This window comes from Ascaphus truei, unplaced genomic scaffold, assembly GCF_040206685.1.
Source record: "Ascaphus truei isolate aAscTru1 unplaced genomic scaffold, aAscTru1.hap1 HAP1_SCAFFOLD_439, whole genome shotgun sequence".
Lineage (NCBI taxonomy): Eukaryota > Metazoa > Chordata > Amphibia > Anura > Ascaphidae > Ascaphus > Ascaphus truei.
The window spans coordinates 14,237-86,325 of NW_027456770.1; the positions used below are offsets into that span (position 1 = coordinate 14,237).

The following is a 72,089-nucleotide window of genomic DNA, read 5'->3' on the forward strand; positions in this document are numbered from 1 at the left end:
GGGTTCTATGTATGATCACGTAAGGATTAGCTGCAGCAATATCATGCAGTGATGTGACCTGGGATAACTAGTAGAGAGGTCGGTTACCAGTGATCTTCTCCTGCTGGTTAAAGCCTCACCACTAGTGGCCCCATCTCTGTGGTCCCCATCGGGAAGAGTTATCAGTGGTTACAGATAACGGACACCCCAGCCATAGACAAGCTAGTCACTGATGAAATCCTTATACAAGCCCAGTGGGGGACACTCGGGGCCATTGGAATAGTGCCATTCAGTCTTGGCAGTGGACACAACTCTCAATGGTGGTGACTCCAGTTGCTTATCTAGAACCCCACAATGCACTGCTTTCTGGGGGATCTGTGTATAACCAGAAGTGTAATCAGATTCTGGATTATTCACCCCCTAATGTTTCCTAGAGGGAGATTGCGCCATGTCTGCGTGGGGGATGAATACTGTAAAACCAGGACTGGCGGCGCCTGGCAATTAGGAAGCCTTCAGCAGAGGATGGGGGTCCCAAGGTAATGCAATCCCCTGAGTGCCTGGATGGGGGGGTGTGTGGATCATTTTAGGGAGAAACGCAACTGCCATTGATGTACATTGGGGGATGGTCAGTGGTTTCAGGGAGACGATAGAAATGAACCATTTTTCCAGTAGGGGTGAAGGGGGCGTCCCCCCTAATAAATACAGAGAGGTCTGTATACGGCTGGGGTGGGGCAGAGATTTGGGGGGGGGGGGGGCAGTAAAGAAAGTGAAGCTGATCACGAGGCCGGCACATGGGGGTTTTAGCAGCTAAAGCCCCAGTTCTCACGGACCCCCTCCCTAAATCACAGAGCCTGGCATTGTACCCGATGGGGATGGTTCTTCTGGGCCGGTTCCGTGTTCTGCCGTCTCCCCGCCTCTTCATGTGACAGATCTGCAGCGCACATGTTCCCTAGTAGTATTTGTGCTGGTCTCTGGGGTGGGAAAGAGACTCGTTACCACTAACTGCAAAACTGCTGCCAGTCCTATTACCCTTCTCTGCCAGGGGGGCCTGTAACCCCTCGCTCCCCACTCATTGAGTGGCAGGATATTATGCCCCTTCCTGTTACCAATGAGTTAATGTTTTGTACGTCTCCCTCAGGGGGCAAAGCGCTTTACTCCTTTGGGTAAGAGGGGCTCCCGCACAGTACCACTGCTTTATTCCACTGCCCAATCCTGGGGTTATTCTGCTTCATTGGCATGAGGATCCGTTCCCAGTGGGTGTCCGGTATACAGAGGAAGAGAGATTACCAGTAATAAGCAGGGAGCGTGTAGTATGCTGTGAGGCCAGAGTCCCCATGTTAGGGCCATTCACACGCGTGTGCAGGGGGCAGGCGGTCTCAGTATATGGGATCAGGGTCAGAGGTCAGACCATACTGACCAACATCTGCAAACCCGTTTACGGGCGATTGGGCAGAAAAATACGGGACGTCCCTTCAGCTTCCATACACCTGCCCGGGATAAAGGGAAAACTCATCAAATCAGGGGGTACACAGAAATCGTGGGGTCGGGGACAAATATAGGAAGCAGCCCCCCCGCCCCCATGGATACTGGGAGGCGGAGAAGGTATGGGCCTGAGGGAGAAAGCAGGTATGGGGGTGTCACGTACAGTACACCTGTGAGCGCGTGACCTGTATATGGGACAAAGGTTAATACACATAGCTATCCACAGGGTCCCCCAAATGAACAAATCTCCCCTCAATCCGTCCCCAATATACCATCTGTGACGGGCAGCACACGTGTGAGCACGTGACATATATGTATCCGGGGTTAATACACACGGCTAACTCGCTGCCCCACCTTTCTCCTACGCAAGGTACTTCCAACAGGTTCATATTTACCCTCACTCTGTTACAATATATATTTATCCCACCGCTGCCACCACCAAAGGAATTATTCACAGATAAACATATAGAGTCTCTGGTCTCTGTTTATTAAAACTATGCCCTTATAACACACAGGAATCTGTTGTTGCAAAATGTGCCCAAAAACGAAAATTACAGTACTCTCTACAAAGCGTGCAACAGTTCAATAATTTCAGATTTAATATACAAAATATACAGTGTTTAGGTTACAGATTAGGCGAACAGGAACATACAGTTATAAGAAATGCAGACAGTGTCATCAAATTAAAAAAAGATAAACAAAGAATTTCTATACGTTACCAGTAACACAAAGGTAACGCATAGGTTTGGCGTTGAAAAGTGCGAGACTTCACGTACCTTGTTGATGTCAGATACTCCCTTGGTTGAAATGTAACTCCTAATGAACAAAATAGGGCTTTATATGCTATCACCTTTCTGTATTATATATATTACTAGCTGACAGACCTGGCGTTGCCTGGGATGTAAATGCGTAATAGGTAGTATTATTTATAAATCGTGGAACAATAGGTTGAGTATTTGTTGGAAAGGTTGGCTAATAATATTGAAAAGAAAGATGGAAGAAAATGTAATACGATGTTGTATAAAAATGGATTATTGCTGGGAAAGTGGCAGTGCAGCGTGCCCACGCCCCCCCCCCCTTCCCACCCTCCCCCGCCTTAATTTACCCTTTTTTTTTTTTTTTTATGTGTTGTCCCCCCAAGTTTAAAATACATAAATATCCCAACTGGTTATAGAGACACCATGTTCAACGCATGAACACTTAGGGCTCCAGAAGGAGAATGTAGCAGTATCGTACATGAATGTAATACTGTGAATGTTCGTGTTATTTGTATTGCGATGCTATTTATATTGAAAATCTTCCAATAAACTTGAAGTTATAAAAAAAAAAAAAAATGGATTATTGTAAACACACCACAGTACAATGTATATTTTGGTGACATAAGTGATGTAAAAATGTGAGGCGTGTGTCCTGCTAGGGTGTGAGCGTGTGTGAGGCGGCGGGTGGGTGTTCAGTACGGGTGACGCGTGGGTAGTGAGTGCTGGCTGTGGGTCGGGGTCCTGCTAGGGTGTGAGGCGGCGGGTGTGTGGCGAGTGTGGCAGGTGTCTGTTGAGTGCGTGCGGCGGCTGTGTGGCGCAGGGGTGTGAGCGGTGGGTGGGTGAAAGGCAGAGGTGGGAGGGCGGCCGAAAGGCGTTGAAGGGTGGGGCTGCTGCAACCGCCATGCCCCGCCTGGGGGAGGGAGAAATAAAATAAAAACACAAACAAAAATCGTGCACCCCCCAGTTTGCAAACCCTGGTCTAATAGCGCTTATATAGCGACAACTTGCTGCAGAGCAAAATAAATGTGAGTGCAAGCCATAATTCAAAATGTTTTATTTAAATAAGAAAACAGTTAAATACATGAAACAGCATTAAAATTGAAACTCAAGCGTGTTTCTTTTCATTACACAAAGTGCCAACAAGCTGCCAGCATCTTACCTCCAACTAAACGGATTACCGTCCAACAATTGTTCCCTTATCAAAAGTTTACCCTGGAATGGCATGTTCCCTCTTTGCTTCACCTTTGGGGATAACCACTAATTTAAAAAAAAGTCTGACGAGCATTGTATTGGCTCTTTAGATGACAAAACTTCTTGTGCCCCATACAGCTTATTAGACCATCTGTCAGGGAGTATTATACCCCTATTTCATATAGCAGCCTTGCTGTGCAGTTATAAAGGGATCTTTGGGAGACTGCCTGTGTCTTCTTGTTTGTTTGTTGATGCAATGGTACCCAGTTTATTTAAGGCCTTAGAATGAGGGGCATTTCACAAGCTTGGCGAGGCCATAAACTTGTGACAAGGGGATCGGTGGGGACATTTCTACTCATCTCAGGAGAGTCCTTTAACTTGAAGCTGTAGATGACGTCTTGTAGGTTAAAACCCATGAACTTTCAACTGGTCATCCTTAGCAAGTACAACCTGAAAGAAAGTCGCAAGATGTGAGCATTCAACATAGATACACACACACCTGCAACAATGGGTGGCTATGAAAACCTGGCGTCTTAATGAAGGGCACAAACCCTCAAAGGAGACAGGTAATAACTAGATATATTGCACTTAAAGCCTTTAACTAGTTTCTTTTTATCGTAATCATCAGCGATGCCCTGTACTGTAGTGAGGGTCTTTCTGCCGTTCCTCTGCTGGATCCTTATATGAATCATCACTCTTACTGGCATCAGCAAAGGGGTCTCAACAAAGAAAAAAAAGCCAACATTAATATTTGTGACAATACAGTATGCATACGCGTATGAACCATGTGAATGCACCCTCAGGATGCGTTTATAGTGCAGGCTACGGCGACGTCGCAACAAGTCACATGGTCTGCCGCGGGTGCCCATAGTGGGCGCGACTGTGCTGCAGAGCAACGGCAATCACCGGTAGTCAAAGGATTTTTACTTTTTCGGCAATCACCGAGTAACGTAAGCAGTTCAGCTAATGAGGGCTCACAGCCGCGGACCCAGTCACCCTTCCTCGGGCTCCTGCGCAAAGTACAGGAATCGCAATAGCTACGGCTGATGTCACGCGGTTGCGTAGCCAGCACAGTAAGCGCAGCCTTATTGTGGCAGGTAGGGTTGCCACCACGGGTCTGCCAGTGACATCTCAGGGCGGCAGCGCCCATCACCATGGCTCTGTGACATATATCAGAACCACAAGAGAAGGGGGTGTCCCCATTATCATTATAGGGCAGGGTCAGGATATGTATTTTATGTGACTTTAGTATACTTGCGGGCTACATATGGGACACGTCTTGTGGTTTCATATATTAGGTTCCAAGCACCGTCAGTGGTCATTATATTATAGTCTATTGACTTAATTACTACATATCTTTTGTAGCCGGCGTTCCTTCTCGTTCACACACCAATTCATTGCAAAAAGTCTCTGGGACTGTCTGTAATAGAAGGTGGCAGGGGCATCCCCCAATGGTCACCCACAGCAGAGCGCGAGAGAGAGCACGAGAGACAGTACGAGAGTGAACGAGGTCGAGATAGAGAGGAGAAAGCACGAGAGAGAGAGGAGAAAGCACGAGAGAACAGAAAGATAGAGTGAACAGAGAGCACGAGAGACTTAGGAGAGCGCACAATCACCCACACAGCCCCTCACGTGATGTAATAACGAAGCGCCAGGGGCGCTGCGGGTGACGACACGAACAGGACGCCGGGCCACACGCCCTGGCCGTGACGTCACCGCGAACGGCTGCGCCACAAGAAGGGAGCCGGCGGCCATCTTTGTGTTCACCCCCCTCCCCCCCCAACCGTAACACCGGCGCCGGGGGGAGAAGGGGGAGGGCATAACGCGGCCCCCCCGGTGTACCGCACCACCGGCCGCGGTTATACCGCCCTTGCGGGAAGTTCAACAATGGCGGTCACGTCATTAACACGGATATATACAACCGTATCACCTGGGACGTCATTAACACGGATATATATAACCGTATCACCTGGGCGGGTAACGGGCGGGGGGTTCCCCGGGGTGAGGGCGGTATAAGAGGGGGGAAGCGGTCACTCACCGAAGGATTAGAGGTTCTGAATAGCGGACATACGATAAAATGCGGGGTTCCTGGGCGGCGCGGCGCAGTGAGGCGGGATACGGAGACAGAGCGGCTGCTGGTGACGGGAGCTGGGTGCACACGTGGTCGGCAAAATGGCGGCGGCGCCATTATTCCCCCGGCGCGTAATTATGACGCGCGCCGCCGCCGCCGCCCTGGGGAGTTGTGGGTGGGCGGGAGGAAGCGTCATTGGGGCGGGCGAGGCAGCGGCAGCCATCTTGAAAGCTGGCAGGCGGCTTTGCTACACACGGAGGGGTAAGGGAACCGCCTGCCAGCCTTCAAGATGGCTGCAGCTGCCTCGCCCGCCCCAATGACGCTTCCTCCACGGCGTGCGTCAGAATTACGCGCCGGGGGAGGGTTATATAAGGCGCCGGCGCCATTTTGCCGCCACGTGTGCACCCAGCTCCCAACACCAGCAGCCGCTCTGTCTCCGTATCCCGCCTCACTGCGGCGCGCCGCCCAGGAACCCCGCATCTTATCGTATGTCAGCTATCCAGAACCTCTAATCCTTCGGTGAGTGACCGCTTCCCCCCTCTTATACCGCCCTCACCCCGGGGAACCCCCCACCCGTTACCCGCCCAGTTGATACGGTTATATCTACTATATATTTGTGAAAGTGTTCAATGTGTCCGTGTCTGTATGTGTCTCCCTGTGTCCCTACACAGACAGGACACACACACACATATACAGAAAGGACACACACACACACTATCTGTACCCCCTTTCACCCCCCTCCACTCCCCTTTCACCCCCCTCCACTCCCCTTTCACCCCCCTCCACTCCCCTTTCACCCCCCTCCACTCCCCTTTCACCCCCCTCCACTCCCCTTTCACCCCCCTCCACTCCCCTTTCACCCCCCTCCACTCCCCTTTCACCCCCCTCCACTCCCCTTTCACCCCCCTCCACTCCCCTTTCACCCCCCTCCACTCCCCTTTCACCCCCCTCCACTCCCCTTTCACCCCCCTCCACTCCCCTTTCACCCCCCTCCACTCCCCTTTCACCCCCCTCCACTCCCCTTTCACCCCCCTCCACTCCCCTTTCACCCCCCTCCACTCCCCTTTCACCCCCCTCCACTCCCCTTTCACCCCCCTCCACTCCCCTTTCACCCCCCTCCACTCCCCTTTCACCCCCCTCCACTCCCCTTTCACCCCCCTCCACTCCCCTCCACTCCCCCTCCACTCCCCTTTCACCCCCCTCCACTCCCCTTTCACTCCCCTTTCACCCCCCTCCACTCCCCTTTCACCCCCCTCCACTCCCCTTTCACCCCCCTCCACTCCCCTTTCACCCCCCTCCACTCCCCTTTCACCCCCCTCCACTCCCCTTTCACCCCCCTCCACTGCTAGACTGACTGCTGTTTGCTAGACTGACTGCTGTTTGCTAGACTGACTGCTGTTTGCTAGACTGACTGCTGTTTGCTAGACTGACTGCTGTTTGCTAGACTGACTGCTGTTTGCTAGACTGACTGCTGTTTGCTAGACTGACTGCTGTTTGCTAGACTGACTGGTGACTGCTGTTTGCTAGACTGACTGGTGACTGCTGTTTGCTAGACTGACTGGTGACCGCTGTTTGCTAGACTGACTGGTGACCGCTGTTTGCTAGACTGACTGGTGACCGCTGTTTGCTAGACTGACTGGTGACCGCTGTTTGCTAGACTGACTGGTGACTGCTGTTTGCTAGACTGACTGGTGACTGGTGTTTGCTAGACTGACTGCTGTTTGCTAGACTGACTGGTGACTGCTGTTTGCTAGACTGACTGGTGTTTGCTAGACTGACTGGTGACTGGTGTTTGCTAGACTGACTGCTGTTTGCTAGACTGACTGCTGTTTGCTAGACTGACTGCTGTTTGCTAGACTGACTGCTGTTTGCTAGACTGACTGCTGTTTGCTAGACTGACTGGTGACTGCTGTTTGCCAGACTGACTGGTGACTGCTGTTTGCCAGACTGACTGGTGACTGCTGTTTGCCAGACTGACTGGTGACTGCTGTTTGCCAGACTGACTGGTGACTGCTGTTTGCTAGACTGACTGGTGACTGCTGTTTGCTAGACTGACGACTGCTGTTTGCTAGACTGACGACTGCTGTTTGCTAGACTGACTGGTGACTGCTGTTTGCTAGACTGACTGGTGACTGCTGTTTGCTAGACTGACTGGTGTTTGCTAGACTGACTGGTGACTGCTGTTTGCTAGACTGACTGGTGTTTGCTAGACTGACTGGTGACTGCTGTTTGCTAGACTGACTGGTGACTGGTTTTTGCTAGACTGACTGGTGACTGGTGTTTGCTAGACTGACTGGTGACTGGTGTTTGCTAGACTGACTGCTGTTTGCTAGACTGACTGGTGACTGCTGTTTGCTAGACTGACTGCTGTTTGCTAGACTGACTGGTGACTGGTGTTTGCTAGACTGACTGGTGACTGGTGTTTGCTAGACTGACTGGTGACTGCTGTTTGCTAGACTGACTGGTGACTGCTGTTTGCTAGACTGACTGCTGTTTGCTAGACTGACTGCTGTTTGCTAGACTGACTGGTGACTGCTGTTTGCTAGACTGACTGGTGACTGCTGTTTGCTAGACTGACTGGTGACTGCTGTTTGCTAAAAGGACTGCTGTTTGCTAGACTGACTGGTGACTGCTGTTTGCTAGACTGACTGGTGACTGCTGTTTGCTAGACTGACTGGTGACTGCTGTTTGCTAGACTGACTGGTGTTTGCTAGACTGACTGGTGACTGCTGTTTGCTAGACTGACTGGTGACTGCTGTTTGCTAGACTGACTGGTGACTGCTGTTTGCTAGACTGACTGGTGACTGCTGTTTGCTAGACTGACTGGTGACTGCTGTTTGCTAGACTGACTGGTGTTTGCTAGACTGACTGGTGACTGCTGTTTGCTAGACTGACTGGTGACTGCTGTTTGCTAGACTGACTGGTGACTGCTGTTTGCTAGACTGACTGGTGACTGGTGTTTGCTAGACTGACTGGTGACTGGTGTTTGCTAGACTGACTGCTGTTTGCTAGACTGACTGCTGACTGGTGTTTGCTAGACTGACTGCTGTTTGCTAGACTGACTGCTGTTTGCTAGACTGACTGCTGTTTGCTAGACTGACTGCTGTTTGCTAGACTGACTGCTGTTTGCTAGACTGACTGCTGTTTGCTAGACTGACTGGTGACTGGTGTTTGCTAGACTGACTGCTGTTTGCTAGACTGACTGCTGTTTGCTAGACTGACTGCTGTTTGCTAGACTGACTGCTGTTTGCTAGACTGACTGCTGTTTGCTAGACTGACTGCTGTTTGCTAGACTGACTGCTGTTTGCTAGACTGATTGCTGTTTGCTAGACTGATTGCTGTTTGCTAGACTGATTGCTGTTTGCTAGACTGATTGCTGTTTGCTAGACTGATTGCTGTTTGCTAGACTGATTGCTAGACTGATTGCTGTTTGCTAGACTGACTGCTGTTTGCTAGACTGACTGCTGTTTGCTAGACTGACTGCTGTTTGCTAGACTGACTACTGTTTGCTAGACTGACTGGTGACTGCTGTTTGCTAGACTGACTGGTGACTGCTGTTTGCTAGACTGACTGGTGACTGCTGTTTGCTAGACTGACTGCTGTTTGCTAGACTGACTGGTGACTGGTGTTTGCTAGACTGACTGGTGACTGGTGTTTGCTAGACTGACTGCTAGACTGACTGCTGTTTGCTAGACTGATTGCTGTTTGCTAGACTGACTGCTGTTTGCTAGACTGACTGCTGTTTGCTAGACTGACTGCTGTTTGCTAGACTGACTGCTGTTTGCTAGACTGACTGCTGTTTGCTAGACTGACTGCTGTTTGCTAGACTGACTGCTGTTTGCTAGACTGTCTGCTGTTTGCTAGACTGATTGCTGTTTGCTAGACTGATTGCTGTTTGCTAGACTGATTGCTGTTTGCTAGACTGATTGCTGTTTGCTAGACTGATTGCTGTTTGCTAGACTGATTGCTGTTTGCTAGACTGATTGCTGTTTGCTAGACTGATTGCTGTTTGCTAGACTGATTGCTGTTTGCTAGACTGATTGCTGTTTGCTAGACTGATTGCTGTTTGCTAGACTGATTGCTGTTTGCTAGACTGATTGCTGTTTGCTAGACTGATTGCTGTTTGCTAGACTGATTGCTGTTTGCTAGACTGATTGCTGTTTGCTAGACTGATTGCTGTTTGCTGTTTGCTAGACTGATTGCTGTTTGCTAGACTGATTGCTGTTTGCTAGACTGATTGCTGTTTGCTAGACTGACTGGTGACTGCTGTTTGCTAGACTGACTGGTGACTGCTGTTTGCTAGACTGACTGGTGACTGCTGTTTGCTAGACTGACTGGTGACTGCTGTTTGCTAGACTGACTGGTGACTGCTGTTTGCTAGACTGACTGGTGACTGCTGTTTGCTAGACTGACTGGTGACTGCTGTTTGCTAGACTGACTGGTGACTGCTGTTTGCTAGACTGACTGGAGACTGGTGTTTGCTAGACTGACTGGTGACTGCTGTTTGCTAGACTAACTGCTGTTTGCTAGACTGACTGGAGACTGGTGTTTGCTAGACTGACTGGTGACTGCTGTTTGCTAGACTGACTGCTGTTTGCTAGACTGACTGCTGTTTGCTAGACTGACTGCTGTTTGCTAGACTGACTGCTGTTTGCTAGACTGACTGCTGTTTGCTAGACTGACTGCTGTTTGCTAGACTGACTGCTGTTTGCTAGACTGACTGCTGTTTGCTAGACTGACTGGTGACTGGTGTTTGCTAGACTGACTGCTGTTTGCTAGACTGACTGCTAGACTGACTGCTGTTTGCTAGACTGACTGCTGTTTGCTAGACTGACTGCTGTTTGCTAGACTGACTGCTGTTTGCTAGACTGACTGCTGTTTGCTAGACTGACTGCTGTTTGCTAGACTGACTGCTGTTTGCTAGACTGACTGCTGTTTGCTAGACTGACTGCTGTTTGCTAGACTGACTGCTGTTTGCTAGACTGACTGGTGACTGGTGTTTGTTAGACTGACTGGTGACTGATGTTTGTTAGACTGACTGGTGACTGGTGTTTGTTAGACTGACTGGTGACTGGTGTTTGTTAGACTGACTGGTGACTGGTGTTTGCTAGACTGACTGGTGACTGCTGTTTGCTAGACTGACTGGTGACTGCTGTTTGCGAGACTGACTGGTGACTGGTGTTTGCTAGACTGACTGGTGTTTGCTAGACTGACTGGTGGCTGCTGTTTGCTAGACTGACTGCTGACTGCTGTTTGCTAGACTGACTGCTGACTGCTGTTTGCTAGACTGACTGCTGACTGCTGTTTGCTAGACTGACTGCTGACTGCTGTTTGCTAGACTGACTGCTGACTGCTGTTTGCTAGACTGACTGCTGACTGCTGTTTGCTAGACTGACTGCTGACTGCTGTTTGCTAGACTGACTGCTGACTGCTGTTTGCTAGACTGACTGCTGTTTGCTAGACTGACTGCTGTTTGCTAGACTGACTGCTGTTTGCTAGACTGACTGCTGTTTGCTAGACTGACTGCTGTTTGCTAGACTGACTGCTGTTTGCTAGACTGACTGCTGTTTGCTAGACTGACTGCTGTTTGCTAGACTGACTGCTGTTTGCTAGACTGACTGCTGTTTGCTAGACTGACTGCTAGACTGACTGCTGTTTGCTAGACTGACTGCTAGACTGACTGCTGTTTGCTAGACTGACTGCTGTTTGCTAGACTGACTGCTGTTTGCTAGACTGACTGCTGTTTGCTAGACTGACTGCTGTTTGCTAGACTGACTGCTGTTTGCTAGACTGACTGCTGTTTGCTAGACTGACTGCTGTTTGCTAGACTGACTGCTGTTTGCTAGACTGACTGCTGTTTGCTAGACTGACTGCTGTTTGCTAGACTGACTGCTGTTTGCTAGACTGACTGCTGTTTGCTAGACTGACTGGTGACTGGTGTTTGCTAGACTGACTGGTGTTTGCTAGACTGACTGGTGACTGGTGTTTGCTAGACTGACTGGTGTTTGCTAGACTGACTGGTGACTGGTGTTTGCTAGACTGACTGGTGACTGGTGTTTGCTAGACTGACTGGTGTTTGCTAGACTGACTGGTGACTGGTGTTTGCTAGACTGACTGGTGACTGCTGTTTGCTAGACTGACTGGTGACTGCTGTTTGCTAGACTGACTGGTGACTGCTGTTTGCTAGACTGACTGCTGTTTGCTAGACTGACTGCTGACTGGTGTTTGCTAGGCTGACTGGTGTTTGCTAGACTGACTGCTGTTTGCTAGACTGACTGCTGTTTGCTAGACTGACTGCTGTTTGCTAGACTGACTGCTGTTTGCTAGACTGACTGCTGTTTGCTAGACTGACTGCTGTTTGCTAGACTGACTGCTGTTTGCTAGACTGACTGCTGTTTGCTAGACTGACTGCTGACTGCTGTTTGCTAGACTGACTGCTGACTGCTGTTTGCTAGACTGATTGCTGTTTGCTAGACTGATTGCTGTTTGCTAGACTGATTGCTGTTTGCTAGACTGATTGCTGTTTGCTAGACTGATTGCTGTTTGCTAGACTGATTGCTGTTTGCTAGACTGATTGCTGTTTGCTAGACTGACTGGTGTTTGCTAGACTGACTGGTGACTGGTGTTTGCTAGACTGACTGGTGTTTGCTAGACTGACTGGTGACTGGTGTTTGCTAGACTGACTGGTGTTTGCTAGACTGACTGGTGACTGGTGTTTGCTAGACTGACTGGTGACTGGTGTTTGCTAGACTGACTGGTGACTGGTGTTTGCTAGACTGACTGGTGTTTGCTAGACTGACTGGTGACTGCTGTTTGCTAGACTGACTGGTGACTGCTGTTTGCTAGACTGACTGGTGACTGCTGTTTGCTAGACTGACTGGTGACTGCTGTTTGCTAGACTGACTGGTGACTGCTGTTTGCTAGACTGACTGGTGACTGCTGTTTGCTAGACTGACTGCTGTTTGCTAGACTGACTGCTGTTTGCTAGACTGACTGCTGTTTGCTAGACTGACTGCTGTTTGCTAGACTGACTGCTGTTTGCTAGACTGACTGCTGTTTGCTAGACTGACTGCTGTTTGCTAGACTGACTGCTGTTTGCTAGACTGACTGCTGTTTGCTAGACTGACTGCTGTTTGCTAGACTGACTGCTGTTTGCTAGACTGACTGCTGTTTGCTAGACTGACTGCTGTTTGCTAGACTGACTGCTGTTTGCTAGACTGACTGCTGTTTGCTAGACTGACTGCTGTTTGCTAGACTGACTGCTGTTTGCTAGACTGACTGCTGTTTGCTAGACTGACTGCTGTTTGCTAGACTGACTGCTGTTTGCTAGACTGACTGCTGTTTGCTAGACTGACTGCTGTTTGCTAGACTGACTGCTGTTTGCTAGACTGACTGCTGTTTGCTACACTGACTGCTGTTTGCTACACTGACTGCTGTTTGCTAGACTGACTGCTGTTTGCTAGACTGACTGCTGTTTGCTAGACTGACTGCTGTTTGCTAGACTGACTGCTGTTTGCTAGACTGACTGCTGTTTGCTAGACTGACTGCTGTTTGCTACACTGACTGCTGTTTGCTAGACTGACTGCTGTTTGCTAGACTGACTGCTGTTTGCTACACTGACTGCTGTTTGCTACACTGACTGCTGTTTGCTACACTGACTGCTGTTTGCTACACTGACTGCTGTTTGCTACACTGACTGCTGTTTGCTACACTGACTGCTGTTTGCTACACTGACTGCTGTTTGCTACACTGACTGCTGTTTGCTACACTGACTGCTGTTTGCTACACTGACTGCTGTTTGCTACACTGACTGCTGTTTGCTACACTGACTGCTGTTTGCTACACTGACTGCTGTTTGCTACACTGACTGCTGTTTGCTACACTGACTGCTGTTTGCTACACTGACTGCTGTTTGCTACACTGACTGCTGTTTGCTACACTGACTGCTGTTTGCTACACTGACTGCTGTTTGCTACACTGACTGCTGTTTGCTACACTGACTGCTGTTTGCTACACTGACTGCTGTTTGCTACACTGACTGCTGTTTGCTACACTGACTGCTGTTTGCTACACTGACTGCTGTTTGCTACACTGACTGCTGTTTGCTACACTGACTGCTGTTTGCTACACTGACTGCTGTTTGCTACACTGACTGCTGTTTGCTACACTGACTGCTGTTTGCTACACTGACTGCTGTTTGCTACACTGACTGCTGTTTGCTACACTGACTGCTGTTTGCTAGACTGACTGCTGTTTGCTAGACTGACTGCTGTTTGCTAGACTGACTGCTGTTTGCTAGACTGACTGCTGTTTGCTAGACTGACTGCTGTTTGCTAGACTGATTGCTGTTTGCTAGACTGATTGCTGTTTGCTAGACTGATTGCTGTTTGCTGTTTGCTAGACTGATTGCTGTTTGCTAGACTGATTGCTGTTTGCTAGACTGATTGCTGTTTGCTAGACTGATTGCTGTTTGCTAGACTGATTGCTGTTTGCTAGACTGACTGGTGACTGGTGTTTGCTAGACTGACTGGTGACTGGTGTTTGCTAGACTGACTGGTGACTGGTGTTTGCTAGACTGACTGGTGACTGGTGTTTGCTAGACTGACTGGTGACTGGTGTTTGCTAGACTGACTGGTGACTGGTGTTTGCTAGACTGACTGGTGACTGGTGTTTGCTAGACTGACTGGTGACTGGTGTTTGCTAAACTGACTGGTGACTGGTGTTTGCTAAACTGACTGGTGTTTGCTAGACTGACTGGTGTTTGCTAGACTGACTGGTGTTTGCTAGACTGACTGGTGTTTGCTAGACTGACTGGTGTTTGCTAGACTGATTGCTGTTTGCTAGACTGACTGGTGACTGCTGTTTGCTAGACTGACTGGTGACTGCTGTTTGCTAGACTGACTGGTGTTTGCTAGACTGACTGCTGTTTGCTAGACTGATTGCTGTTTGCTAGACTGATTGCTGTTTGCTAGACTGATTGCTGTTTGCTGTTTGCTAGACTGATTGCTGTTTGCTAGACTGATTGCTGTTTGCTAGACTGATTGCTGTTTGCTAGACTGATTGCTGTTTGCTAGACTGATTGCTGTTTGCTAGACTGACTGGTGACTGGTGTTTGCTAGACTGACTGGTGACTGGTGTTTGCTAGACTGACTGGTGACTGGTGTTTGCTAGACTGACTGGTGACTGGTGTTTGCTAGACTGACTGGTGACTGGTGTTTGCTAGACTGACTGGTGACTGGTGTTTGCTAGACTGACTGGTGACTGGTGTTTGCTAGACTGACTGGTGACTGGTGTTTGCTAGACTGACTGGTGACTGGTGTTTGCTAAACTGACTGGTGACTGGTGTTTGCTAAACTGACTGGTGTTTGCTAGACTGACTGGTGTTTGCTAGACTGACTGGTGTTTGCTAGACTGACTGGTGTTTGCTAGACTGACTGGTGTTTGCTAGACTGATTGCTGTTTGCTAGACTGACTGGTGACTGCTGTTTGCTAGACTGACTGGTGACTGCTGTTTGCTAGACTGACTGGTGACTGCTGTTTGCTAGACTGACTGGTGACTGCTGTTTGCTAGACTGACTGGTGACTGCTGTTTGCTAGACTGACTGGTGACTGCTGTTTGCTAGACTGACTGGTGACTGCTGTTTGCTTGACTGACTGGTGACTGCTGTTTGCTAGACTGACTGGTGACTGCTGTTTGCTAGACTGACTGGTGACTGCTGTTTGCTAGACTGACTGGTGACTGCTGTTTGCTAGACTGACTGTTGTTTGCTAGACTGACTGGTGACTGCTGTTTGCTAGACTGACTGGTGACTGCTGTTTGCTAGACTGACTGCTGTTTGCTAGACTGACTGCTGACTGGTGTTTGCTAGACTGACTTGTGTTTGCTAGACTGACTGCTGACTGGTGTTTGCTAGACTGACTGGTGACTGGTGTTTGCTAGACTGACTGGTGACTGGTGTTTGCTAGACTGACTGGTGACTGGTGTTTGCTAGACTGACTGGTGTTTGCTAGACTGACTGGTGACTGCTGTTTGCTAGACTGACTGGTGTTTGCTAGACTGACTGGTGACTGCTGTTTGCTAGACTGACTGGTGACTGCTGTTTGCTAGACTGACTGCTGTTTGCTAGACTGACTGGTGACTGGTGTTTGCTAGACTGACTGGTGACTGGTGTTTGCTAGACTGACTGGTGACTGCTGTTTGCTAGACTGACTGGTGACTGCTGTTTGCTAGACTGACTGGTGACTGCTGTTTGCTAGACTGACTGGTGACTGCTGTTTGCTAGACTGACTGGTGTTTGCTAGACTGACTGGTGACTGCTGTTTGCTAGACTGACTGGTGACTGCTGTTTGCTAGACTGACTGGTGACTGCTGTTTGCTAGACTGACTGGTGACTGCTGTTTGCTAAACTGACTGGTGACTGCTGTTTGCTAGACTGACTGCTGTTTGCTAGACTGACTGCTGACTGGTGTTTGCTAGACTGACTGGTGACTGCTGTTTGCTAGACTGACTGGTGTTTGCTAGACTGACTGGTGACTGGTGTTTGCTAGACTGACTGGTGACTGGTGTTTGCTAGACTGACTGGTGACTGGTGTTTGCTAGACTGACTGCTAGACTGACTGCTGTTTGCTAGACTGATTGCTGTTTGCTAGACTGACTGCTGTTTGCTAGACTGACTGCTGTTTGCTAGACTGACTGCTGTTTGCTAGACTGACTGCTGTTTGCTAGACTGACTGCTGTTTGCTAGACTGACTGCTGTTTGCTAGACTGACTGCTGTTTGCTAGACTGATTGCTGTTTGCTAGACTGACTGCTGTTTGCTAGACTGACTGCTGTTTGCTAGACTGATTGCTGTTTGCTAGACTGATTGCTGTTTGCTAGACTGATTGCTGTTTGCTAGACTGATTGCTGTTTGCTAGACTGATTGCTGTTTGCTAGACTGATTGCTGTTTGCTAGACTGATTGCTGTTTGCTAGACTGATTGCTGTTTGCTAGACTGATTGCTGTTTGCTAGACTGATTGCTGTTTGCTAGACTGATTGCTGTTTGCTAGACTGATTGCTGTTTGCTAGACTGATTGCTGTTTGCTGTTTGCTAGACTGATTGCTGTTTGCTAGACTGATTGCTGTTTGCTAGACTGATTGCTGTTTGCTAGACTGACTGGTGTTTGCTAGACTGACTGGTGACTGCTGTTTGCTAGACTGACTGGTGACTGCTGTTTGCTAGACTGACTGGTGACTGCTGTTTGCTAGACTGACTGGTGACTGCTGTTTGCTAGACTGACTGGTGACTGCTGTTTGCTAGACTGACTGGTGACTGCTGTTTGCTAGACTGACTGGTGACTGCTGTTTGCTAGACTAACTGCTGTTTGCTAGACTGACTGCTGTTTGCTAGACTGACTGCTGTTTGCTAGACTGACTGCTGTTTGCTAGACTGACTGCTGTTTGCTAGACTGACTGCTGTTTGCTAGACTGACTGCTGTTTGCTAGACTGACTGCTGTTTGCTAGACTGACTGCTGTTTGCTAGACTGACTGCTGTTTGCTAGACTGACTGGTGACTGCTGTTTGCTAGACTGACTGCTGTTTGCTAGACTGACTGGTGACTGGTGTTTGCTAGACTGACTGGTGACTGGTGTTTGCTAGACTGACTGGTGACTGGTGTTTGCTAGACTGACTGGTGACTGGTGTTTGCTAGACTGACTGGTGACTGCTGTTTGCTAGACTGACTGGTGACTGCTGTTTGCTAGACTGACTGGTGACTGCTGTTTGCTAGACTGACTGGTGACTGCTGTTTGCTAGACTGACTGGTGTTTGCTAGACTGACTGGTGACTGCTGTTTGCTAGACTGACTGGTGACTGCTGTTTGCTAGACTGACTAGTGACTGCTGTTTGCTAGACTGACTGGTGACTGCTGTTTGCTAAACTGACTGGTGACTGCTGTTTGCTAGACTGACTGCTGTTTGCTAGACTGACTGCTGACTGGTGTTTGCTAGACTGACTGGTGACTGCTGTTTGCTAGACTGACTGGTGTTTGCTAGACTGACTGGTGACTGGTGTTTGCTAGACTGACTGGTGACTGGTGTTTGCTAGACTGACTGGTGACTGGTATTTGCTAGACTGACTGCTAGACTGACTGCTGTTTGCTAGACTGATTGCTGTTTGCTAGACTGACTGCTGTTTGCTAGACTGACTGCTGTTTGCTAGACTGACTGCTGTTTGCTAGACTGACTGCTGTTTGCTAGACTGACTGCTGTTTGCTAGACTGACTGCTGTTTGCTAGACTGACTGCTGTTTGCTAGACTGATTGCTGTTTGCTAGACTGACTGCTGTTTGCTAGACTGTCTGCTGTTTGCTAGACTGTCTGCTGTTTGCTAGACTGATTGCTGTTTGCTAGACTGATTGCTGTTTGCTAGACTGATTGCTGTTTGCTAGACTGATTGCTGTTTGCTAGACTGATTGCTGTTTGCTAGACTGATTGCTGTTTGCTAGACTGATTGCTGTTTGCTAGACTGATTGCTGTTTGCTAGACTGATTGCTGTTTGCTAGACTGATTGCTGTTTGCTAGACTGATTGCTGTTTGCTAGACTGATTGCTGTTTGCTAGACTGATTGCTGTTTGCTAGACTGATTGCTGTTTGCTAGACTGATTGCTGTTTGCTAGACTGATTGCTGTTTGCTAGACTGATTGCTGTTTGCTGTTTGCTAGACTGATTGCTGTTTGCTAGACTGATTGCTGTTTGCTAGACTGATTGCTGTTTGCTAGACTGACTGGTGTTTGCTAGACTGACTGGTGTTTGCTAGACTGACTGGTGACTGCTGTTTGCTAGACTGACTGGTGACTGCTGTTTGCTAGACTGACTGGTGACTGCTGTTTGCTAGACTGACTGGTGACTGCTGTTTGCTAGACTGACTGGTGACTGCTGTTTGCTAGACTGACTGGTGACTGCTGTTTGCTAGACTGACTGGAGACTGGTGTTTGCTAGACTGACTGGTGACTGCTGTTTGCTAGACTAACTGCTGTTTGCTAGACTGACTGCTGACTGCTGTTTGCTAGACTGACTGCTGTTTGCTAGACTGACTGCTGTTTGCTAGACTGACTGCTGTTTGCTAGACTGACTGCTGTTTGCTAGACTGACTGCTGTTTGCTAGACTGACTGCTGTTTGCTAGACTGACTGGTGACTGGTGTTTGCTAGACTGACTGCTGTTTGCTAGACTGACTGCTAGACTGACTGCTGTTTGCTAGACTGACTGCTGTTTGCTAGACTGACTGCTGTTTGCTAGACTGACTGCTGTTTGCTAGACTGACTGCTGTTTGCTAGACTGACTGCTGTTTGCTAGACTGACTGCTGTTTGCTAGACTGACTGCTGTTTGCTAGACTGACTGGTGACTGGTGTTTGTTAGACTGACTGGTGACTGATGTTTGTTAGACTGACTGGTGACTGGTGTTTGTTAGACTGACTGGTGACTGGTGTTTGTTAGACTGACTGGTGACTGGTGTTTGCTAGACTGACTGGTGACTGCTGTTTGCTAGACTGACTGGTGACTGCTGTTTGCGAGACTGACTGGTGACTGGTGTTTGCTAGACTGACTGGTGTTTGCTAGACTGACTGGTGGCTGCTGTTTGCTAGACTGACTGCTGTTTGCTAGACTGATTGCTGTTTGCTAGACTGATTGCTGTTTGCTAGACTGACTGCTGTTTGCTAGACTGATTGCTGTTTGCTAGACTGACTGGTGTTTGCTAGACTGACTGGTGACTGGTGTTTGCTAGACTGACTGGTGTTTGCTAGACTGACTGGTGACTGGTGTTTGCTAGACTGACTGGTGTTTGCTAGACTGACTGGTGACTGGTGTTTGCTAGACTGACTGGTGACTGGTGTTTGCTAGACTGACTGGTGACTGGTGTTTGCTAGACTGACTGGTGACTGGTGTTTGCTAGACTGACTGGTGTTTGCTAGACTGACTGGTGACTGCTGTTTGCTAGACTGACTGGTGACTGCTGTTTGCTAGACTGACTGGTGACTGCTGTTTGCTAGACTGACTGGTGACTGCTGTTTGCTAGACTGACTGGTGACTGCTGTTTGCTAGACTGACTGCTGTTTGCTAGACTGACTGGTGACTGCTGTTTGCTAGACTGACTGCTGTTTGCTAGACTGACTGCTGTTTGCTAGACTGACTGCTGTTTGCTAGACTGACTGCTGTTTGCTAGACTGACTGCTGTTTGCTAGACTGACTGCTGTTTGCTAGACTGACTGCTGTTTGCTAGACTGACTGCTGTTTGCTAGACTGACTGCTGTTTGCTACACTGACTGCTGTTTGCTACACTGACTGCTGTTTGCTACACTGACTGCTGTTTGCTACACTGACTGCTGTTTGCTACACTGACTGCTGTTTGCTACACTGACTGCTGTTTGCTACACTGACTGCTGTTTGCTACACTGACTGCTGTTTGCTACACTGACTGCTGTTTGCTACACTGACTGCTGTTTGCTACACTGACTGCTGTTTGCTACACTGACTGCTGTTTGCTAGACTGATTGCTGTTTGCTAGACTGACTGGTGACTGGTGTTTGCTAGACTGACTGGTGACTGGTGTTTGCTAGACTGACTGGTGACTGGTGTTTGCTAGACTGACTGGTGACTGGTGTTTGCTAGACTGACTGGTGACTGGTGTTTGCTAGACTGACTGGTGACTGGTGTTTGCTAGACTGACTGGTGACTGGTGTTTGCTAGACTGACTGGTGACTGGTGTTTGCTAGACTGACTGGTGACTGGTGTTTGCTAAACTGACTGGTGACTGGTGTTTGCTAAACTGACTGGTGTTTGCTAGACTGACTGGTGTTTGCTAGACTGACTGGTGTTTGCTAGACTGACTGGTGTTTGCTAGACTGACTGGTGTTTGCTAGACTGATTGCTGTTTGCTAGACTGACTGGTGACTGCTGTTTGCTAGACTGACTGGTGACTGCTGTTTGCTAGACTGACTGGTGACTGCTGTTTGCTAGACTGACTGGTGATTGCTGTTTGCTAGACTGACTGGTGACTGCTGTTTGCTAGACTGACTGGTGACTGCTGTTTGCTAGACTGACTGGTGACTGCTGTTTGCTAGACTGACTGGTGACTGCTGTTTGCTTGACTGACTGGTGACTGCTGTTTGCTAGACTGACTGGTGACTGCTGTTTGCTAGACTGACTGGTGACTGCTGTTTGCTAGACTGACTGGTGACTGCTGTTTGCTAGACTGACTGGTGACTGCTGTTTGCTAGACTGACTGGTGACTGCTGTTTGCTAGACTGACTGTTGTTTGCTAGACTGACTGGTGACTGCTGTTTGCTAGACTGACTGGTGACTGCTGTTTGCTAGACTGACTGCTGTTTGCTAGACTGACTGCTGACTGGTGTTTGCTAGACTGACTTGTGTTTGCTAGACTGACTGCTGACTGGTGTTTGCTAGACTGACTGGTGACTGGTGTTTGCTAGACTGACTGGTGACTGGTGTTTGCTAGACTGACTGGTGTTTGCTAGACTGACTGGTGACTGGTGTTTGCTAGACTGACTGGTGTTTGCTAGACTGACTGGTGACTGCTGTTTGCTAGACTGACTGGTGTTTGCTAGACTGACTGGTGACTGCTGTTTGCTAGACTGACTGGTGACTGCTGTTTGCTAGACTGACTGGTGACTGCTGTTTGCTAGACTGACTGGTGACTGCTGTTTGCTAGACTGACTGCTGTTTGCTAGACTGATTGCTGTTTGCTAGACTGATTGCTGTTTGCTAGACTGATTGCTGTTTGCTAGACTGACTGCTGTTTGCTAGACTGATTGCTGTTTGCTAGACTGACTGGTGTTTGCTAGACTGACTGGTGACTGGTGTTTGCTAGACTGACTGGTGTTTGCTAGACTGACTGGTGACTGGTGTTTGCTAGACTGACTGGTGTTTGCTAGACTGACTGGTGACTGGTGTTTGCTAGACTGACTGGTGACTGGTGTTTGCTAGACTGACTGGTGACTGGTGTTTGCTAGACTGACTGGTGACTGGTGTTTGCTAGACTGACTGGTGTTTGCTAGACTGACTGGTGACTGCTGTTTGCTAGACTGACTGGTGACTGCTGTTTGCTAGACTGACTGGTGACTGCTGTTTGCTAGACTGACTGGTGACTGCTGTTTGCTAGACTGACTGGTGACTGCTGTTTGCTAGACTGACTGGTGACTGCTGTTTGCTAGACTGACTGCTGTTTGCTAGACTGACTGGTGACTGCTGTTTGCTAGACTGACTGCTGTTTGCTAGACTGACTGCTGTTTGCTAGACTGACTGCTGTTTGCTAGACTGACTGCTGTTTGCTAGACTGACTGCTGTTTGCTAGACTGACTGCTGTTTGCTAGACTGACTGCTGTTTGCTAGACTGACTGCTGTTTGCTAGACTGACTGCTGTTTGCTAGACTGACTGCTGTTTGCTAGACTGACTGCTGTTTGCTACACTGACTGCTGTTTGCTACACTGACTGCTGTTTGCTACACTGACTGCTGTTTGCTACACTGACTGCTGTTTGCTACACTGACTGCTGTTTGCTAGACTGATTGCTGTTTGCTAGACTGACTGGTGACTGGTGTTTGCTAGACTGACTGGTGACTGGTGTTTGCTAGACTGACTGGTGACTGGTGTTTGCTAGACTGACTGGTGACTGGTGTTTGCTAGACTGACTGGTGACTGGTGTTTGCTAGACTGACTGGTGACTGGTGTTTGCTAGACTGACTGGTGACTGGTGTTTGCTAGACTGACTGGTGACTGGTGTTTGCTAGACTGACTGGTGACTGGTGTTTGCTAAACTGACTGGTGACTGGTGTTTGCTAAACTGACTGGTGTTTGCTAGACTGACTGGTGTTTGCTAGACTGACTGGTGTTTGCTAGACTGACTGGTGTTTGCTAGACTGACTGGTGTTTGCTAGACTGATTGCTGTTTGCTAGACTGACTGGTGACTGCTGTTTGCTAGACTGACTGGTGACTGCTGTTTGCTAGACTGACTGGTGACTGCTGTTTGCTAGACTGACTGGTGATTGCTGTTTGCTAGACTGACTGGTGACTGCTGTTTGCTAGACTGACTGGTGACTGCTGTTTGCTAGACTGACTGGTGACTGCTGTTTGCTAGACTGACTGGTGACTGCTGTTTGCTTGACTGACTGGTGACTGCTGTTTGCTAGACTGACTGGTGACTGCTGTTTGCTAGACTGACTGGTGACTGCTGTTTGCTAGACTGACTGGTGACTGCTGTTTGCTAGACTGACTGGTGACTGCTGTTTGCTAGACTGACTGGTGACTGCTGTTTGCTAGACTGACTGTTGTTTGCTAGACTGACTGGTGACTGCTGTTTGCTAGACTGACTGGTGACTGCTGTTTGCTAGACTGACTGCTGTTTGCTAGACTGACTGCTGACTGGTGTTTGCTAGACTGACTTGTGTTTGCTAGACTGACTGCTGACTGGTGTTTGCTAGACTGACTGGTGACTGGTGTTTGCTAGACTGACTGGTGACTGGTGTTTGCTAGACTGACTGGTGTTTGCTAGACTGACTGGTGACTGGTGTTTGCTAGACTGACTGGTGTTTGCTAGACTGACTGGTGACTGCTGTTTGCTAGACTGACTGGTGTTTGCTAGACTGACTGGTGACTGCTGTTTGCTAGACTGACTGGTGACTGCTGTTTGCTAGACTGACTGCTGTTTGCTAGACTGACTGGTGACTGGTGTTTGCTAGACTGACTGGTGACTGGTGTTTGCTAGACTGACTGGTGACTGGTGTTTGCTAGACTGACTGGTGACTGCTGTTTGCTAGACTGACTGGTGACTGCTGTTTGCTAGACTGACTGGTGACTGCTGTTTGCTAGACTGACTGGTGACTGCTGTTTGCTAGACTGACTGGTGTTTGCTAGACTGACTGGTGACTGCTGTTTGCTAGACTGACTGGTGACTGCTGTTTGCTAGACTGACTGGTGACTGCTGTTTGCTAGACTGACTGGTGACTGCTGTTTGCTAAACTGACTGGTGACTGCTGTTTGCTAGACTGACTGCTGTTTGCTAGACTGACTGCTGACTGGTGTTTGCTAGACTGACTGGTGACTGCTGTTTGCTAGACTGACTGGTGTTTGCTAGACTGACTGGTGACTGGTGTTTGCTAGACTGACTGGTGACTGGTGTTTGCTAGACTGACTGGTGACTGCTGTTTGCTAGACTGACTGCTGTTTGCTAGACTGACTGCTGTTTGCTAGGCTGACTGCTGTTTGCTAGGCTGACTGCTGTTTGCTAGACTGACTGCTGTTTGCCAGACTGACTGCTGTTTGCTAGACTGACTGGTGACTGCTGTTTGCTAGACTGACTGGTGACTGGTGTTTGCTAGACTGACTGGTGTTTGCTAGACTGACTGGTGACTGGTGTTTGCTAGACTGATTGCTGTTTGCTAGACTGACTGCTGTTTGCTACACTGACTGCTGTTTGCTACACTGACTGCTGTTTGCTACACTGACTGCTGTTTGCTACACTGACTGCTGTTTGCTACACTGACTGCTGTTTGCTACACTGACTGCTGTTTGCTACACTGACTGCTGTTTGCTACACTGACTGCTGTTTGCTACACTGACTGCTGTTTGCTACACTGACTGCTGTTTGCTAGACTGACTGCTGTTTGCTAGACTGACTGCTGTTTGCTAGACTGACTGCTGTTTGCTAGACTGATTGCTGTTTGCTAGACTGATTGCTGTTTGCTGTTTGCTAGACTGATTGCTGTTTGCTAGACTGATTGCTGTTTGCTAGACTGATTGCTGTTTGCTAGACTGATTGCTGTTTGCTAGACTGATTGCTGTTTGCTAGACTGACTGGTGACTGGTGTTTGCTAGACTGACTGGTGACTGGTGTTTGCTAGACTGACTGGTGACTGGTGTTTGCTAGACTGACTGGTGACTGGTGTTTGCTAGACTGACTGGTGACTGGTGTTTGCTAGACTGACTGGTGACTGGTGTTTGCTAGACTGACTGGTGACTGGTGTTTGCTAGACTGACTGGTGACTGGTGTTTGCTAGACTGACTGGTGACTGGTGTTTGCTAGACTGACTGGTGACTGGTGTTTGCTAAACTGACTGGTGACTGGTGTTTGCTAAACTGACTGGTGTTTGCTAGACTGACTGGTGTTTGCTAGACTGACTGGTGTTTGCTAGACTGACTGGTGTTTGCTAGACTGACTGGTGTTTGCTAGACTGATTGCTGTTTGCTAGACTGACTGGTGACTGCTGTTTGCTAGACTGACTGGTGACTGCTGTTTGCTAGACTGACTGGTGACTGCTGTTTGCTAGACTGACTGGTGATTGCTGTTTGCTAGACTGACTGGTGACTGCTGTTTGCTAGACTGACTGGTGACTGCTGTTTGCTAGACTGACTGGTGACTGCTGTTTGCTAGACTGACTGGTGACTGCTGTTTGCTTGACTGACTGGTGACTGCTGTTTGCTAGACTGACTGGTGACTGCTGTTTGCTAGAGTGACTGGTGACTGCTGTTTGCTAGACTGACTGGTGACTGCTGTTTGCTAGACTGACTGGTGACTGCTGTTTGCTAGACTGACTGGTGACTGCTGTTTGCTAGACTGACTGTTGTTTGCTAGACTGACTGGTGACTGCTGTTTGCTAGACTGACTGGTGACTGCTGTTTGCTAGACTGACTGCTGTTTGCTAGACTGACTGCTGACTGGTGTTTGCTAGACTGACTTGTGTTTGCTAGACTGACTGCTGACTGGTGTTTGCTAGACTGACTGGTGACTGGTGTTTGCTAGACTGACTGGTGACTGGTGTTTGCTAGACTGACTGGTGTTTGCTAGACTGACTGGTGACTGGTGTTTGCTAGACTGACTGGTGTTTGCTAGACTGACTGGTGACTGCTGTTTGCTAGACTGACTGGTGTTTGCTAGACTGACTGGTGACTGCTGTTTGCTAGACTGACTGGTGACTGCTGTTTGCTAGACTGACTGCTGTTTGCTAGACTGACTGGTGACTGGTGTTTGCTAGACTGACTGGTGACTGGTGTTTGCTAGACTGACTGGTGACTGGTGTTTGCTAGACTGACTGGTGACTGCTGTTTGCTAGACTGACTGGTGACTGCTGTTTGCTAGACTGACTGGTGACTGCTGTTTGCTAGACTGACTGGTGACTGCTGTTTGCTAGACTGACTGGTGTTTGCTAGACTGACTGGTGACTGCTGTTTGCTAGACTGACTGGTGACTGCTGTTTGCTAGACTGACTGGTGACTGCTGTTTGCTAGACTGACTGGTGACTGCTGTTTGCTAAACTGACTGGTGACTGCTGTTTGCTAGACTGACTGCTGTTTGCTAGACTGACTGGTGACTGGTGTTTGCTAGACTGACTGGTGTTTGCTAGACTGACTGGTGACTGCTGTTTGCTAGACTGACTGGTGACTGCTGTTTGCTAGACTGACTGGTGACTGCTGTTTGCTAGACTGACTGGTGACTGCTGTTTGCTAGACTGACTGGTGACTGCTGTTTGCTAGACTGACTGGTGACTGCTGTTTGCTAGACTGACTGCTGTTTGCTAGACTGACTGGTGACTGCTGTTTGCTAGACTGACTGCTGTTTGCTAGACTGACTGCTGTTTGCTAGACTGACTGCTGTTTGCTAGACTGACTGCTGTTTGCTAGACTGACTGCTGTTTGCTAGACTGACTGCTGTTTGCTAGACTGACTGCTGTTTGCTAGACTGACTGCTGTTTGCTAGACTGACTGCTGTTTGCTAGACTGACTGCTGTTTGCTAGACTGACTGCTGTTTGCTAGACTGACTGCTGTTTGCTAGACTGACTGCTGTTTGCTAGACTGACTGCTGTTTGCTAGACTGACTGCTGTTTGCTAGACTGACTGCTGTTTGCTACACTGACTGCTGTTTGCTACACTGACTGCTGTTTGCTACACTGACTGCTGTTTGCTACACTGACTGCTGTTTGCTACACTGACTGCTGTTTGCTACACTGACTGCTGTTTGCTACACTGACTGCTGTTTGCTACACTGACTGCTGTTTGCTACACTGACTGCTGTTTGCTACACTGACTGCTGTTTGCTACACTGACTGCTGTTTGCTACACTGACTGCTGTTTGCTACACTGACTGCTGTTTTCTACACTGACTGCTGTTTTCTACACTGACTGCTGTTTGCTACACTGACTGCTGTTTGCTACACTGACTGCTGTTTGCTACACTGACTGCTGTTTGCTACACTGACTGCTGTTTGCTACACTGACTGCTGTTTGCTACACTGACTGCTGTTTGCTACACTGACTGCTGTTTGCTACACTGACTGCTGTTTGCTACACTGACTGCTGTTTGCTACACTGACTGCTGTTTGCTACACTGACTGCTGTTTGCTACACTGACTGCTGTTTGCTACACTGACTGCTGTTTGCTACACTGACTGCTGTTTGCTACACTGACTGCTGTTTGCTACACTGACTGCTGTTTGCTACACTGACTGCTGTTTGCTACACTGACTGCTGTTTGCTACACTGACTGCTGTTTGCTACACTGACTGCTGTTTGCTACACTGACTGCTGTTTGCTACACTGACTGCTGTTTGCTACACTGACTGCTGTTTGCTAGACTGACTGCTGTTTGCTAGACTGACTGCTGTTTGCTAGACTGATTGCTGTTTGCTAGACTGATTGCTGTTTGCTAGACTGATTGCTGTTTGCTAGACTGATTGCTGTTTGCTAGACTGATTGCTGTTTGCTAGACTGACTGGTGACTGGTGTTTGCTAGACTGACTGGTGACTGGTGTTTGCTAGACTGACTGGTGACTGGTGTTTGCTAGACTGACTGGTGACTGGTGTTTGCTAGACTGACTGGTGACTGGTGTTTGCTAGACTGACTGGTGACTGGTGTTTGCTAGACTGACTGGTGACTGGTGTTTGCTAGACTGACTGGTGACTGGTGTTTGCTAAACTGACTGGTGTTTGCTAGACTGACTGGTGTTTGCTAGACTGACTGGTGTTTGCTAGACTGACTGGTGTTTGCTAGACTGACTGGTGTTTGCTAGACTGATTGCTGTTTGCTAGACTGACTGGTGACTGCTGTTTGCTAGACTGACTGGTGACTGCTGTTTGCTAGACTGACTGGTGACTGCTGTTTGCTAGACTGACTGGTGATTGCTGTTTGCTAGACTGACTGGTGACTGCTGTTTGCTAGACTGACTGGTGACTGCTGTTTGCTAGACTGACTGGTGACTGCTGTTTGCTAGACTGACTGGTGACTGCTGTTTGCTTGACTGACTGGTGACTGCTGTTTGCTAGACTGACTGGTGGCTGCTGTTTGCTAGACTGACTGCTGTTTGCTAGACTGATTGCTGTTTGCTAGACTGATTGCTGTTTGCTAGACTGATTGCTGTTTGCTAGACTGACTGCTGTTTGCTAGACTGATTGCTGTTTGCTAGACTGACTGGTGTTTGCTAGACTGACTGGTGACTGGTGTTTGCTAGACTGACTGGTGTTTGCTAGACTGACTGGTGACTGGTGTTTGCTAGACTGACTGGTGTTTGCTAGACTGACTGGTGACTGGTGTTTGCTAGACTGACTGGTGACTGGTGTTTGCTAGACTGACTGGTGACTGGTGTTTGCTAGACTGACTGGTGTTTGTTAGACTGACTGGTGACTGCTGTTTGCTTGACTGACTGGTGACTGCTGTTTGCTAGACTTACTGGTGACTGGTGTTTGCTAGACTTACTGGTGACTGGTGTTTGCTAGACTTACTGGTGACTGGTGTTTGCTAGGCTGACTGCTGTTTGCTAGGCTGACTGCTGTTTGCTAGACTGACTGCTGTTTGCTAGACTGACTGCTGTTTGCTAGACTGACTGCTGTTTGCTAGACTGACTGCTGTTTGCTAGACTGACTTCTGTTTGCTAGGCTGACTGCTGTTTGCTAGACTGACTGCTGTTTGTTAGACTGACTGCTGTTTGCTAGACTGACTGGTGACTGCTGTTTGCTAGACTGACTGGTGACTGGTGTTTGCTAGACTGACTGGTGTTTGCTAGACTGACTGGTGACTGGTGTTTGCTAGACTGACTGGTGACTGGTGTTTGCTAGACTGACTGGTGACTGCTGTTTGCTAGACTGACTGGTGACTGCTGTTTGCTAGACTGACTGGTGACTGCTGTTTGCTAGACTGACTGGTGACTGCTGTTTGCTAGACTGACTGGTGACTGGTGTTTGCTAGACTGACTGGTGACTGCTGTTTGCTAGACTGACTGCTGTTTGCTAGGCTGACTGCTGTTTGCTAGGCTGACTGCTGTTTGCTAGGCTGACTGCTGTTTGCTAGGCTGACTGCTGTTTGCTAGACTGACTGCTGTTTGCTAGACTGACTGCTGTTTGCTAGACTGACTGGTGACTGCTGTTTGCTAGACTGACTGGTGTTTGCTAGACTGACTGGTGACTGGTGTTTGCTAGACTGACTGGTGTTTGCTAGACTGACTGGTGACTGGTGTTTGCTAGACTGACTGGTGTTTGCTAGACTGACTGGTGACTGGTGTTTGCTCGACTGACCTGACTGGTGTTTGCTCGACTGACCTGACTGGTGTTTGCTCGACTGACCTGACTGGTGTTTGCTCGACTGACCTGACTGGTGTTTGCTCGACTGACCTGACTGGTGTTTGCTCGACTGACCTGACTGGTGTTTGCTCGACTGACCTGACTGGTGTTTGCTAGACTGACCTGACTGGTGTTTGCTAGACTGACCTGACTGGTGTTTGCTAGACTGACCTGACTGGTGTTTGCTAGACTGAAATTATCGATAAGAATATAGCATATGAAGCATATTTATGTATCAACTAATTCTGTATTTTTGCATGTCATCATTTCATCATTTATCTCTAAGCCAGCCCCCTTAAGGGGTGTATTACTCATTTTGAAATGTAGAAAAATGTGATACTAAGCAATATGTCTTCAGAGGCCTGAGTTCTTTCTTTGAATTCTTGTCTCCCAATTGTGCCTTGGTACAGATAAACTCACCTGTTACTTTGAACCCTTGACTCATTGATTTTATTTCCACGCTTTCACAGATGGCGCATCCTTGAATAGTTACCCAACACCTCGGGAGCAGGAAACCCAGACGGAGCAGCTGCCTACATTACTCAAACGTGCACACTTGGAATAAGGTCTGGCTTTATCCTTTTTAACAAAAAATGCCGTTAGATTAAATGTTTGAATAATCTGTAGACAGTTTTTTCTTTATGGGCAACCTACCTGAGTGACGGGACACCCTGTATCACGTGAGTTTATCACTATTAGATAGAATGGCCTAAAAAGGTCAAGTTGTGCGCCTTGCACTACACCAATGGAGATATGGGGAACCAATAAATTGTGAATGTGTGGTGACGGAACAAAAACTGCAATAAGAGTGCGGAGGTGGTGCTGGCAGGGATGGGGTTAATGATAAGCAAAGAAAAGAAAGAAAGCTCCCTAATAGCCGCACAAGAGAACACCTATACCTATGTTAAAAATTACTATTTATTAATAAATGATTCAAATATATTTATATTTATTGCAGCAAAAAGCTAACGTGAACCAAAGTGATTAAAATAAATTAAAAAACGGAGGAGGTAACTGTATGCCTAATTCAAACTAACAGTGTATGCTAGGAATAACTATTTTAGAATGTCCCACTGCTATATAATTATACTAACAGTGGTAGTTATACCAATACAGTTCTATATGGTTTGAGGACTACACCTAAATGGAGAGTATAGCTTAATGTAGTGTGTGTGCTCAGAATAATATATTTGTTGAGCCAGCTAATGCTAGTATACGGATATATACACACACATATGTACCAGACCAACGGGTTCAAAGGTAAATGAACCTAGAGGTCTGTTATGTTTAGCAGAACAGCTATTTCAAGATCACAAAGTATGTGTCTTGTACTCAGAACCATGACAAATAGGAAAGTAGTCAGAGTGTTGTGCTTCCTTTAGAAGGCTCCGAAACACTCTAACTGAGAGAAGGCAACAGTCCTCTCCGATATAGCCAGCGCACTAGGTGGTGACGCTTAGCCTGCCCAACATATGTTTCACCGTTGTGGCTTCATCGGGGGCAATTACAGAGTGATTCTCTCAGATCTTTATACACTTAATTCTTACCCCATTGGTTAATTAATGTCAGACTGTGATAGGGCTTCTGTATACAAATCCCTCCCACACTTCAAATTGGGTTACATAATGGTAGGGGTCCCTAATTGGCTATGTCTCATCACATGGTTAATGATACATCCCATTGGTGGGTGGTGGTCATGTGATCTTGGCCCCAGATTATCCTGCCCCTTTGTTTGATTATGGGGGAGGAGAGGAGGGGAGGTGCAAAAAGTCCTATATGTTTTATGGCCGGGAGTAGCATCGCATCATCAGAATGCGACCTCCCTCATTGGCAGCAAACAGCATAATGCCAGTAACCTCAGTACAGAGCCAGCCGCGCATCCGATTGGTTATTCACAGTCACATGACTGTTCGGCATCTTAGCCCTGCCTTGTGGTTTGGTTTGCAAGGGATGGTTGTCATAGCTCCCAAGAATGCCATGCGCTGATTGGCCAGAAGTTGCGTCGTGTCATCAAGGCGCGACATACCTATTGATAGTATGGGTGAGATCACTGCAAGCAATATTCCCAGAGTAGCTGAAGAAAAAATGTTTTAAACACTCGCAAATGGCTACCATATAGCATGCTGATAATAAAAACATTATTCATTGTGATTGTTTGCTATTGCTGGATGCTTATGGTGTCACATCAGAGTCTTCTTAGTCCTAACAAGGTAAGTCTAATTAAAGGACATATTAGTGATTGCTTGATGTTTGTATTTGCCTGTGTTTGTGAATAAATATTCTTGATCAGCTGTGTGCTTGTTATTGACCATTAGTGATTGCTTGATGTTTATATTTGCCTGTGTTTGTAAATAAACATTCTTAATCAGGGAAGGGGAGGTGCAGGTAATCCCATATGTTTTATGGCTGGGAAGTAGCGTCGCGTCATCAGAATGCGATCTCCCTCATTGGCAGCAAACAGCATAATGTCAGTAACCTTAGTACAGAGCCAGCCGCGCATCCAATTGGTTATTCACAGTCACTTGACTGGTTGTCATCTTAGCCCTGCCTTTTGGTTTGGTTTGCAAGGGATGGTTGTCATAGCTCCCAAGAATGCCATGCGCTGAGTGGCCTGAAGTTGCGTCGTGTCATCAGTGCGCGACATACCTATTGATAGTATGGGGGAGATCACTGCGAGCAATATTCTCAATGTAGATGAAGAAAAAATGTTTTAAACACTCGTAAATGGCTACTATATAGCATGCTGACAATAAAAACATTATTCATTGTGATTGCTTGCTATTGCTGGATGCTTCTGGTATCACATCAGAGTCTTCTTGGTCCTGACTAGGTAAGTCTAATTAAAGGACATATTAGTGATTGCTTGATGTTTGTATTTGCCTGTGTTTGTGAATAAACATTCTTAATCAGCTGTGTGCTTCTTATTGACCATTTCTAGAGTCTGACATTAAATTTCAAAGGTAACTATATTATTCATCAAAATTGATCATTATATTGTCATGAAGTGTAGGAGTGAATACCCCAGACGGAGAATTACAATTTGTTCAGAGGAACAGGGTTGGAGGGTGATGAACCTATTTAAATGGTGCACCTATTTAAAATGAGTATCACATGCAGCAAAAAGTTTATCAGAAAGATTGTTTGCAGGAAGGGGGTATTTTTACAGGAAGGGGGTGAAGAGGAACCCCTCGTTCAGACCTAATGGTGATAGGGTGGATAATTGATATATCCAACGGGACTCTTGCTGTAAAAGAATTTTGTCCCAGTCTCCCCCTCTTGTATTGGCTTTGAGGCAAAAAATGCCTTGAAAGTGTAGGGAATTGATGTCTCCCCCATGATGTCCCCTAACATGGCATGACACAGGTGTGTCTAACTCATTTCTGATAGAGCCAATATGTTCCAATATGCGTCTGCGGAACTGGCGGCCCGTCTTCCCTACATACTGTATCCCGCATTTACACGTAATTAGGTATACTACTTGTATGGTTTTGCAATTTATGAAACTCTTCATCTGAAATGTTTTGTTGTTGTTGGTACTTTTAAAACATTTACTGGTGTGGATATAGGTACATGCTTTGCATGTTCCGCACTTGTAGGTGCCCTGTGTTTTTGGTGGAAGCCATGTTTGAAATTGGGATTTTGTTTGGAAATGGCTGTGGACCAACGTGTCTTTCAAGTTCTTTGATCTTTTGGGTACCATTGTTGGATATGGTTTTAGTACTTCACAAAGGTCTTTGTCCTCCAAAAGGATGTGCCAATATTTCTTATAAATGGACTTGATTTTACTCCACTGGGCACTAAAAGTGCCTATATATCTGATGGTTTTATCCATATCCAGTTTCTTTTTGGAGTAAAGTAGTTTTTCCCTATTAGTTTGTTCTGCGTATTTGTAAGCTTTTTTAACATTTGTTTTACTGTATCCTCTACTTAGGAACTTGTTTTTCATAATTTCCGCTTGTGAGTGGAAGTCCACTGGATTGGAACAGTTCCTCCTAATGCGGAGGAACTGGCCCGTCGGGATACCTTTAATGAGTGATGTCGGGTGGTGGCTATCAGCCCTTAAATAGCTATTTGTAGCCGTTTTTTTAGCATGTGATACCGTATTTATAGTGCCATCTTCATTGATGGAAATTTTTAAGTCCAGAAAAACCAGATTTTTGTCACTGACCTCGCACGTCAAACGTAGATTATGCTCATTTGAGTTAAGAGTTTCCACAAAGGTGTTCAGTAGTTTTTTGCTGCCCTTCCATAATATCAGTATATCATCTATGTAGCGAATCCACATAGTGATATTGTCCGTGAAATTGATCATATTCTCATTAAACACACTATTCTCCTCCCACCAACCCAGGTACAGGTTAGCATATGTAGGGGCACAAGTTGTCCCCATTGCAGTTCCCTGTACCTGGAGGTATAGTTTATTATTGAAAGTGAAGTGGTTGTGTGTTAGGACAAAGGATAGAAGGTCACATACGAACTCATTGTGTTTAAGATACTTAATGCCACGGGTGGATAGGAAGGAGGCTACCGCTTTTAAGCCTACTGGATGTTGAATACTTGTGTATAGTGACTCAACATCCATGCTGCACAAGATTGTGTTTGCATCAACTGTTATTCCTTCCAGGCGTTTTAAAACGTCACGAGTATCTTGTACGTATGAGGGCAAAGATCTAACAAATGCTCTTAGAACTTTGTCTACATAGACACTTGGGCCCTCAGTGAGGTTCCCAATGCCCGATACAATTGGGCGGCCTGGTGGATGTATGGGATCTTTGTGCACCTTTGGCAGACTATAAAAAGTTGCTGTTTTTATCAATATTATACTGATCAGGTATTGTTATTGTTGTTTTTGTATTATTGCCATAAACTCAGGTTATACCGTGTGCCGCTAAACGGCAGGGCCAAGTAAGGGCCCGAAAGGTATAATAATTAATAAGGTGTTAAGTCTCCTAGAACTTGGGGAGAGAACTATTGTTAAGGAACAGCAGGTAACTATTTTTAAGGCCACTGGTCCTTAACTCTATATTCTACTTATATTATACCAAGGGTTGGGGCACCTTATTGGTACATGGTCAGCTAACGTTGATCGGTATAAGGTACATGGTCAGCTAACGTTGATCGGTGTAATACAGGAGAATTATGGGGAAACCTACGTTCTCAGCAGTTGCCGGCGAAGGGTACGTCCCTTGAAATTATGTGTGGACTTTATGGCAATAAAATGTTTTAAAAATGGATATTTAGTGACGCAGAATATATGAAATAAGAAGGAAAGTAAAACATATCAGGCTCTGTTTTAAAAATAACTGCAGCATTATTGGACCCCCCTTTTTTTCTAATCCCATTTTCCTCATCTCCCGTTCCTCAACCCCCCTTTTCCTCTTCCCCCTTTTCTTACCCCTTTTCACTGAAAAGGAGTTGCATGTCTGTGAGGCACAGGAGTTGCATGTCTGTGAGGCACAGGAGTTGCATGTCTGTGAGGCACAGGAGTTGCATGTCTGTGAGGCACAGGAGTTGCATGTCTGTGAGGCACAGGAGTTGCATGTCTGTGAGACACAGGAGTTGCATGTCTGTGAGGCACAGGAGTTGCATGTCTGTGAGGCACAGGAGTTGCATGTCTGTGAGGCACAGGAGTTGCATGTCTGTGAGGCACAGGAGTTGCATGTCTGTGAGGCACAGGAGTTGCATGTCTGTGAGGCACAGGAGTTGCATGTCTGTGAGACATGGAAGTTAATTATTAACCTAGGAAGAAATGGCTTGAATTTAAGAATGTTAAAGTAGTTTTTTAGGAATTAATGTATTAATACTGCATGGAAAAAGAAGGGGACATCCTCTTGAAATGTTTTTTTGTTGGCGTTTTTGTCTTAGAAAGCTCATAGAAACTAGTTTGATGGCATAATAATATACATGTCATGGAGTGAAGTGTTTGTGTGTCACTCTGATAGTTAATGTATGTATGTATGAATGTCTTTATTCATTTAGCGCCATTAGTGTACATAGCGCTTCACATTGTCACTTGTTGTACTAATCATAAAAATAACAAATAATCTCTTGTAAAAGGGTCATTTAAGTTTATACCCTTTTGTCAAAGTGTATTAAGCCTGCTGCCATTTACAAGGCATGACAGTAGCATTTAAAATAAACCTAGGAAGTATTGTATGTTAAAGTCTGTTAGTGTAATATTTTAAAAGAGAATGAAAATTTGGCAATTGTAAAAAGAAGTCATTTCACCCTGACTCAAATATGAATTTGTATTTTTTACTGAAGCACATTTTTTGTTCCTGGGCGTAGGAGATACTGTGTTACAATATTTAAATGAAGTTTTAAATTTAAATTTTATGTGCTGATTTAGAGGAGTCAGGACTAAAAGCAAGGTATATCTAGAATGCAAAGTTTAAAAATAAGTAAATGTTTATTTTTTTATTTAAACAAAAAAAGAAAGAGTCTGATTTTATGGAGTAAGGAAGCTTTATTAAGTTTTACTCTGGCCCACAAGATTAAGATCATGTTGGAGTTTTGTAGAAAGGAGAATGAATGTTGATGGAAGATAAACTCAGAGAACGTGTGTATATGTGTGTGTGGGTGTGTGTAAGAAAGATAAGAAATTAATAGTAAATAAAACAATAAGATTGATGTTTTATAGGAAGGATTGCAGAGATGGTTTTTGTTTGTAGTTATCAAGGTTTCTCTGTTCAAACTTATATTAGGAAACTAACGGTTTGTTTTCTTAAATACACTGCTCGTTTGATTTTTGAACAGCGGTCATTTAAAAGAGAGAAGGTTAAAAGCAGCCAAGCGGGCTGGCCCCCCTCCTCCAGCTTAAGGAATGTACAAAGACCACGTTACAGGCATGAAAAGTTAACTAGAAGCTGAGAGAAAAAAAAATGTTTAAAAGCAGCTTATCGTATGGGGAAAGAGAATGATACTGTAATGTATTTATTTTTGGACTAAGTTTGCAGTGTCAAACAGGTCTGTTTTGGGTTTTTATCTTATTTTTTTGTAAAGTTCATTTTGCTCTGTATCAGAGAAATGTGAAATTATGCTTATTTATTGTGCTTTCTGTTTTTTGTATCTATTTTAGGATAAATACCTCATAGTTTATGAAATGCTTTAGATGGCATAGCCCCCATTATGTAGGAATTATTACAAGAAGGGGTTATAATCCCTACATGCAGTATCCAAATTACCTCTACGCAGAAACCAGTAAACACATTTAAATTCTATTTGTTCTATGTTTTTAATTCTATTTGTTATAATTGTTTTATTTACAATACAATAATATTTAATATGTATTTCCGTATTTGAATAGTGTCAAAAGTATACTCAGTACTTCACAAAGCGTACAATATAAACGAGTAAGCATAAAATCAGATATGAAATAATTTTTCCTATAAAGTTAACTGCATATGTGATGTATTTTTATAACTTTTAACCATTACCTCTCCTTTCCCTCCAAAAGGTGTCTTAATTTGAACCCTGATCTATAGCCTCTCATTTTAAAGAATGCAACTGTAGGCAATCTAGATTTTATTTTTTAAAGCATAGAAAACCTCTCAAAAAGAGAAAAAGCGCCGCTCAGCCTTCACCTTTCCTTTTTTGTGCTGAGCGGCGCTTTTTCTCTTTTTGAGAGGTTTTCTATGTTGTTACATTGTGCGTCTGCACGCCGAGTCATTGCTGGTTTGTTCCTGGTTGCCGGGTCTGCCGTGACGTCATCTAGAAGCACCATCCATGCCGCCGGTCAGGTGACCACCCTCCGCATCGGCGGGTAGCGGGTTGGCGGTGAAGAACCAAGATCTTGAGACGGAGGGATCCCAGCTTCATCCAGGAGGAGCAGGAGCATACATCATATTGCCAAGACCGGACAGGCTTGACATCAACAGCCACGAGAATAATACGTGAGTTTCCCGTGTTCCAGCCTTATAGTGCTCATGGTGAGCCGGTTGGGGGGAAGGACAAAACATACATATTACACTGCCAGATGGTTGTTTATAGCCTGGGTCTCAAAGATTCATTTTATTATTGCTCACCAGCAGGACTATGCTTTATTCTGAGCGCCTGGAGGGTTAGTCAGTTGATTTACCCATTTGTATATTTTTTAAAGCAGTAGCTATTGTCAAATTCATGATATATATTTAAATCTCAAGCTACTGATGTTTTAAATACCATCATCCTTTATGTCATATACTGTTCACATGTCATAGGATTTGCATATGAACAAAAGAGAGGATAATTTATATGATTTTCCATAACACACCTGTCTATATGCGGACTCTGCCTATTTTGTTCATTGCAACATTACCTTATGTGTGTTGTTTTGTTATTTATCTTTGAACATTTCTTGCCGAAATGACTCCATTCATATTGTGTTGTGTTTTGGTGCTGTCTACTCATTGCTACACATAGCAACATGTTATTTCATGAATATTCATGTAGAGAGGGATATACCCCATCTCTTTACATTTTCCAGCATAACTATTGGATAGCTTTATTTTGAGTCTGTTTGGGAACTAAGTATTAATGTGATAAGCTGCTACTCTGCAGTGTTATGTGGTGAAGCTAATTAGCATTGTTAGTATATTATGGTCACTGGCCCCTCATGTTCTGATAGGGCTTTACACTCGTGTTCATATTAGCATTTTTGTTTACCGTATACTGTTCGTTTCGTTCACATGGGGACTCTTTTATTTATGATTTATTAGTTGTCATTTTATGCATTTCGTAAGTTTTTAGCTTGTAAAAAAGTTGTATACGTTTTAGTTGTGTTATAGTTAAGTTTATGTGGATATTTCCCATTTTGTCTGTAATAAATTTGATATTAGTGGTATTAGTTATTTAACTGGTACTTTATGTATATTTTACAGTTTACAATGAGTGCAAGCTTTAGGGACTTTTAGCGACAACCTCTTGTCACTTATCAGTGTTCTCTTACGATACTTCCCTATGCGCCGTTGATTTCTTTCTTTTGTAATTGGTGAGCAAGGTATTTTTGTGTTTATTTTATACTAGCTGAGAGACCCGGCGTTGCCCGGGATATAATTTTGGGGGGGCGTACGACAGGGTTAGGCTTCCCCCCCCCCCCCCTTGACAGCTAGGTGGGTGACTGAGTTGACTGAGTGTGTGGGTGACTGGGTGGGTGTGTGACACTTTACTGAGTGGGTGGGTGACTTTGGGTCGGTTTGACTTTGGGTCGGTGGGTGGGTGACTTTGGGTCGGTGGGTGGGTGACTTTGGGTCGGTGGGTGTGTGACTTTGGGTCGGTGGGTGGGTGACTTTGGGTCGGTTTGACTTTGGGTCAGTGGGTGGGTGACTTTGGGTCGGTGGGTGACTTTGGGTCGGTGGTTGGGTGGGTGAGTTGGGTCGGTGGGTGGGTGAGTGGGAGACTGACTGGGTGGGTGAGTGGGAGACTGACTGGGTGGGTGAGTGGGAGACTGACTGGGTGGGTGAATGGGTGACTGGGTGACTGACTGGGTGGGTGGGTGGGTGACTGACTGGGTGAGTGGGTGACTGACTGGGTGGGTGAGTGGGTGACTGACTGGGTGGGTGAGTGGGTGACTGACTGGGTGGGTGAGTGGGTGACTGACTGGGTGGGTGAGTGGGTGACTGACTGGGTGGGTGAGTGGGTGACTGACTGGGTGGGTGAGTGGGTGACTGACTGGGTGGGTGAGTGGGTGACTGACTGGGTGGGTGAGTGGGTGACTGACTGACTGAATGGGTGGGTGACTGAGTGGGTGGGTGACTGACTGAGTGGGTGGGTGACTGACTGAGTGGGTGGGTGACTGACTGAGTGGGTGGGTGACTGAGTGAGTGGGTGAGTGGGTGACTGACTGACTGAATGGGTGGGTGACTGGGTGACTGACTGAATGGGTGACTGACTGAATGGGTGACTGGGTGACTGAATGGGTGGGTGACTGAGTGGGTGGGTGGGTGACTGAATGGGTGGGTGACTGAGTGGGTGGGTGGGTGGGTGACTGGGTGAAAGTGGGTGACTGGGTGAAAGTGACTGGGTGGGTGACTGGGTGGGTGTGTGGGTGGGTGACTGAGTGAGTGGGTGGGTGACTGAGTGAGTGGGTGGGTGACTGAGTGAGTGGGTGGGTGACTGAGTGAGTGGGTGGGTGACTGAGTGAGTGGGTGGGTGACTGAGTGGGTGGGTGACTAAGTGAGTTTTTGGGTGACTAAGTGAGTGGGTGGGTGGGTTACTGAGTGGGTGGGTTACTGAGTGGGTGGGTGACTGAGTGGGTGGGTGACTGAGTGAGTGACTGAGTGGGTGACTGAGTGAGTGGGTGGGTGGGTGACTGGGTGGGTGAAAGTGACTGGGTGGGTGTGTGGGTGACTGGGTGACAGTGCGTGGGTGGGAGACGGTGTGTGACTTACCTTGACCCCGTGGCATCTGGCTGGGGCAGGAGGTGAGTTCGGGAAGCTGGGGGGGGGGCAAGAGTGGCAGGAGTCCCGCGCCGCGCTTCCCCTCTCCGGTAGCGTCACACGTGATGGGGAGTCCCGCGCCGCGCTTCCCCTCTCCGGTAGCGGCGCACGTGAGGGGGAGTCCCGCGCCGCGCTTCCCCTCTCCGGTAGCGGCGCACCTGAGGGGGAGTCCCGCGCCGCGCTTCCCCTCTCCGGTAGCGGCGCACGTGAGGGGGAGTCCCGCGCCGCGCTTCCCCTCTCCGGTAGCGGCGCACGTGATGGGGAGTCCCGCGCCGCTTCCCCTCTCCGGTAGCGGCGCACGTGATGGGGAGTCCCGCGACGCTTCCCCTCTCCGGTAGCGGCGCACGTGATGGGGAGTCCCGCGCCGCTTCCCCTCTCCGGTAGCGGCGCACGTGAGGGAGAGAGCAGGAGGGCCGCGCCGTGAGGGGGGAGGAGCCTGGAGTTTGCTGCTGAGCAGCAGGGCCGCGCTTCCTCCGCGGCGCACGGTGAGGGTGATGGTGCGGCTGGGGATGTTGCGGAGCGTGGGGATTTGGGTGAGGTGGGGAGGGGGGAAGAGAGTGAGGGGCACCGGGAGAGGAGGGGGGGGGGGGTGTGGAAGGTGAGCTGCGGTCCAACTGACGGGGGAGAGTGTGTGTCCCTGTGTGTGTGTGTCCCTGTGTGTCCTTTGGGCCGTCACTCCGCCTCAGGCCAATGAGAGGTGTGCGGGGGCGGACCAAGGGACCAATGAGATTTCCCCTAGGGACACCGGACATCCAGCCAGCCAGGCTGGCATGCATGCAGGCAGGCAAACATACAGTGCTTTCACTAATATAGTATAAGATGCGGATGCCAAGATAGTGGTAAAAACAAAAAAAATTGTGCTGAAACTAAATTATAGTGGCTAAAAGCGCTCTCCTTGTGCTTTTATTAATGAAATGTTTAAGTCTCTCCAAACTCAGGTGCAGCTTATACAGTCTACCAAGGAGAATACAAAGCAGCATCATCATCGCAAGAAAAAAGTGCCGGCACCACCGTAAACAGCTAACAAAGACAAAGAATCATCAAGCCAGCGTTTTTTACCAACTGTTAGTGTATCTAGGCACAATAATCCTAGAACATTTAACCACCAAGGAATTAAGACTTCAGGCAAGGCCCGGTCTTAAACGAACAATTTGTTTTTTCTGAACTCAATATTATCAAGGCCTGGACTTTAACGAACAATTTGTTTTTTCTGAACTCAATATTATCAAGGCCCGGACTTTAACGAACAATTTGTTTTTTCAGGACTCAATATTATTTTTTTATGCTTTAGAGTGTGTTTTTAAGATGTATGCCTCGCTAGGCAAGATCAGCCTATGCCATCCAGATGACAAGGGATGATCAGTTTTGAAATATTTGTAATGTTTATTGTTTTATGGTCACATCATTTTGCAGACAATCACACAAACTTGCACAATGCTACACAGGTTAATGGGTCACAAGGGAATATATACAATGAATCCCTGCCATACTCTGGTGGCCCCCAATGACGTAAGAGAGAATTCCATTTAACCCGTTGAGTAGGGATACCTTACACTAATGCCGAATTTAAAATGATGAAACGTTAATTTGAATTTGTTTACAGGGAACTTTTCTAAACCGAATTCCACTGGTAAATGAGGTTCCTGTAGGTGGAAATTACACTGGGAACAACAAATCAATTTATGGGTCAGGTGTCTCCACCAACCAATGAAACTTGTATGAAAATATATTTACAGCCCTGAACTAAAAATTTACAGGGAGGATGTGGCCTTAATTTTTCAGGTTTAATTAAGATAGTAAAAAGTGCTTGCACAAATTCTAGTTTACCTAGGGGAGTGTATTGGATTTGTGGAACCGAGTTAAAGAGCAATGTTATATTATTTAGAGATCAAAGTGGTAAGATTGAGCATGAGGTAGAGAAGATCGCAGAGATACAGGAGAGATTAAGGAAAGGTGGGGATAAGAGGTGTGTTTTGTTAGGAATTACCATGTTGGTTGGTTTTCTAGAAGCGAAACTGATGAATGGATTTGTCTGTGTGTTTGCAGTTCTGATTGATTTGTATGTCTGTGCCATGTGCAGTAAATCCATACTGCAAAGGTGTGTAACACCCTCTACCCAGGCCATGCCACTGATCACAGACTACGGAAGATGCAATCTCAGAAGGAAAAGTCAGTCCTCCTCAATGGAATACAGATGAAGATGATGGCAGAAAGACCAACCTGGCTGATATGCTAAGCCAGCAGCTCTGTGAGTTTCCAGAACTATCAAAGCCATGCAAATTGGGGCCCTCCAGGTCAGTGCAACGCTTCTGAGTTTTATCTGAATTATCCTTAAAAGACTATGTTTTCAAGAATAAAAAGAGAGGACTGTGAAGATTGAGATAATGTGTGTGGCTATCATCACCTCCATTTTGGCCTAACCGTATGTTTGTATGCATGCCAATTTGTTTCATTCGTGAATGAACTATGAATGTTTGATTCTGCAGAGTATCGCTTCTGGATCTAACCCACCCTTGTATAATTCCTACAAGGCAGGCAAGAATTGAAATAGCATTCGTAAGCAATTTCTCCTGTCTTAAGATATTCCTGCTGACCATAGTGTAGTTGTTATCTACAGTACACATACAGGGCTGAACACAGTAACTCCCTTATGTCACAAGGTTAAGAGGCCCACATTATGGTAAATTATCGATAAGAATATAGCATATGAAGCATATTTATGTATCAACTAATTCTGTATTTTTGCATGTCATCATATCATCATTTATCTCTAAGCCAGCCCCCTTAAGGGGTGTATTACTCATTTTGAAATGTATAAAAATGTGATACTAAGCAATATGTCTTCAGAGGCCTGAGTTCTTTCTTTGAATTCTTGTCTCCCAATTGTGCCTTGGTACAGATAAACTCACCTGTTACTTTGAACCCTTGACTCATTGATTTTATTTCCACGCTTTCACACTAGACTGACTGGTGTTTGCTAGACTGACTGGTGTTTGCTAGACTGACTGGTGTTTGCTAGACTGACTGGTGTTTGCTAGACTGACTGGTGTTTGCTAGACTGACTGGTGTTTGCTAGACTGACTGGTGTTTGCTAGACTGACTGGTGTTTGCTAGACTGACTGGTGTTTGCTAGACTGACCGGTGTTTGCTAGACTGACCGGTGTTTGCTAGACTGACCGGTGTTTGCTAGACTGACCGGTGTTTGCTAGACTGACCGGTGTTTGCTAGACTGACCGGTGTTTGCTAGACTGACCGGTGTTTGCCCTTTGCCCCCCCGCCCCCCCGCCCCTCCCTGCCCTTTGCCCCCCCGCCCCTCCCTGCCCTTTGCCCCCCCGCCCCTCCCTGCCCTTTGCCCCCCCCTCCCTGCCCTTTGCCCCCCCCTCCCTGCCCTTTGCCCCCCCCTCCCTGCCCTTTGCCCACCCCTCCCTGCCCTTTGCCCCCCCCGCCCCTCCCTGCCCTTTGCCCCCCCCGCCCCTCCCTGCCCTTTGCCGCCCCTCCCTGCCCTTTGCCGCCCCTCCCTGCCCTTTGCCGCCCCCGCCCCTCCCTGCCCTTTGCCCTCCCGCCCCTCCCTGCCCTTTGTCCCTCCCTGCCCTTTGTCCCTCCCTGCCCTTTGCCCTGCCCCTCCCTGCCCTTTGCCCCGCCCCTCCCTGCCCTTTGCCCCGCCCCTCCCTGCCCTTTGCCCCGCCCCTCCCTGCCCTTTGCCCCGCCCCTCCCTGCCCTTTGCCCCGCCCCTCCCTGCCCTTTGCCTCGCCCCTCACTGCCCTTTTTCCTCGCCCCTCACTGCCCTTTTTCCTCGCCCCTCCCTGCCCTTTCTCCCGCCCCTCCCTGCCCTTTCTCCCGCCCCTCCCTGCCCTTTCTCCCGCCCCTCCCTGCCCTTTCTCCCGCCCCTCCCTGCCCTTTGCCCCCGCCCCTCCCTGTCCTTTGCCCCCCTGCCCTTTGCCCCCCCTCCCTGCCCTTTGCCCCTCCGCCCCTCCCTGCCCTTTGCCCCCCCCCTCCCCTCCCTTTGCTCAGCGCTAGCGGGGACTCAGCCTTAGTTTGCTTGTCCCCTAACCCCAGTCCTGTTTATAGTGTCACTGTATCCCAGTGGAAACAGGGAATATAAAGCAGTTACAGGTTTGCACACAAACCCTCCGTGTATTTGGTATCGCACATCGATATCCTCTGAGGATCATACATCAGCGGCAAACAGAAAGAAGTGTCAGCTCCCGGGACCGCTTCCCCAGAGAGGGGTCTCCGGCTGGGAGGGATTATCACTCAGCTCATTGTTACAATGAGTTCTCAGACATTATCCTCAAACTACATACACCTGTGCTGCCTCCTGATTGGTGGAAAGCTGGCCTCCTATTGGCTGAAGGAGACCCAGGTGAGCCACAGGTGAGGGTGGTTCTGGGTATAAAAGGCTATCTTGCAGCAGTAGGGAGCAGACAAGTGGTGGGGTGTGAGGGCTCAGGAGGTGAGTGTGTAATGGTGTCGCTCTTGTCCTCAGGTCAGACTGGGAGAGGTCGCTGTGTCCCTGCTGTGCCCAGGTGAGTGTGTTACTGTGTGATTATAAACCTGTTCCCAAGTTGTGGTCCTTCAGGTCCCTAACACACCAGCTGTGTGTATCTGGGCCTCCTAACCTGGCTGTGTGTATCTGGGCCTCCTAACCTGGCTGTGTGTTTCTGGGCCTCCTAACCTGGCTGTGTTTTTCGTTTTTGAAAAACTATGCACTTTAACACAAAATCAGCTGTAGTAACATGTGCCTGAATTTAGCAAGTTATTCTCTCCAGCGTGCACAAAGTTCATTCAGAGCCCAAAGCATTACTTATTAAATGGTTTAATATATATAACAATACAGTGCTTGAATTACAGAAAAGGTATTAAAAATAAACATACAATTACAATGTAAGGCAGAACAGCTTCTTAAAATAAAAGGGGTAAAACAGAAAATCCTATACAGTACATTACCACATGCTATGGATTTTCCCCAGAGAGGCACTGGTTCAGAGGATGAGGTCTGACATGCTATCCAAGCATGCCCCTAGTCAGATCTGCCCAGTAACAACCTGGCCCACACTTAGATACCATATTCTCATAAGCCCACCGCTTTCTACAGAATATTTTGAAAGTCAGAGCAGACAGAGACAGTTCTGCCCAGTTTCAGACTCAGCATTTGGTATTTTGTACACACGTGTAGCTCATTAACCCCTCAAGCACCAAAGGGTGGGTGAAGAGTGGGACAGCTTGCGGGTTGTGTATTGATCCTTGATCCTGTAAGAGGGGATACTGTCCATTTGACGGACCTTTGCGGAGGTGAAGAGTGGTTGCGCTTGCGAGCGTCGGTATTAACCCTTGTCCCGTATGCAGGTCACGTGCTAGCAGGGGGTCGTATGTGACAGCATGATATTGCTGCAGTTAATCCTTACGTGATCATACATAGAACCCCCAAACCTCCAACAAGGCCAGAACCCCCAAACCTCTAGCAAGGCCAGAACCCCCAAACCTCTAGCAAGGCCAGAACCCCCAAACCTCCAGCAAGGCCAGAACCCCATGTGTGACTAACCCTTTATATACAGCTTCCCACAATCAGCACTAACCCTATACATGAGCCAGTATAAGGAGGATACCTCCAGGCTGGACATGGTGGTTATCCCCAAGCTTGTGTTACTGTCCATCTTAACCTCTTCCCCATCCACCAGTCAGTGATTCTCTAATGGAAATCAGATGCTCAACCCCTGAGCAGTGTGGACACTACCAATTTAGACCCAATGACTCTTCCATTTATTTACATTAGAGTTGGTGAGATTTGGTGTACATGATCTCTATATTGGTTACTTACCCCCCCATATAACTGTTACCCAATGTATTGGTTAGACTCAGTGGCTCTGTGGAGCAGTAAGCTCAGTTACAGTGTATGTGCCAAAACGTCTCACCCCCTCATGTAACCGCTGAGAAGGAAGAAGCAGAGACCCCCAGCTCCCACCCCCCTCTCCCCTTAATAAGCAGACAGGCACCGAGCATGGAGAAGCACCATTTATTTAGGTAACTATGGACGAACCTCCAAACCCCCAGCAAGACCAGAACCCCATGTGTGACTGCAACATTTTAAAGTGTAACATTGAAAGTGTCTGGAGTTAATTTTGGAGGTGAAGATTGGAGGAAGATCTGGACACTGCACAACAACACAACAACAACAACTCTGCGAGACTGGTGTTAGCTAGACTGGTGTTAGCTAGACTGGTGTTAGCTAGACTGGTGTTAGCTAGACTGGTGTTAGCTAGACTGGTGTTAGCTAGACTGGTGTTAGCTAGACTGGTGTTAGCTAGACTGGTGTTAGCTAGACTGGTGTTAGCTAGACTGGTGTTAGCTAGACTGGTGTTTGCTAGACTGGTGTTTGCTAGACGGGTGTTTGCTAGATGTAAGGATTCACTCACCAAAGCAATACACACTCCCTCTGGTATCTACTGCAGCTGTGCAGCCTATCACTGCAACCTAGACTTGCATTCACTCATTGGAGCAGTACCTTCACACCCCCTCCGGGGATTGGCCCGCTGGCCTTTAAGTACTGCTTTCCCACAATGCTCCCTGCCGAGCATAGTCCTTTCCGGATGTCTTTCTGTTCTGCCACAAGCTCCCGCTTGTTCTCCTGTGCTGAAGCGGAGGTTCCGCCCTGCGTCCTTCAGCTTCCTTCAAGCTCCCGCTTGTTCTCCTGTGCTGAAGCGGAGGTTCCGCCCTGCGTCCTTCAGCTTCCTTCAAGCTCCTGCCAAGCTCCCGCTTGTTCTCCTGTGCTGAAGCGGAGGTTCCGTCCTGCGTCCTTCAGCTTCCTTTCTCCTGTGCTGAAGCAAAGGTATCCCCTACGTCTTCAGCTTCCTGCTTTCCTGCACTGAGGCAAAGGTCCCCTGCGTCCTTCAGTCTCCTGATTTCCTGCACTGAAGCAGAGGTTTCCCTGTGTATCTTCAGCTTCCTGGTTCCTGTGGCCTACTCTTTCCCTAATCTAGAGAGGCCGTGTCCTGGTTCCTGCGCTGTAACGGAGGATTCCCCAGCCCGCTCAGGACTCTTGCGCTGTAGCACTGGTTCACCCGTGCAGCAAAGCGGTGTGCTACTCTGGTCTGCCTACCATCTCCTGTGACCAGTACCATGGGCCATGGTCGTCGCTCGCGCAGAGGCCAACCCCGCGCTCCTAAGCTGAAGCGGGGCTCTCCTGACTACCTGTTGCCGAACTCTTGCTTGAACAATGTTTATCCTGATGTCTCCTGTCCTGACCCTGGCTTGTACAACGATGATGCTGTCTTCTCCTATCCTGATCCTGCTACGTATGACAACGAACTGCGCAATTCGGATCAGCCTTTGCGGTCTAAGGTCAGTGCTTTTACAATCCTACCTCAGCCACGCGGTCCGACCCTGGTTTGTGGCGAGCAGAACCTTGACACTAGACTGGTGTTTGCCAAACTGACTGCTGTTTGCCAGACTGACTGGTGACTGCTGTTTGCTAGACTGACTGGTGACTGCTGTTTGCTAGACTGACTGGTGACTGCTGTTTGCTAGACTGACTGGTGACTGCTGTTTGCTAGACTGACTGGTGACTGCTGTTTGCTAGACTGACTGGTGACTGCTGTTTGCTAGACTGACTGGTGACTGCTGTTTGCTAGACTGACTGGTGACTGCTGTTTGCTAGACTGACTGGTGACTGCTGTTTGCTAGACTGACTGGTGACTGCTGTTTGCTAGACTGACTGGTGACTGCTGTTTGCTAGACTGACTGGTGACTGCTGTTTGCTAGACTGACTGCTGTTTGCCAGACTGACTGCTGTTTGCCAGACTGACTGCTGTTTGCCAGACTGACTGCTGTTTGCCAGACTGACTGGTGACTGCTGTTTGCTAGACTGACTGGTGACTGCTGTTTGCTAGACTGACTGGTGACTGCTGTTTGCTAGACTGACTGGTGACTGCTGTTTGCTAGACTGACTGGTGACTGCTGTTTGCTAGACTGACTGGTGACTGCTGTTTGCTAGACTGACTGGTGACTGCTGTTTGCTAGACTGACTGGTGACTGCTGTTTGCTAGACTGACTGGTGACTGCTGTTTGCTAGACTGACTGCTGTTTGCCAGACAGACTGCTGTTTGCCAGACTGACTGCTGTTTGCCAGACTGACTGCTGTTTGCCAGACTGACTGCTGTTTGCCAGACTGACTGCTGTTTGCCAGACTGACTGCTGTTTGCCAGACTGACTGCTGTTTGCCAGACTGACTGCTGTTTGCCAGACTGACTGCTGTTTGCCAGACTGACTGCTGTTTGCCAGACTGACTGCTGTTTGCCAGACTGACTGCTGTTTGCCAGACTGACTGCTGTTTGCCAGACTGACTGCTGTTTGCCAGACTGACTGCTGTTTGCCAGACTGACTGCTGTTTGCCAGACTGACTGCTGTTTGCCAGACTGACTGCTGTTTGCCAGACTGACTGCTGTTTGCCAGACTGACTGCTGTTTTGCCAGACTGACTGGTGTTTGCCAGACTGACTGCTGTTTGCCAGACTGACTGCTGTTTGCCAGACTGACTGCTGTTTGCCAGACTGACTGCTGTTTGCCAGACTGACTGCTGTTTGCCAGACTGACTGCTGTTTGCCAGACTGACTGCTGTTTGCCAGACTGACTGCTGTTTGCCAGACTGACTGCTGTTTGCCAGACTGACTGGTGACTGCTGTTTGCCAGACTGACTGGTGACTGCTGTTTGCCAGACTGACTGGTGACTGCTGTTTGCCAGACTGACTGGTGACTGCTGTTTGCTAGACTGACTGGTGACTGCTGTTTGCTAGACTGACTGGTGACTGCTGTTTGCTAGACTGACTGGTGACTGCTGTTTGCTAGACTGACTGGTGACTGCTGTTTGCTAGACTGACTGGTGACTGCTGTTTGCTAGACTGACTGGTGACTGCTGTTTGCTAGACTGACTGGTGACTGCTGTTTGCTAGACTGACTGGTGACTGCTTTTTGCTAGACTGACTGGTGACTGCTGTTTGCTAGACTGACTGCTGTTTGCCAGACTGACTGCTGTTTGCCAGACTGACTGCTGTTTGCCAGACTGACTGCTGTTTGCCAGACTGACTGCTGTTTGCCAGACTGACTGCTGTTTGCCAGACTGACTGGTGTTTGCCAGACTGACTGGTGACTGGTGTTTGCCAGACTGACTGGTGACTGGTGTTTGCCAGACTGACTGGTGACTGGTGTTTGCCAGACTGACTGGTGTTTGCCAGATTGACTGGTGTTTGCCAGACTGACTGGTGTTTGCCAGACTGACTGCTGTTTGCCAGACTGACTGCTGTTTGCCAGACTGACTGCTGTTTGCCAGACTGACTGCTGTTTGCCAGACTGACTGGTGACTGCTGTTTGCCAGACTGACTGGTGACTGCTGTTTGCCAGACTGACTGGTGACTGCTGTTTGCTAGACTGACTGGTGACTGCTGTTTGCTAGACTGACTGGTGACTGCTGTTTGCTAGACTGACTGGTGACTGCTGTTTGCTAGACTGACTGGTGACTGCTGTTTGCTAGACTGACTGGTGACTGCTGTTTGCTAGACTGACTGGTGACTGCTGTTTGCTAGACTGACTGGTGACTGCTGTTTGCTAGACTGACTGGTGACTGCTGTTTGCTAGACTGACTGGTGACTGCTGTTTGCTAGACTGACTGGTGACTGCTGTTTGCTAGACTGACTGGTGACTGCTGTTTGCTAGACTGACTGCTGTTTGCCAGACTGACTGCTGTTTGCCAGACTGACTGGTGTTTGCCAGACTGACTGGTGTTTGCCAGACTGACTGGTGTTTTCCAGACTGACTGGTGACTGCTGTTTGCCAGACTGACTGGTGACTGCTGTTTGCCAGACTGACTGGTGACTGTTGTTTGCCAGACTGACTGGTGACTGGTGTTTGCCAGACTGACTGGTGACTGGTGTTTGCCAGACTGACTGGTGACTGGTGTTTGCCAGACTGACTGCTGTTTGCCAGACTGACTGCTGTTTGCCAGACTGACTGCTGTTTGCCAGACTGACTGCTGTTTGCCAGACTGACTGCTGTTTGCCAGACTGACTGCTGTTTGCCAGACTGACTGCTGTTTGCCAGACTGACTGCTGTTTGCCAGACTGACTGCTGTTTGCCAGACTGACTGCTGTTTGCCAGACTGACTGCTGTTTGCCAGACTGACTGCTGTTTGCCAGACTGACTGCTGTTTTGCCAGACTGACTGCTGTTTTGCCAGACTGACTGCTGTTTTGCCAGACTGCTGTTTTGCCAGACTGCTGTTTTGCCAGACTGACTGGTGTTTGCCAGACTGACTGGTGTTTGCCAGACTGACTAGTGTTTGCCAGACTGACTGGTGTTTGCCAGACTGACTGGTGTTTGCCAGACTGACTGGTGTTTGCCAGACTGACTGGTGTTTGCCAGACTGACTGGTGACTGCTGTTTGCCAGACTGACTGGTGACTGCAGTTTGCCAGACTGACTGGTGACTGCTGTTTGCCAGACTGACTGGTGACTGCTGTTTGCCAGACTGACTGGTGACTGCTGTTTGCTAGACTGACTGGTGACTGCTGTTTGCTAGACTGACTGGTGACTGCTGTTTGCTAGACTGACTGGTGACTGCTGTTTGCTAGACTGACTGGTGACTGCTGTTTGCTAGACTGACTGGTGACTGCTGTTTGCTAGACTGACTGGTGACTGCTGTTTGCTAGACTGACTGGTGACTGCTGTTTGCCAGACTGACTGGTGACTGCTGTTTGCCAGACTGACTGCTGTTTGCCAGACTGACTGCTGTTTGCCAGACTGACTGCTGTTTGCCAGACTGACTGCTGTTTGCCAGACTGACTGCTGTTTGCCAGACTGACTGCTGTTTGCCAGACTGACTGGTGACTGCTGTTTGCCAGACTGACTGGTGACTGCTGTTTGCCAGACTGACTGGTGACTGCTGTTTGCCAGACTGACTGGTGACTGCTGTTTGCCAGACTGACTGGTGACTGCTGTTTGCCAGACTGACTGGTGACTGCTGTTTGCCAGACTGACTGGTGACTGCTGTTTGCCAGACTGACTGGTGACTGCTGTTTGCCAGACTGACTGGTGACTGCTGTTTGCCAGACTGACTGGTGACTGCTGTTTGCCAGACTGACTGGTGACTGCTGTTTGCCAGACTGACTGGTGACTGCTGTTTGCCAGACTGACTGGTGACTGCTGTTTGCCAGACTGACTGGTGACTGCTGTTTGCCAGACTGACTGGTGACTGCTGTTTGCCAGACTGACTGGTGACTGCTGTTTGCCAGACTGACTGGTGACTGCTGTTTGCCAGACTGACTGGTGACTGCTGTTTGCCAGACTGACTGGTGACTGCTGTTTGCCAGACTGACTGGTGACTGCTGTTTGCCAGACTGACTGGTGACTGCTGTTTGCCAGACTGACTGGTGACTGCTGTTTGCCAGACTGACTGGTGACTGCTGTTTGCCAGACTGACTGGTGACTGCTGTTTGCCAGACTGACTGGTGACTGCTGTTTGCCAGACTGACTGGTGACTGCTGTTTGCCAGACTGACTGGTGACTGCTGTTTGCCAGACTGACTGCTGTTTGCCAGACAGACTGCTGTTTGCCAGACAGACTGCTGTTTGCCAGACAGACTGCTGTTTGCCAGACAGACTGCTGTTTGCCAGACAGACTGCTGTTTGCCAGACAGACTGCTGTTTGCCAGACAGACTGCTGTTTGCCAGACAGACTGCTGTTTGCCAGACAGACTGCTGTTTGCCAGACTGACTGGTGACTGCTGTTTGCCAGACTGACTGGTGACTGCTGTTTGCCAGACTGACTGGTGACTGCTGTTTGCCAGACTGACTGGTGACTGCTGTTTGCCAGACTGACTGGTGACTGCTGTTTGCCAGACTGACTGGTGACTGCTGTTTGCCAGACTGACTGGTGACTGCTGTTTGCCAGACTGACTGGTGACTGCTGTTTGCCAGACTGACTGGTGACTGCTGTTTGCCAGACTGACTGGTGACTGCTGTTTGCCAGACTGACTGGTGACTGCTGTTTGCCAGACTGACTGGTGACTGCTGTTTGCCAGACTGACTGGTGACTGCTGTTTGCCAGACTGACTGGTGACTGCTGTTTGCCAGACTGACTGGTGACTGCTGTTTGCCAGACTGACTGGTGACTGCTGTTTGCCAGACTGACTGGTGACTGCTGTTTGCCAGACTGACTGGTGACTGCTGTTTGCCAGACTGACTGGTGACTGCTGTTTGCCAGACTGACTGGTGACTGCTGTTTGCCAGACTGACTGGTGACTGCTGTTTGCCAGACTGACTGGTGACTGCTGTTTGCCAGACTGACTGCTGTTTGCCAGACTGACTGCTGTTTGCCAGACTGACTGCTGTTTGCCAGACTGACTGCTGTTTGCCAGACTGACTGCTGTTTGCCAGACTGACTGCTGTTTGCCAGACAGACTGCTGTTTGCCAGACAGACTGCTGTTTGCCAGACTGACTGGTGACTGCTGTTTGCCAGACTGACTGGTGACTGGTGTTGGCCAGACTGACTGGTGACTGGTGTTTGCCAGACTGACTGGTGACTGGTGTTTGCCAGACTGACTGGTGACTGGTGTTTGCCAGACTGACTGGTGACTGGTGTTTGCCAGACTGACTGGTGACTGGTGTTTGCCAGACTGACTGGTGACTGGTGTTTGCCAGACTGACTGGTGTTTGCCAGACTGACTGGTGTTTTCCAGACTGACTGCTGTTTTGCCAGACTGCTGTTTTGCCAGACTGACTGGTGTTTGCCAGACTGACTGGTGTTTGCCAGACTGACTGGTGTTTGCCAGACTGACTGGTGTTTGCCAGACTGACTGGTGTTTGCCAGACTGACTGGTGTTTGCCAGACTGACTGGTGTTTGCCAGACTGACTGGTGTTTGCCAGACTGACTGGTGACTGCCAGACTGACTGGTGACTGCCAGACTGACTGGTGACTGCCAGACTGACTGGTGACTGCCAGACTGACTGGTGACTGCTGTTTGCCAGACTGACTGGTGACTGCTGTTTGCCAGACTGACTGCTGTTTGCCAGACTGACTGCTGTTTGCCAGACAGACTGCTGTTTGCCAGACAGACTGCTGTTTGCCAGACAGACTGCTGTTTGCCAGACTGACTGGTGACTGCTGTTTGCCAGACTGACTGGTGACTGGTGTTTGCCAGACTGACTGGTGACTGCTGTTTGCCAGACTGACTGCTGTTTGCCAGACAGACTGCTGTTTGCCAGACAGACTGCTGTTTGCCAGACTGACTGGTGACTGCTGTTTGCCAGACTGACTGGTGACTGCTGTTTGCCAGACTGACTGGTGACTGCTGTTTGCCAGACTGACTGGTGACTGCTGTTTGCCAGACTGACTGGTGACTGCTGTTTGCCAGACTGACTGGTGACTGCTGTTTGCCAGACTGACTGGTGACTGCTGTTTGCCAGACTGACTGGTGCCTGCTGTTTGCCAGACTGACTGGTGACTGCTGTTTGCCAGACTGACTGGTGACTGGTGTTTGCCAGACTGACTGGTGACTGGTGTTTGCCAGACTGACTGGTGACTGCTGTTTGCCAGACTGACTGGTGACTGCTGTTTGCCAGACTGACTGGTGACTGCTGTTTGCCAGACTGACTGGTGACTGCTGTTTGCCAGACAGACTGCTGTTTGCCAGACTGACTGGTGACTGCTGTTTGCCAGACTGACTGGTGACTGCTGTTTGCTAGACTGACTGGTGACTGCTGTTTGCTAGACTGACTGGTGACTGCTGTTTGCTAGACTGACTGGTGACTGCTGTTTGCCAGACTGACTGGTGACTGCTGTTTGCTAGACTGACTGGTGACTGCTGTTTGCTAGACTGACTGGTGACTGCTGTTTGCTAGACTGACTGGTGACTGCTGTTTGCTAGACTGACTGCTGTTTGCCAGACTGACTGCTGTTTGCCAGACTGACTGCTGTTTGCCAGACTGACTGCTGTTTGCCAGACTGACTGCTGTTTGCCAGACTGACTGGTGACTGCTGTTTGCCAGACTGACTGGTGACTGCTGTTTGCCAGACTGACTGGTGACTGCTGTTTGCTAGACTGACTGGTGACTGCTGTTTGCTAGACTGACTGGTGACTGCTGTTTGCTAGACTGACTGGTGACTGCTGTTTGCTAGACTGACTGGTGACTGCTGTTTGCTAGACTGACTGGTGACTGCTGTTTGCTAGACTGACTGCTGTTTGCCAGACTGACTGCTGTTTGCCAGACTGACTGGTGACTGCTGTTTGCCAGACTGACTGGTGACTGCTGTTTGCCAGACTGACTGGTGACTGCTGTTTGCCAGACTGACTGGTGACTGCTGTTTGCCAGACTGACTGGTGACTGCTGTTTGCCAGACTGACTGGTGCCTGCTGTTTGCCAGACTGACTGGTGCCTGCTGTTTGCCAGACTGACTGGTGACTGCTGTTTGCCAGACTGACTGGTGACTGTTGTTTGCCAGACTGACTGGTGACTGGTGTTTGCCAGACTGACTGCTGTTTGCCAGACTGACTGCTGTTTGCCAGACTGACTGCTGTTTGCCAGACTGACTGCTGTTTGCCAGACTGACTGCTGTTTGCCAGACTGACTGCTGTTTGCCAGACTGACTGCTGTTTGCCAGACTGACTGCTGTTTGCCAGACTGACTGCTGTTTGCCAGACTGACTGCTGTTTGCCAGACTGACTGCTGTTTGCCAGACTGACTGCTGTTTGCCAGACTGACTGCTGTTTGCCAGACTGACTGCTGTTTGCCAGACTGACTGCTGTTTGCCAGACTGACTGCTGTTTGCCAGACTGACTGCTGTTTGCCAGACTGACTGCTGTTTGCCAGACTGACTGCTGTTTGCCAGACTGACTGCTGTTTTGCCAGACTGACTGCTGTTTGCCAGACTGACTGCTGTTTGCCAGACTGACTGCTGTTTGCCAGACTGACTGCTGTTTGCCAGACAGACTGCTGTTTGCCAGACTGACTGCTGTTTGCCAGACTGACTGGTGACTGCTGTTTGCCAGACTGACTGGTGACTGCTGTTTGCCAGACTGACTGGTGACTGCTGTTTGCCAGACTGACTGGTGACTGCTGTTTGCCAGACTGACTGGTGACTGCTGTTTGCCAGACTGACTGGTGACTGCTGTTTGCCAGACTGACTGGTGACTGCTGTTTGCTAGACTGACTGGTGACTGCTGTTTGCTAGACTGACTGGTGACTGCTGTTTGCTAGACTGACTGGTGACTGCTGTTTGCTAGACTGACTGGTGACTGCTGTTTGCTAGACTGACTGGTGACTGCTTTTTGCTAGACTGACTGGTGACTGCTGTTTGCTAGACTGACTGCTGTTTGCCAGACTGACTGGTGTTTGCCAGACTGACTGGTGTTTGCCAGACTGACTGGTGACTGCTGTTTGCCAGAATGACTGGTGACTGCTGTTTGCCAGACTGACTGGTGACTGTTGTTTGCCAGACTGACTGGTGACTGGTGTTTGCCAGACTGACTGGTGACTGGTGTTTGCCAGACTGACTGGTGACTGGTGTTTGCCAGACTGACTGGTGTTTGCCAGACTGACTGGTGTTTGCCAGACTGACTGGTGTTTGCCAGACTGACTGGTGTTTGCCAGACTGACTGCTGTTTGCCAGACTGACTGCTGTTTGCCAGACTGACTGCTGTTTGCCAGACTGACTGGTGACTGCTGTTTGCCAGACTGACTGGTGACTGCTGTTTGCCAGACTGACTGGTGACTGCTGTTTGCCAGACTGACTGGTGACTGCTGTTTGCCAGACTGACTGGTGACTGCTGTTTGCCAGACTGACTGGTGACTGCTGTTTGCCAGACTGACTGGTGACTGCTGTTTGCCAGACTGACTGGTGACTGCTGTTTGCCAGACTGACTGGTGACTGCTGTTTGCTAGACTGACTGGTGACTGCTGTTTGCTAGACTGACTGGTGACTGCTGTTTGCTAGACTGACTGGTGACTGCTGTTTGCTAGACTGACTGGTGACTGCTGTTTGCTAGACTGACTGGTGACTGCTGTTTGCTAGACTGACTGGTGACTGCTGTTTGCTAGACTGACTGGTGACTGCTGTTTGCTAGACTGACTGCTGTTTGCCAGACTGACTGCTGTTTGCCAGACTGACTGGTGTTTGCCAGACTGACTGGTGTTTTCCAGACTGACTGGTGACTGCTGTTTGCCAGACTGACTGGTGACTGCTGTTTGCCAGACTGACTGGTGACTGTTGTTTGCCAGACTGACTGGTGACTGGTGTTTGCCAGACTGACTGGTGACTGGTGTTTGCCAGACTGACTGGTGACTGGTGTTTGCCAGACTGACTGCTGTTTGCCAGATTGACTGCTGTTTGCCAGACTGACTGCTGTTTGCCAGACTGACTGCTGTTTGCCAGACTGACTGCTGTTTGCCAGACTGACTGCTGTTTGCCAGACTGACTGCTGTTTGCCAGACTGACTGCTGTTTGCCAGACTGACTGCTGTTTGCCAGACTGACTGCTGTTTGCCAGACTGACTGCTGTTTGCCAGACTGACTGGTGACTGCTGTTTGCCAGACTGACTGGTGACTGCTGTTTGCCAGACTGACTGGTGACTGCTGTTTGCCAGACTGACTGGTGACTGCTGTTTGCCAGACTGACTGGTGACTGCTGTTTGCCAGACTGACTGGTGACTGCTGTTTGCCAGACTGACTGGTGACTGCTGTTTGCCAGACTGACTGGTGACTGCTGTTTGCCAGACTGACTGGTGACTGCTGTTTGCCAGACTGACTGGTGACTGCTGTTTGCCAGACTGACTGGTGACTGCTGTTTGCCAGACTGACTGGTGACTGCTGTTTGCCAGACTGACTGGTGACTGCTGTTTGCCAGACTGACTGGTGACTGCTGTTTGCCAGACTGACTGGTGACTGCTGTTTGCCAGACTGACTGGTGACTGCTGTTTGCCAGACTGACTGGTGACTGCTGTTTGCCAGACTGACTGGTGACTGCTGTTTGCCAGACTGACTGGTGACTGCTGTTTGCCAGACTGACTGGTGACTGCTGTTTGCCAGACTGACTGGTGACTGCTGTTTGCCAGACTGACTGGTGACTGCTGTTTGCCAGACTGACTGGTGACTGCTGTTTGCCAGACTGACTGGTGACTGCTGTTTGCCAGACTGACTGGTGACTGCTGTTTGCCAGACTGACTGGTGACTGCTGTTTGCCAGACTGACTGGTGACTGCTGTTTGCCAGACTGACTGGTGACTGCTGTTTGCCAGACTGACTGGTGACTGCTGTTTGCCAGACTGACTGGTGACTGCTGTTTGCCAGACTGACTGGTGACTGCTGTTTGCCAGACTGACTGGTGACTGCTGTTTGCCAGACTGACTGGTGACTGCTGTTTGCCAGACTGACTGGTGACTGCTGTTTGCCAGACTGACTGGTGACTGCTGTTTGCCAGACTGACTGGTGACTGCTGTTTGCCAGACTGACTGGTGACTGCTGTTTGCCAGACTGACTGGTGACTGCTGTTTGCCAGACTGACTGGTGACTGCTGTTTGCCAGACTGACTGGTGACTGCTGTTTGCCAGACTGACTGGTGACTGCTGTTTGCCAGACTGACTGGTGACTGCTGTTTGCCAGACTGACTGGTGACTGCTGTTTGCCAGACTGACTGGTGACTGCTGTTTGCCAGACTGACTGGTGACTGCTGTTTGCCAGACTGACTGGTGACTGCTGTTTGCCAGACAGACTGCTGTTTGCCAGACAGACTGCTGTTTGCCAGACAGACTGCTGTTTGCCAGACAGACTGCTGTTTGCCAGACAGACTGCTGTTTGCCAGACAAACTGCTGTTTGCCAGACAGACTGCTGTTTGCCAGACAGACTGCTGTTTGCCAGACAGACTGCTGTTTGCCAGACAGACTGCTGTTTGCCAGACAGACTGCTGTTTGCCAGACAGACTGCTGTTTGCCAGACTGACTGCTGTTTGCCAGACTGACTGCTGTTTGCCAGACTGACTGCTGTTTGCCAGACTGACTGCTGTTTGCCAGACTGACTGGTGACTGCTGTTTGCCAGACTGACTGCTGTTTGCCAGACTGACTGGTGACTGCTGTTTGCCAGACTGACTGGTGACTGCTGTTTGCCAGACTGACTGGTGACTGCTGTTTGCCAGACTGACTGGTGACTGCTGTTTGCCAGACTGACTGGTGACTGCTGTTTGCCAGACTGACTGGTGACTGCTGTTTGCTAGACTGACTTGTGACTGCTGTTTGCCAGACTGACTGCTGTTTGCCAGACTGACTGGTGTTTGCCAGACTGACTGGTGACTGGTGTTTGCCAGACTGACTGCTGTTTGCTAGACTGACTGCTGTTTGCCAGACTGACTGGTGTTTGCCAGACTGACTGGTGTTTGCCAGACTGACTGGTGACTGGTGTTTGCCAGACTGACTGCTGTTTGCTAGACTGACTGCTGTTTGCCAGACTGACTGCTGTTTGCCAGACTGACTGCTGTTTGCCAGACTGACTGCTGTTTGCCAGACTGACTGCTGTTTGCCAGACTGACTGCTGTTTGCCAGACTGACTGCTGTTTGCCAGACTGACTGCTGTTTGCCAGACTGACTGCTGTTTGCCAGACTGACTGCTGTTTGCCAGACTGACTGCTGTTTGCCAGACTGACTGCTGTTTGCCAGACTGACTGCTGTTTGCCAGACTGACTGCTGTTTGCCAGACTGACTGCTGTTTGCCAGACTGACTGCTGTTTGCCAGACTGACTGCTGTTTGCCAGACTGACTGCTGTTTGCCAGACTGACTGCTGTTTGCCAGACTGACTGCTGTTTGCCAGACTGACTGCTGTTTGCCAGACTGACTGCTGTTTGCCAGACTGACTGCTGTTTGCCAGACTGACTGCTGTTTGCCAGACTGACTGCTGTTTGCCAGACTGACTGCTGTTTGCCAGACTGACTGCTGTTTGCCAGACTGACTGCTGTTTGCCAGACTGACTGCTGTTTGCCAGACTGACTGCTGTTTGCCAGACTGACTGCTGTTTGCCAAACTGACTGCTGTTTGCCAAACTGACTGCTGTTTGCCAGACTGACTGCTGTTTGCCAGACTGACTGCTGTTTGCCAGACTGACTGCTGTTTGCCAGACTGACTGCTGTTTGCCAGACTGACTGCTGTTTGCCAGACTGACTGCTGTTTGCCAGACTGACTGCTGTTTGCCAGACAGACTGCTGTTTGCCAGACTGACTGGTGACTGCTGTTTGCCAGACTGACTGGTGACTGGTGTTGGCCAGACTGACTGGTGACTGGTGTTTGCCAGACTGACTGGTGACTGGTGTTTGCCAGACTGACTGGTGACTGGTGTTTGCCAGACTGACTGGTGACTGGTGTTTGCCAGACTGACTGGTGACTGGTGTTTGCCAGACTGACTGGTGACTGGTGTTTGCCAGACTGACTACTGTTTGCCAGACTGACTGCTGTTTGCCAGACTGACTGCTGTTTGCCAGACTGACTGCTGTTTGCCAGACAGACTGCTGTTTGCCAGACAGACTGCTGTTTGCCAGACAGACTGCTGTTTGCCAGACTGACTGGTGACTGCTGTTTGCCAGACTGACTGGTGACTGGTGTTTGCCAGACTGACTGGTGACTGGTGTTTGCCAGACTGACTGGTGACTGGTGTTTGCCAGACTGACTGGTAACTGGTGTTTGCCAGACTGACTGGTGTTTGCCAGACTGACTGGTGTTTGCCAGACTGACTGGTGTTTTCCAGACTGACTGGTGACTGCTGGACTGACAGGTGACTGCTAGACTGACTGGTGACTGCTAGACTGACTGGTGACTGCTGTTTGCTAGACTGACTGGTGACTGCTGTTTGCTAGACTGACTTGTGACTGCTGTTTGCCAGACTGACTGCTGTTTGCCAGACTGACTGCTGTTTGCCAGACTGACTGGTGACTGCTGTTTGCCAGACTGACTGGTGACTGGTGTTTGCCAGACTGACTGGTGACTGGTGTTTGCCAGACTGACTGGTGACTGCTGTTTGCCAGACTGACTGCTGTTTGCCAGACTGACTGCTGTTTGCTAGACTGACTGCTGTTTGCCAGACTGACTGCTGTTTGCCAGACTGACTGCTGTTTGCCAGACTGACTGCTGTTTGCCAGACTGACTGCTGTTTGCCAGACTGACTGCTGTTTGCCAGACTGACTGCTGTTTGCCAGACTGACTGCTGTTTGCCAGACTGACTGCTGTTTGCCAGACTGACTGCTGTTTGCCAGACTGACTGCTGTTTGCCAGACTGACTGCTGTTTGCCAGACTGACTGCTGTTTGCCAGACTGACTGCTGTTTGCCAGACAGACTGCTGTTTGCCAGACAGACTGCTGTTTGCCAGACTGACTGGTGACTGCTGTTTGCCAGACTGACTGGTGACTGCTGTTTGCCAGACTGACTGGTGACTGCTGTTTGCCAGACTGACTGGTGACTGCTGTTTGCCAGACTGACTGGTGACTGCTGTTTGCCAGACTGACTGGTGACTGCTGTTTGCTAGACTGACTGGTGACTGCTGTTTGCTAGACTGACTGGTGACTGCTGTTTGCTAGACTGACTGGTGACTGCTGTTTGCTAGACTGACTGGTGACTGCTGTTTGCTAGACTGACTGGTGACTGCTGTTTGCTAGACTGACTGGTGACTGCTGTTTGCTAGACTGACTGGTGACTGCTGTTTGCTAGACTGACTGCTGTTTGCCAGACTGACTGCTGTTTGCCAGACTGACTGCTGTTTGCCAGACTGACTGCTGTTTGCCAGACTGACTGCTGTTTGCCAGACTGACTGCTGTTTGCCAGACTGACTGCTGTTTGCCAGACTGACTGCTGTTTGCCAGACTGACTGGTGACTGCTGTTTGCCAGACTGACTGGTGACTGCTGTTTGCCAGACTGACTGGTGACTGCTGTTTGCCAGACTGACTGGTGACTGCTGTTTGCCAGACTGACTGGTGACTGCTGTTTGCCAGACTGACTGGTGACTGCTGTTTGCCAGACTGACTGGTGACTGCTGTTTGCCAGACTGACTGGTGACTGCTGTTTGCCAGACTGACTGGTGACTGCTGTTTGCCAGACTGACTGGTGACTGCTGTTTGCCAGACTGACTGGTGACTGCTGTTTGCCAGACTGACTGGTGACTGCTGTTTGCCAGACTGACTGGTGACTGGTGTTTGCCAGACTGACTGGTGACTGGTGTTTGCCAGACTGACTGCTGTTTGCCAGACTGACTGCTGTTTGCCAGACTGACTGCTGTTTGCCAGACTGACTGCTGTTTGCCAGACTGACTGCTGTTTGCCAGACAGACTGCTGTTTGCCAGACAGACTGCTGTTTGCCAGACAGACTGCTGTTTGCCAGACAGACTGCTGTTTGCCAGACTGACTGGTGACTGCTGTTTGCCAGACTGACTGGTGACTGCTGTTTGCCAGACTGACTGGTGACTGCTGTTTGCCAGACTGACTGGTGACTGCTGTTTGCCAGACTGACTGGTGACTGCTGTTTGCTAGACTGACTGCTGTTTGCCAGACTGACTGCTGTTTGCCAGACTGACTGGTGACTGCTGTTTGCCAGACTGACTGGTGACTGCTGTTTGCCAGACTGACTGGTGACTGCTGTTTGCCAGACTGACTGGTGACTGCTGTTTGCCAGACTGACTGGTGACTGCTGTTTGCCAGACTGACTGGTGACTGCTGTTTGCCAGACTGACTGGTGACTGCTGTTTGCCAGACTGACTGGTGACTGGTGTTTGCCAGACTGACTGGTGACTGGTGTTTGCCAGACTGACTGCTGTTTGCCAGACTGACTGCTGTTTGCCAGACTGACTGCTGTTTGCCAGACTGACTGCTGTTTGCCAGACAGACTGCTGTTTGCCAGACAGACTGCTGTTTGCCAGACAGACTGCTGTTTGCCAGACAGACTGCTGTTTGCCAGACAGACTGCTGTTTGCCAGACTGACTGGTGACTGCTGTTTGCCAGACTGACTGGTGACTGCTGTTTGCCAGACTGACTGGTGACTGCTGTTTGCCAGACTGACTGGTGACTGCTGTTTGCCAGACTGACTGGTGACTGCTGTTTGCCAGACTGACTGGTGACTGCTGTTTGCCAGACTGACTGGTGACTGCTGTTTGCCAGACTGACTGGTGACTGCTGTTTGCCAGACTGACTGGTGACTGCTGTTTGCCAGACTGACTGGTGACTGCTGTTTGCCAGACTGACTGGTGACTGCTGTTTGCCAGACTGACTGGTGACTGCTGTTTGCCAGACTGACTGGTGACTGCTGTTTGCCAGACTGACTGGTGACTGCTGTTTGCCAGACTGACTGGTGACTGCTGTTTGCCAGACTGACTGGTGACTGCTGTTTGCCAGACTGACTGGTGACTGCTGTTTGCCAGACTGACTGGTGACTGCTGTTTGCCAGACTGACTGGTGACTGCTGTTTGCCAGACTGACTGGTGACTGCTGTTTGCCAGACTGACTGCTGTTTGCCAGACAGACTGCTGTTTGCCAGACAGACTGCTGTTTGCCAGACAGACTGCTGTTTGCCAGACAGACTGCTGTTTGCCAGACAGACTGCTGTTTGCCAGACAGACTGCTGTTTGCCAGACAGACTGCTGTTTGCCAGACAGACTGCTGTTTGCCAGACAGACTGCTGTTTGCCAGACAGACTGCTGTTTGCCAGACAGACTGCTGTTTGCCAGACAGACTGCTGTTTGCCAGACAGACTGCTGTTTGCCAGACAGACTGCTGTTTGCCAGACAGACTGCTGTTTGCCAGACTGACTGCTGTTTGCCAGACTGACTGGTGACTGCTGTTTGCCAGACTGACTGGTGACTGCTGTTTGCCAGACTGACTGGTGACTGCTGTTTGCCAGACTGACTGGTGACTGCTGTTTGCCAGACTGACTGGTGACTGCTGTTTGCCAGACTGACTGGTGACTGCTGTTTGCCAGACTGACTGGTGACTGCTGTTTGCCAGACTGACTGGTGACTGCTGTTTGCCAGACTGACTGGTGACTGCTGTTTGCCAGACTGACTGCTGTTTGCCAGACTGACTGCTGTTTGCCAGACTGACTGCTGTTTGCCAGACTGACTGCTGTTTGCCAGACTGACTGCTGTTTGCCAGACAGACTGCTGTTTGCCAGACAGACTGCTGTTTGCCAGACTGACTGGTGACTGCTGTTTGCCAGACTGACTGGTGACTGCTGTTTGCCAGACTGACTGGTGACTGCTGTTTGCCAGACTGACTGCTGTTTGCCAGACAGACTGCTGTTTGCCAGACAGACTGCTGTTTGCCAGACAGACTGCTGTTTGCCAGACTGACTGGTGACTGCTGTTTGCCAGACTGACTGGTGACTGCTGTTTGCCAGACTGACTGGTGACTGCTGTTTGCCAGACTGACTGGTGACTGCTGTTTGCCAGACTGACTGGTGACTGCTGTTTGCCAGACTGACTGGTGACTGCTGTTTGCCAGACTGACTGGTGACTGCTGTTTGCCAGACTGACTGGTGCCTGCTGTTTGCCAGACTGACTGGTGACTGCTGTTTGCCAGACTGACTGGTGACTGGTGTTTGCCAGACTGACTGGTGACTGGTGTTTGCCAGACTGACTGGTGACTGGTGTTTGCCAGACTGACTGGTGACTGCTGTTTGCCAGACTGACTGGTGACTGCTGTTTGCCAGACTGACTGGTGACTGCTGTTTGCCAGACAGACTGCTGTTTGCCAGACTGACTGGTGACTGCTGTTTGCCAGACTGACTGGTGACTGCTGTTTGCTAGACTGACTGGTGACTGCTGTTTGCTAGACTGACTGGTGACTGCTGTTTGCTAGACTGACTGGTGACTGCTGTTTGCCAGACTGACTGGTGACTGCTGTTTGCTAGACTGACTGGTGACTGCTGTTTGCTAGACTGACTGGTGACTGCTGTTTGCTAGACTGACTGGTGACTGCTGTTTGCTAGACTGACTGCTGTTTGCCAGACTGACTGCTGTTTGCCAGACTGACTGCTGTTTGCCAGACTGACTGCTGTTTGCCAGACTGACTGGTGACTGCTGTTTGCCAGACTGACTGGTGACTGCTGTTTGCCAGACTGACTGGTGACTGCTGTTTGCTAGACTGACTGGTGACTGCTGTTTGCTAGACTGACTGGTGACTGCTGTTTGCTAGACTGACTGGTGACTGCTGTTTGCTAGACTGACTGGTGACTGCTGTTTGCTAGACTGACTGGTGACTGCTGTTTGCTAGACTGACTGCTGTTTGCCAGACTGACTGCTGTTTGCCAGACTGACTGGTGACTGCTGTTTGCCAGACTGACTGGTGACTGCTGTTTGCCAGACTGACTGGTGACTGCTGTTTGCCAGACTGACTGGTGACTGCTGTTTGCCAGACTGACTGGTGACTGCTGTTTGCCAGACTGACTGGTGCCTGCTGTTTGCCAGACTGACTGGTGCCTGCTGTTTGCCAGACTGACTGGTGACTGCTGTTTGCCAGACTGACTGGTGACTGTTGTTTGCCAGACTGACTGGTGACTGGTGTTTGCCAGACTGACTGCTGTTTGCCAGACTGACTGCTGTTTGCCAGACTGACTGCTGTTTGCCAGACTGACTGCTGTTTGCCAGACTGACTGCTGTTTGCCAGACTGACTGCTGTTTGCCAGACTGACTGCTGTTTGCCAGACTGACTGCTGTTTGCCAGACTGACTGCTGTTTGCCAGACTGACTGCTGTTTGCCAGACTGACTGCTGTTTGCCAGACTGACTGCTGTTTGCCAGACTGACTGCTGTTTGCCAGACTGACTGCTGTTTGCCAGACTGACTGCTGTTTTGCCAGACTGACTGCTGTTTGCCAGACTGACTGCTGTTTGCCAGACTGACTGCTGTTTGCCAGACAGACTGCTGTTTGCCAGACTGACTGCTGTTTGCCAGACTGACTGGTGACTGCTGTTTGCCAGACTGACTGGTGACTGCTGTTTGCCAGACTGACTGGTGACTGCTGTTTGCCAGACTGACTGGTGACTGCTGTTTGCCAGACTGACTGGTGACTGCTGTTTGCCAGACTGACTGGTGACTGCTGTTTGCCAGACTGACTGGTGACTGCTGTTTGCTAGACTGACTGGTGACTGCTGTTTGCTAGACTGACTGGTGACTGCTGTTTGCTAGACTGACTGGTGACTGCTGTTTGCTAGACTGACTGGTGACTGCTGTTTGCTAGACTGACTGGTGACTGCTTTTTGCTAGACTGACTGGTGACTGCTGTTTGCTAGACTGACTGCTGTTTGCCAGACTGACTGGTGTTTGCCAGACTGACTGGTGTTTGCCAGACTGACTGGTGACTGCTGTTTGCCAGAATGACTGGTGACTGCTGTTTGCCAGACTGACTGGTGACTGTTGTTTGCCAGACTGACTGGTGACTGGTGTTTGCCAGACTGACTGGTGACTGGTGTTTGCCAGACTGACTGGTGACTGGTGTTTGCCAGACTGACTGGTGTTTGCCAGACTGACTGGTGTTTGCCAGACTGACTGGTGTTTGCCAGACTGACTGGTGTTTGCCAGACTGACTGCTGTTTGCCAGACTGACTGCTGTTTGCCAGACTGACTGCTGTTTGCCAGACTGACTGGTGACTGCTGTTTGCCAGACTGACTGGTGACTGCTGTTTGCCAGACTGACTGGTGACTGCTGTTTGCCAGACTGACTGGTGACTGCTGTTTGCCAGACTGACTGGTGACTGCTGTTTGCCAGACTGACTGGTGACTGCTGTTTGCCAGACTGACTGGTGACTGCTGTTTGCCAGACTGACTGGTGACTGCTGTTTGCTAGACTGACTGGTGACTGCTGTTTGCTAGACTGACTGGTGACTGCTGTTTGCTAGACTGACTGGTGACTGCTGTTTGCTAGACTGACTGGTGACTGCTGTTTGCTAGACTGACTGGTGACTGCTGTTTGCTAGACTGACTGGTGACTGCTGTTTGCTAGACTGACTGGTGACTGCTGTTTGCTAGACTGACTGCTGTTTGCCAGACTGACTGCTGTTTGCCAGACTGACTGGTGTTTGCCAGACTGACTGGTGTTTTCCAGACTGACTGGTGACTGCTGTTTGCCAGACTGACTGGTGACTGCTGTTTGCCAGACTGACTGGTGACTGTTGTTTGCCAGACTGACTGGTGACTGGTGTTTGCCAGACTGACTGGTGACTGGTGTTTGCCAGACTGACTGGTGACTGGTGTTTGCCAGACTGACTGCTGTTTGCCAGATTGACTGCTGTTTGCCAGACTGACTGCTGTTTGCCAGACTGACTGCTGTTTGCCAGACTGACTGCTGTTTGCCAGACTGACTGCTGTTTGCCAGACTGACTGCTGTTTGCCAGACTGACTGCTGTTTGCCAGACTGACTGCTGTTTGCCAGACTGACTGCTGTTTGCCAGACTGACTGCTGTTTGCCAGACTGACTGCTGTTTGCCAGACTGACTGGTGACTGCTGTTTGCCAGACTGACTGGTGACTGCTGTTTGCCAGACTGACTGGTGACTGATGTTTGCCAGACTGACTGGTGACTGCTGTTTGCCAGACTGACTGGTGACTGCTGTTTGCCAGACTGACTGGTGACTGCTGTTTGCCAGACTGACTGGTGACTGCTGTTTGCCAGACTGACTGGTGACTGCTGTTTGCCAGACTGACTGGTGACTGCTGTTTGCCAGACTGACTGGTGACTGCTGTTTGCCAGACTGACTGGTGACTGCTGTTTGCCAGACTGACTGGTGACTGCTGTTTGCCAGACTGACTGGTGACTGCTGTTTGCCAGACTGACTGGTGACTGCTGTTTGCCAGACTGACTGGTGACTGCTGTTTGCCAGACTGACTGGTGACTGCTGTTTGCCAGACTGACTGGTGACTGCTGTTTGCCAGACTGACTGGTGACTGCTGTTTGCCAGACTGACTGGTGACTGCTGTTTGCCAGACTGACTGGTGACTGCTGTTTGCCAGACTGACTGGTGACTGCTGTTTGCCAGACTGACTGATGACTGCTGTTTTCCAGACTGACTGGTGACTGCTGTTTGCCAGACTGACTGGTGACTGCTGTTTGCCAGACTGACTGGTGACTGCTGTTTGCCAGACTGACTGGTGACTGCTGTTTGCCAGACTGACTGGTGACTGCTGTTTGCCAGACTGACTGGTGACTGCTGTTTGCCAGACTGACTGGTGACTGCTGTTTGCCAGACTGACTGGTGACTGCTGTTTGCCAGACTGACTGGTGACTGCTGTTTGCCAGACTGACTGGTGACTGCTGTTTGCCAGACTGACTGGTGACTGCTGTTTGCCAGACTGACTGGTGACTGCTGTTTGCCAGACTGACTGGTGACTGCTGTTTGCCAGACTGACTGGTGACTGCTGTTTGCCAGACTGACTGGTGACTGCTGTTTGCCAGACTGACTGGTGACTGCTGTTTGCCAGACTGACTGGTGACTGCTGTTTGCCAGACAGACTGCTGTTTGCCAGACAGACTGCTGTTTGCCAGACAGACTGCTGTTTGCCAGACAGACTGCTGTTTGCCAGACAGACTGCTGTTTGCCAGACAGACTGCTGTTTGCCAGACAGACTGCTGTTTGCCAGACAGACTGCTGTTTGCCAGACAGACTGCTGTTTGCCAGACAGACTGCTGTTTGCCAGACAGACTGCTGTTTGCCAGACAGACTGCTGTTTGCCAGACAGACTGCTGTTTGCCAGACAGACTGCTGTTTGCCAGACTGACTGCTGTTTGCCAGACTGACTGCTGTTTGCCAGACTGACTGGTGACTGCTGTTTGCCAGACTGACTGCTGTTTGCCAGACTGACTGGTGACTGCTGTTTGCCAGACTGACTGGTGACTGCTGTTTGCCAGACTGACTGGTGACTGCTGTTTGCCAGACTGACTGGTGACTGCTGTTTGCCAGACTGACTGGTGACTGCTGTTTGCTAGACTGACTTGTGACTGCTGTTTGCCAGACTGACTGCTGTTTGCCAGACTGACTGGTGTTTGCCAGACTGACTGGTGACTGGTGTTTGCCAGACTGACTGCTGTTTGCTAGACTGACTGCTGTTTGCCAGACTGACTGGTGTTTGCCAGACTGACTGGTGACTGGTGTTTGCCAGACTGACTGCTGTTTGCTAGACTGACTGCTGTTTGCCAGACTGACTGCTGTTTGCCAGACTGACTGCTGTTTGCCAGACTGACTGCTGTTTGCCAGACTGACTGCTGTTTGCCAGACTGACTGCTGTTTGCCAGACTGACTGCTGTTTGCCAGACTGACTGCTGTTTGCCAGACTGACTGCTGTTTGCCAGACTGACTGCTGTTTGCCAGACTGACTGCTGTTTGCCAGACTGACTGCTGTTTGCCAGACTGACTGCTGTTTGCCAGACTGACTGCTGTTTGCCAGACTGACTGCTGTTTGCCAGACTGACTGCTGTTTGCCAGACTGACTGCTGTTTGCCAGACTGACTGCTGTTTGCCAGACTGACTGCTGTTTGCCAGACTGACTGCTGTTTGCCAGACTGACTGCTGTTTGCCAGACTGACTGCTGTTTGCCAGACTGACTGCTGTTTGCCAGACTGACTGCTGTTTGCCAAACTGACTGCTGTTTGCCAAACTGACTGCTGTTTGCCAGACTGACTGCTGTTTGCCAGACTGACTGCTGTTTGCCAGACTGACTGCTGTTTGCCAGACTGACTGCTGTTTGCCAGACTGACTGCTGTTTGCCAGACTGACTGCTGTTTGCCAGACTGACTGCTGTTTGCCAGACTGACTGCTGTTTGCCAGACTGACTGCTGTTTGCCAGACTGACTGCTGTTTGCCAGACAGACTGCTGTTTGCCAGACTGACTGGTGACTGCTGTTTGCCAGACTGACTGGTGACTGGTGTTGGCCAGACTGACTGGTGACTGGTGTTTGCCAGACTGACTGGTGACTGGTGTTTGCCAGACTGACTGGTGACTGGTGTTTGCCAGACTGACTGGTGACTGGTGTTTGCCAGACTGACTGGTGACTGGTGTTTGCCAGACTGACTGGTGACTGGTGTTTGCCAGACTGACTACTGTTTGCCAGACTGACTGCTGTTTGCCAGACTGACTGCTGTTTGCCAGACTGACTGCTGTTTGCCAGACAGACTGCTGTTTGCCAGACAGACTGCTGTTTGCCAGACAGACTGCTGTTTGCCAGACTGACTGGTGACTGCTGTTTGCCAGACTGACTGGTGACTGGTGTTTGCCAGACTGACTGGTGACTGCTGTTTGCTAGACTGACTGGTGACTGCTGTTTGCTAGACTGACTGGTGACTGCTGTTTGCCAGACTGACTGGTGACTGCTGTTTGCTAGACTGACTGGTGACTGCTGTTTGCTAGACTGACTGGTGACTGCTGTTTGCTAGACTGACTGGTGACTGCTGTTTGCTAGACTGACTGGTGACTGCTGTTTGCTAGACTGACTGCTGTTTGCCAGACTGACTGCTGTTTGCCAGACTGACTGCTGTTTGCCAGACTGACTGCTGTTTGCCAGACTGACTGCTGTTTGCCAGACTGACTGGTGACTGCTGTTTGCCAGACTGACTGGTGACTGCTGTTTGCCAGACTGACTGGTGACTGCTGTTTGCTAGACTGACTGGTGACTGCTGTTTGCTAGACTGACTGGTGACTGCTGTTTGCTAGACTGACTGGTGACTGCTGTTTGCTAGACTGACTGGTGACTGCTGTTTGCTAGACTGACTGGTGACTGCTGTTTGCTAGACTGACTGCTGTTTGCCAGACTGACTGCTGTTTGCCAGACTGACTGGTGACTGCTGTTTGCCAGACTGACTGGTGACTGCTGTTTGCCAGACTGACTGGTGACTGCTGTTTGCCAGACTGACTGGTGACTGCTGTTTGCCAGACTGACTGGTGACTGCTGTTTGCCAGACTGACTGGTGCCTGCTGTTTGCCAGACTGACTGGTGCCTGCTGTTTGCCAGACTGACTGGTGACTGCTGTTTGCCAGACTGACTGGTGACTGTTGTTTGCCAGACTGACTGGTGACTGGTGTTTGCCAGACTGACTGCTGTTTGCCAGACTGACTGCTGTTTGCCAGACTGACTGCTGTTTGCCAGACTGACTGCTGTTTGCCAGACTGACTGCTGTTTGCCAGACTGACTGCTGTTTGCCAGACTGACTGCTGTTTGCCAGACTGACTGCTGTTTGCCAGACTGACTGCTGTTTGCCAGACTGACTGCTGTTTGCCAGACTGACTGCTGTTTGCCAGACTGACTGCTGTTTGCCAGACTGACTGCTGTTTGCCAGACTGACTGCTGTTTGCCAGACTGACTGCTGTTTGCCAGACTGACTGCTGTTTGCCAGACTGACTGCTGTTTGCCAGACTGACTGCTGTTTGCCAGACTGACTGCTGTTTTGCCAGACTGACTGCTGTTTGCCAGACTGACTGCTGTTTGCCAGACTGACTGCTGTTTGCCAGACAGACTGCTGTTTGCCAGACTGACTGCTGTTTGCCAGACTGACTGGTGACTGCTGTTTGCCAGACTGACTGGTGACTGCTGTTTGCCAGACTGACTGGTGACTGCTGTTTGCCAGACTGACTGGTGACTGCTGTTTGCCAGACTGACTGGTGACTGCTGTTTGCCAGACTGACTGGTGACTGCTGTTTGCCAGACTGACTGGTGACTGCTGTTTGCTAGACTGACTGGTGACTGCTGTTTGCTAGACTGACTGGTGACTGCTGTTTGCTAGACTGACTGGTGACTGCTGTTTGCTAGACTGACTGGTGACTGCTGTTTGCTAGACTGACTGGTGACTGCTTTTTGCTAGACTGACTGGTGACTGCTGTTTGCTAGACTGACTGCTGTTTGCCAGACTGACTGGTGTTTGCCAGACTGACTGGTGTTTGCCAGACTGACTGGTGACTGCTGTTTGCCAGAATGACTGGTGACTGCTGTTTGCCAGACTGACTGGTGACTGTTGTTTGCCAGACTGACTGGTGACTGGTGTTTGCCAGACTGACTGGTGACTGGTGTTTGCCAGACTGACTGGTGACTGGTGTTTGCCAGACTGACTGGTGTTTGCCAGACTGACTGGTGTTTGCCAGACTGACTGGTGTTTGCCAGACTGACTGGTGTTTGCCAGACTGACTGCTGTTTGCCAGACTGACTGCTGTTTGCCAGACTGACTGCTGTTTGCCAGACTGACTGGTGACTGCTGTTTGCCAGACTGACTGGTGACTGCTGTTTGCCAGACTGACTGGTGACTGCTGTTTGCCAGACTGACTGGTGACTGCTGTTTGCCAGACTGACTGGTGACTGCTGTTTGCCAGACTGACTGGTGACTGCTGTTTGCCAGACTGACTGGTGACTGCTGTTTGCCAGACTGACTGGTGACTGCTGTTTGCCAGACTGACTGGTGACTGCTGTTTGCTAGACTGACTGGTGACTGCTGTTTGCTAGACTGACTGGTGACTGCTGTTTGCTAGACTGACTGGTGACTGCTGTTTGCTAGACTGACTGGTGACTGCTGTTTGCTAGACTGACTGGTGACTGCTGTTTGCTAGACTGACTGGTGACTGCTGTTTGCTAGACTGACTGGTGACTGCTGTTTGCTAGACTGACTGCTGTTTGCCAGACTGACTGCTGTTTGCCAGACTGACTGGTGTTTGCCAGACTGACTGGTGTTTTCCAGACTGACTGGTGACTGCTGTTTGCCAGACTGACTGGTGACTGCTGTTTGCCAGACTGACTGGTGACTGTTGTTTGCCAGACTGACTGGTGACTGGTGTTTGCCAGACTGACTGGTGACTGGTGTTTGCCAGACTGACTGGTGACTGGTGTTTGCCAGACTGACTGCTGTTTGCCAGATTGACTGCTGTTTGCCAGACTGACTGCTGTTTGCCAGACTGACTGCTGTTTGCCAGACTGACTGCTGTTTGCCAGACTGACTGCTGTTTGCCAGACTGACTGCTGTTTGCCAGACTGACTGCTGTTTGCCAGACTGACTGCTGTTTGCCAGACTGACTGCTGTTTGCCAGACTGACTGCTGTTTGCCAGACTGACTGCTGTTTGCCAGACTGACTGGTGACTGCTGTTTGCCAGACTGACTGGTGACTGCTGTTTGCCAGACTGACTGGTGACTGATGTTTGCCAGACTGACTGGTGACTGCTGTTTGCCAGACTGACTGGTGACTGCTGTTTGCCAGACTGACTGGTGACTGCTGTTTGCCAGACTGACTGGTGACTGCTGTTTGCCAGACTGACTGGTGACTGCTGTTTGCCAGACTGACTGGTGACTGCTGTTTGCCAGACTGACTGGTGACTGCTGTTTGCCAGACTGACTGGTGACTGCTGTTTGCCAGACTGACTGGTGACTGCTGTTTGCCAGACTGACTGGTGACTGCTGTTTGCCAGACTGACTGGTGACTGCTGTTTGCCAGACTGACTGGTGACTGCTGTTTGCCAGACTGACTGGTGACTGCTGTTTGCCAGACTGACTGGTGACTGCTGTTTGCCAGACTGACTGGTGACTGCTGTTTGCCAGACTGACTGGTGACTGCTGTTTGCCAGA

General features: G+C 49.4%; 2 long non-coding RNA genes across 2 annotated transcripts; one reads left to right on the plus strand and one right to left on the minus strand.

Annotated features, from left to right (window-relative positions):
- Positions 1-3,258: 3,258 nt before the first annotated feature.
- LOC142484850 (uncharacterized) lies at positions 3,259-5,599 on the minus strand. Its single transcript, XR_012798296.1, has 2 exons — positions 5,449-5,599; positions 3,259-4,129 (listed from the first exon to the last, which is right to left on the minus strand). It is a non-coding gene; the product is annotated as an uncharacterized LOC142484850 (long non-coding RNA).
- A 239-nt stretch (positions 5,600-5,838) lies between these two features.
- Positions 5,839-42,421, plus strand: LOC142484849 (uncharacterized). Its single transcript, XR_012798295.1, has 3 exons — positions 5,839-6,000; positions 29,555-36,976; positions 40,423-42,421. It is a non-coding gene; the product is annotated as an uncharacterized LOC142484849 (long non-coding RNA).
- Positions 42,422-72,089: the final 29,668 nt, after the last annotated feature.